This window comes from Oncorhynchus kisutch, unplaced genomic scaffold (genome assembly GCF_002021735.2).
Source record: "Oncorhynchus kisutch isolate 150728-3 unplaced genomic scaffold, Okis_V2 scaffold1390, whole genome shotgun sequence".
Classification (NCBI taxonomy): Eukaryota; Metazoa; Chordata; class Actinopteri; order Salmoniformes; family Salmonidae; genus Oncorhynchus; species Oncorhynchus kisutch.
In genome coordinates this window covers 1-62,657 of record NW_022263335.1, presented here as the reverse complement: position 1 = coordinate 62,657, position 62,657 = coordinate 1, and the positions used below count along the sequence as shown (strand labels likewise).

General features: G+C 41.0%; 3 protein-coding genes across 6 annotated transcripts; 2 read left to right on the top strand and 1 right to left on the bottom strand.

Annotated features, from left to right (window-relative positions):
* The first annotated feature begins 9,344 nt into the window (after window positions 1-9,344).
* On the top strand, window positions 9,345-26,163 carry LOC116366209 (hepatoma-derived growth factor-related protein 3-like). Of its 2 annotated transcripts, none has more exons than XM_031818442.1 (6): window positions 9,345-10,194; window positions 11,370-11,446; window positions 17,834-17,972; window positions 18,308-18,475; window positions 22,857-22,988; window positions 23,599-26,163. In XM_031818442.1, the coding sequence occupies exons 1-6, from the start codon at window positions 10,111-10,113 to the stop codon at window positions 23,623-23,625; spliced, it is 627 nt and encodes a 208-aa protein (XP_031674302.1). In that variant the 5' UTR covers window positions 9,345-10,110; the 3' UTR covers window positions 23,626-26,163. The 2 variants fall into 2 exon arrangements, with proteins under 2 accessions (XP_031674302.1, XP_031674303.1); XM_031818443.1 differs by having other exon boundaries at window positions 9,471-10,194; window positions 22,860-22,988.
* LOC109878589 (transmembrane 6 superfamily member 1) lies at window positions 25,547-37,232 on the bottom strand. 2 transcript variants are annotated; one of them, XM_031818441.1, is made up of 11 exons: window positions 37,098-37,232; window positions 36,777-36,911; window positions 36,449-36,552; window positions 35,837-35,934; window positions 35,427-35,530; window positions 33,605-33,687; window positions 33,281-33,399; window positions 32,770-32,874; window positions 32,327-32,419; window positions 30,328-30,447; window positions 25,547-28,946 (listed from the first exon to the last, which is right to left on the bottom strand). In XM_031818441.1, exons 2-11 carry the CDS (start codon window positions 36,893-36,895, stop codon window positions 28,752-28,754), a joined length of 1,140 nt encoding a protein of 379 aa, XP_031674301.1. In that variant the 5' UTR covers window positions 36,896-36,911; window positions 37,098-37,232; the 3' UTR covers window positions 25,547-28,751. The 2 variants fall into 2 exon arrangements, with proteins under 2 accessions (XP_031674301.1, XP_031674300.1); XM_031818440.1 differs by having other exon boundaries at window positions 36,777-37,231.
* A 3,443-nt stretch (window positions 37,233-40,675) lies between these two features.
* LOC116366208 (BTB/POZ domain-containing protein 1) lies at window positions 40,676-50,792 on the top strand. 2 transcript variants are annotated; one of them, XM_031818439.1, is made up of 8 exons: window positions 40,676-41,240; window positions 42,113-42,269; window positions 43,140-43,245; window positions 43,964-44,161; window positions 44,616-44,745; window positions 47,988-48,075; window positions 48,408-48,554; window positions 49,090-50,792. In XM_031818439.1, exons 1-8 carry the CDS (start codon window positions 40,822-40,824, stop codon window positions 49,246-49,248), a joined length of 1,404 nt encoding a protein of 467 aa, XP_031674299.1. In that variant the 5' UTR covers window positions 40,676-40,821; the 3' UTR covers window positions 49,249-50,792. The 2 variants fall into 2 exon arrangements, with proteins under 2 accessions (XP_031674299.1, XP_031674298.1); XM_031818438.1 differs by having other exon boundaries at window positions 44,553-44,745.
* Window positions 50,793-62,657: the final 11,865 nt, after the last annotated feature.

Here is a 62,657-nt window from a genome sequence, read left to right as displayed (position 1 = left end):
AACCCCTCTCTCTAGCTCTTTTATTTCTATGCACTAATTCTAAATAGTTTGCCTTACAGTCTAGTATAATTTACTCACATCCAGAAACCTGCCAGTTTCTAAATCACATACTGTTCAAGTGACACTTATCTCCAGTCATCAACAGTGGTGGAAAAAGTAAAGATACCTTCATAGAAAATTACTCGAGTAAAATTGAGTCACCCAGGAAAATACTACTTGAGTAAAAGTACTTGGTTTCAAAACTAAATGTAAATGTATAAATAATTTCAAATTCCTTATATTAAGCAAACCAGGGGTCACCATTTGTTTTTAAAATGTACTGATGGCCAGGGGCACACTCCAAATCTCAGATATAACTTGCAAACTAAGCATTTGTGTTTAGAGAGTCCGCCAGATCAGAGGCAGTAGGGATGACCAGGGAGGTTCTCTTGATAAGTGCGTGAATTGGACCATTTTCCTGTCCTGCTAAGCATTCAAAATTGAACAAGTACTTTTGGGTGTCAGGGAAAATGTATGGAGTAAAAATTACATTTTTTTTCTTTAGGAATGTAGTGAATTAAAAGTAAAAGTTGTCAAAAATATAAATAGTTAGGTACAAAAAAAAAAAAACTACTTAAGTAGTATTAAAGTATTTTTACATAAGTACTTTACACCACTGGTTATCAACTATAACAAGTTAAATAATATTTTCGGTGTTCTTCTTGGTAGTTATTGTCGACTTTCCCTGTGAGTTTACACGTATTGTTCCAATCAAAAGCGTCTGTGACATTCTAGAAGTGTGGCGTACGTTAGTTTCTTTGGACTGTGGTCTGTAAAGATCTTTGTTTAAAAAAAAAAGTTTGTGAACTTGATGGATATAAGTTATTGTTTGATGTTGTATGTGTGGTTCTGTTCCTCTCCTATCGTTGCTGTTTTTGGATGTTGCATTATGCTAGCGTGATAACGTTGACCAAAGATTTCTCAGTCCCGAGGTGCATACGAATCCAACCGCCTCATGCAGTACAGTGTCCCTATTAGGATAGCCTCAGTCTTGGCTGAGATTGAGGCTGTCCTAATATATGGACACCATATATTTGAGGCTTGCAGTATTAAAACAGCCTTCTCTTGACGCTCTTATCTGAAAATGCATCACAGAAAAGTCAGTATTCAGACTTGGGCTCTTAAAAAGATATTACAACTCTTGGAAGAACTTTTATATATTTTCATGGTATTTTGTACTAAAATCTGCTCACATCTTGTGCACTAGAGTGGGTGAGGGCATCATTCTAGACAGACAGACGGTCATTGTCTCCAAGAGTTGGATCATATGATATTGTACTGTGAACAAGTCAAACACTGAGAAAAACAAAACCTGACTGAAAGATAAGTAGCCAGGGCCCAATGTCCACACACCCTTCAAAACATATGGTACCTAAATAATTATTGAATTGTATATTTTGTGAATAGAGTCATTTGTAATCTAAAACAACAAAAAAAACACGTATAATGTATCAAATATGCTAATTCTACTAGACTCATTCTGCATCCTAAGAGATGTTTATTGGGAGGAAAAAGATGTCCAAAGTTACGTTCTTGCATTATTTCACAATAGTTTTTTGGTTTAGGTATTCTGCATATACACTAAGTGTACAAACATTAAAAAACCTTCCTAATATTGAGTTTCACCCCCCTCATTTGCCCTCAGAACAGCCTCAATCTGTTGGGCATGGACTCTACAAGGTGTCCAAAGCATTCCACATGGATGCTGGCCGATGTTGGCTCCAATACTTACCACAGTTGTGTCAAGTTGGCTGGATGTCCTTCGGGGTGTTGACCCTTCTTGATACACACGGGAAACTGTTGAGCGTGAAAAACCCATCAGCATGGAGTTCTTGACACTCTCAAATCGGTGTGCCTGGCACCTACCACCATACACTACTCAAAGGCACTTAAATATTTTGTCTCGCCCATTCACCCTCTGAATGGCACAGATAAACAATCCATGTCTCAAGACAATCGATTGTCTCAAGGCTTAAAAATCCTTCTTTATCCTGTCTCCTTCCCTTCATCTATTCTGATTAAAATGGATTTAACAAGTGACATCAATAAGGGATCATAGCTTTCACCTCGATTCACCTGGTCAGTCTGTCATAATGTTTTGTACACTCAGTGTATATTTGACCGTATGTATTTAATTACATTGAGCTAGATAAAATATACATTTCTTTGTGAAGTTGTATGGATTTGTAAAAAATAAACCATGTGTTTTTTGATTTAATGTTACAATATTCGTTCCTACTCAATAAAAAGCCATATCTGTTAGCACGCTTTGGTCTCATTTCATATATAATATTTATCTATTTCGTTTTCTTAAAGTAAATACTATCATACGATTAGCCACCTGTAACAAAATATGAATCTGTTTTATACACAATTTTCAGTGCCAATATCTAGTAATATTAACACACAGTTATTACATTGTCTTCTCTTTGTGGTGCTGGGAATTAAAAAACACTACTTCATCCTCAATTATATAAAAGCTACATTTACAGGAGTATTTGTTTTATACATAACTACATAGAAATGACTGCATAGTAGAATCATGTTCAGTAGGCAAGAAACAGAAAACGCTTTGAAACGGTACAAATGAAATGAGTGTTCATGTTGGACCTCTTCTGTTTCAAAGCGTTTTCTCCCGTTTTGTGCCCTGTCTATCTCCTAAGGCCTACTAGTGTTCCATACCAGGTAGAACACTGAATGTGCCCCAAATAGCATTCTTTTCCCTACATAGTGCACTACTTTGAGCAGAGCCCTATGAGTCCTGGTCAAAAGTAGTGCACTATATAGGGAATAGTGTGACATTTGGGACATAATGGCACCTTTTTTGTTCTTAACTGACTTGCCTAGTTAAATAAAAGGTCAAATAAAAAAATAATCACTGTTGTGAGGTCACCGTGCAGTGTGTTGTTATTGATTGAGGGGTCTTCACTAGTTACCACAGACACAAAGTCATAAACCACACCTATTTCTACAATTGATCTTCTTAAAATGGGATTTTTAACCTAACCTTAACTCGGGGTGGCAGGTAGCCATTGTCAGAGGCTGTAGACAGAAATGGACCAGCGATGGTAGGAGTAGTTCTGGTGGTAGGAGTAATAGTTCTGGTGGTAGGAATGGTTCTGATGGTAGGAGTAGTTCAGGTGGTAGGAATGGTTCTGATGGTAGGAGTAGTTCTTGCGGTAGGAGTATTTCTGATGGTAGGAGTAGTTCTGATGGTAGGAATAGTGCTGATTGTAGGAGTAGTTCCGGTGGTAGGAGTAGTTCTGGTGGTAGGAGTAGTTAGTTCTGGTGAGTAGTTCTGGTGGTAGGTGTAGTTTAGGTGGTAGGAGTAGTTCTGGTGGTAGGAGTAGTTCTGATTGTAGGAGTAGTTCTGGTGGTAGGAGTAGTTATGGTGGTAGGAGTAGTTCCGGTACGTCCACACACCCAGGTGAGGAGGATGAATCTGTTGCGCAACGAAACAAAGTGTACGTTAAAACTAATGCTGCAAAACAGAGGATGAAAGCGCTGATTGCGTAACTTTTCATTTTCAGTCAACCCACAGCTTCCATTTACATGTTTTACACAGAGCTGGCCATTACCACTTGGCTGCTGCTGAAAAGCCCAGTTCCGACAAGTGCCTCGATCCTTTATTGCTGGTGTGGGAATGTAGTACCACTCAAAGGGGGTGCGACGGTTATTTCCGTCCCCTCAGTGCACTGTATGTAGGCGACACTAACCATAGAAAACCTTGTAGGAGGTGGATCACTTGTTCATTTCAATCCACACACTGTTCACAGCAGAATTTAAACATTTGTATCCAACTTGTTAAGTGGTGATGGAGTAATATTTGTTGGCTACATAGCCTGAGGAGGAATCTTTGTTTCTGGTATCCTGTGTTCCCAACTGGTGGGATGTAACCCACTGGTGGATCGCAGCCAATTCCTACTGAGTCGCAACCGAAGGTTAGGCGGTATAGCTAGAAACATTGTTCTGTTTATCTTGAGGTTGGAATGAAAATTGTGCATCAGCTTCAGGTGATGAATCATGGCACAAAATAAGTTTAGGAACAACTGCAGCAGAAACCATAACCACAAAGAGAAGTATGTTCCCAAATAATGATTTATTAGAAGAAAAAAGGTTAATGGTATGCATTACTGACAACTACAGATAACTGTTGTTTACCAAATCAACATATTTTTTTCTACATTAGATTCATAGGAGGTTGGTGGCATCTTAATTGGGGAGGACAGGCTCGTGGTAATGGCTGGAGCGGAATAAGTGGAAAGGTATCAAATATATCACGTGGTTTCTATGTTCCGGACAGTATTATGAGCCGTTCAGCAGCCTCCTGTGATTAGATTCTAGTCTTCTCCCTTCTCTCTTCAGCTCTATAGCCTACTACACCACTATGAGTCCAACCACTGTAACAACAGACCCTCATGAGCACTGCTGCTGCTTTTGAGCAGGGGGGGGGGGGGGGTTCTGGGGGCACTGACACTAGATCCCACCTCACAGTCTTGGGCTATGGAGGAGTGCAGGGAGAAGGGGAGAAGGGAGGTGGAGGAGGGAAGGGAGAGTGGGAGGAGGGCAGGGAGAGGGGGAGAAAGGAGGAGGGTGAGGCAGAGGGTAAAATTGATTGTCCACAGGGGCTTGGGAAGCTGTTGAATATGAGGGGTATTACCGCCCCGGCACTGCAGCCAGATGGACAGCAGATGACTTTTGTTCCGACTAATACTCTAGTCTGGGGAGGCGTGGGGAGACAGGAAGAAGGAACATTTTGGAGTGCTGGACAACTTACATCACCCACTCTGTCTCAGGGATAGCACCATATTCTCTGTCCTCTAGTCAAGGCCTACAGCAGAACAGTGAGAGTAAAAAGACAGCCATTCAATGTCAGACATTGATAGTGTTTTTAGATAAGGGATTCTAAAACTTGTGTATTAGGAGTAAGTAGGCCAATTTTGTATGTAGGAAATAAAAACGTAATGCCAAAAAGATATATTTTTAAATGAATGTAACCTTTTTAGTATATTTGAAAGGGGTAGGGGGTAAAAAAACATGGCACATTTTGACCACTAAAAACACAGTTTGAGATATTTCCACACTATGAGATTGGAATAATACTGTGAATTTTTGAAAATTATGAAAATTCCCTGGTAGTGTAAGAGCTGTTTGAAAAGACTGCCTGAAATGTCAGCATGTTTTGGTGGGATGGTGTTTTGACCTGTCTGGTGACATCAGGTGGTAAATTAGTTAATAGACCAGCAATGAAGAGAGTTCCAAACATCTCTGCCAATAACAGATCGTTTTCAGTTTTCCCCTCCCCACTCAGACCACTCCCAGACAGTCCTAGCTAAATTCTTGCTTGGGAAATTCCTCTTTCCTAAGAAGCTATTTTTGTTTATTTTTTAAATCATTTTAATTGAAGACAATCAGAGTAAGGTACTTAATTGTTACCCAGAAATGATTTGATATTGACCTTTAACAACTCCATAAGGTTTAGAACCAACCTAGTTTGAATTGCAAATTGTGGATGAACAGCAACCCCACTTCCCACCCTTCCCAGTTTGCCAGTTATGCACTAATATGTATAAAAGGGGGTATAGCTGCGAAAAACAAAACAAATAACGATCTGTTTGAATAGAGGTCATATAGTAATAACCTTTTTTTAAGGTAAAATACTGTCTTCTTTGTGAAAATGGCTTTACAATGATAATCACCAAAAGACATAATGTTCTATTATTTTTTATAATGACAACCGTTATCAGACTGTCACTATAGAGGTACTATAATTCTATGTATTATTATGTAACAACTCCTGATCCAATGGATCCAAATGTTAACACGTATTTTGAGGAAAATCATTTTGAACCCAAATAGATTAAAACACCTTTGAAGTTATTTTTTTCTTTTTATCTTTTATTATTTCCACTTTCCAGTATGATAACCTGAACCAGTTTATAGCCTACCAAGAGCCTTCCCAAAATACTGCACTAATTTAAGTCTTCATATATGTACCATACACAACATGGAGCGAAATATTTGATTAAATCATCAGGTATAAACCATGAAAATAAATATTGAACGTGGTATACCGTACATGTGTGAGGCTTAATGTGATAACTATACTGAACACAAATATAAACGCAACATGTAAAGAGTTGCTCCCATGTATCATGAGCTGAAATAAAAGACTCCAGACATGTTCCATACGCACAAAAATATTATTTCTCTATATTTTTGTGCACAAATTTGTTTACATCCCTGTTAGTGAGCATTTCTCCTTCACCAAGATAATCCATCCACCTGACAGGTGTGGCATATCAAGAAGCTGATTAAACAGCATGATCGTCTGAGACAGCTGATGAATCTGAGGAGTATTTCTGTCTGTAATAAAGCCCTTTTGTGGGGAAGAACTCATTCTGACTGTCTGGGCCCCTACCCAGTCATGTGAAATTCATAGATTAGGGCCTAATGAATTGATTTATGAACGGTTACTCTGTCAAATTGTGGAAATTGTTGCATGTTGCGTAAATATTTGGAGCTGTTTTCACAGTCATAGTTTACACCTAGTTTATGGACTAAACAACACTTCCAAGGTTGGTCCAGGATTATGCCAGAGAGGAAGAGGAGACATGAGAGGTTTTAATCTTCCCAAAATCTGTCCACGAAAAATAAACCCACAAAATGAGACATTTTTGTATGTGGGGTCAATGAGAGAGTGCCAGATTTGGTTAAAAGACCATATAATATTTAGTTATGTATGGCTTATTTGATGGAATATATGTCTTGTTATGGTTAGGTTGTTACGAGGAAAGCACTGATATAAGTTGACGCACGTGGCATTTCGGCAACTTTAAGAAAAACAACTTTATATCAGAATTGTGCCTGTTGTCATAGAGATAGATAGAGGACTCGTCATTGATATAACTTGTTTTAACATGGCCATTGCCATTGAGGGCTTCGACCATTCTGAATTAGTCAAATGGGTGGGGATTCCTATGAGTTGGGCGCAATCAGCAAATGAAGAAGAAGAAAACTGAGTACTATAAAATGAAGACAGCCCATTCTTTCACAGACGCTATAATGGCACAGATACAAAGATGAGTCCTCTATCCCTCAGTTCAATTCAAGGGGCTTTATTGGCATGGGAAACATATGTAAACATTGCCAAAGCAAGTGAAGTAGATAATATACACAAGTTAAATAAACAATAAAAAATAACAGTAAACATTACACTCACAGAAGTTACAAAAGAATAAAGACATTACAAATGTCATATTATCTATATATATACAGTGTTGTAACGATGTACAAATGGTTAAAGTACAAAAGGGAAAATAAATAAGCATAAATATGGGTTGTATTTACAATGGTGTTTGTTCTTCACTGGTTGACCTTTTCTTGAGGCACCAGGTCACAAATATTGCTGCTGTGATGGCACACTGTGGTATTTCACCCAGTAGATATGGGAGTTTATCAAAATCGGGTTTGTTTTTTAATTCTTTGTGGATCTGTGTAATCTGAGAGAAATATGTGTCTCTAATATGGTCATTCATTGGGCAGGAGGTTAGGAAGTGCAGCTCAGTTTCCTCTATCTCTATTGACTGTATCACGTATCTGCCCTCTCATTGGCTAGAATGGTCCCACCAGATCTCGCCTCCTGCCTACCTGCCTTCCATATTTGAGGATATGTATTTCCATTGTTAGAATGGTCAATCAACTATCTTGTCAATATAATAGACAATCTTTGATTGTGCTTAGTCTGTGTCCGGGAACCGCGCCGTTATCATTTGGGCGGCGTTCAGTACAAAAAAACGGAGTGCAACGTTCAATTAAACGGAAACGTTACTGTTCTGTATGGCCAGTTAAAAAACTGGAGTGGTTGGGTTGTGGGTTCAAAATGCACCGCTGCCCTTTAAATAGGCATACGTCACTCAGTGTGTCCAGCCACACTCCGATACACCCACCAAACTGATTAAATATACCTCAACGTCTGTTCAAGAAAGTTGACCAACGTTTTGGGGAAAAGTGTCGTTCAGTACAAACCGTCACGCAACGTAGTAAATGTTGAATCGAACTGAAACACTCCTGGAAACTGCCCTGGCTGTCCATGAGGGTTTGGTTCTCTGGCATTGCTTAGGTTTTACTACCATCTGCTGGTTGAAACATATATGCACATGATTCAGATTTTCCTCTTGAGTTTGAACATGAATTTATGTGACCTTGGATTGTAGTGAACATCTTTCGATGAGTGTGACTTCCTCTCTTAATCTTTATATGGCTAGATGTACATGTCCCTTCCCCATTAAACACAACATATGTGGACATATGTTATAGTTCATTGTAAACTCTACATATGAACCCTTTTCTTTATAACACTTAAACCATTCAGAATAGGCCTAAATCCGAAGCACAACATATGCTTTAACCAAAAACCCAACCTAAACACAGGATCATATTAATCTGGAATTTAAAAAAATAAAAACAGGCCCCTGAATCAGATAAATGCAATCAATATCTGTTAAAAGAGGCTTTGCTGGCTAAATGTGAACCTTCAATTTTGGCTTTAGTATTGTCTGCATGGCTCATTAACTCATAAATCTGAATATTTATGCTAACAGTAGAGCCCCACAGTGGAGATGTCCTAATACCCATATAGCATAGCGGTCAAACAGGGAAATGGATCCAATAGTTTTTCCACCATTCATTTTTTTCCATAGGGGATGTTAGAAACACTTAAAATAAGGGTTGTGTTTTGTGTAGGCTTACCCAGGTGTGACATTTTGATATCCATGTAAATCTCTCTCGGACAAGGTGACTTTTATCAATATATTTATTTGGCTCTATTTCCTCTCAGATTTGAACATGCTAATTAGCATCAAAGTAGACATCATGCAAGATTACAAATCCCTGCAAACTCGTGCACGTCATCTCGAGCTGACACCTTTGCTAACAGGTATTGTGTAAATTTAAAACTTGCACAAGACAGTTCAAAGAATTGTCCATTTAAAGAAATGTAGCTAAATTATTCATTACTACACTTAGCTAACATTAGATAGTTAATCCAGAGATTCGTACCATTACCTTGGTTCGGCAGTCTTGTCCAGATTATCATGGCATTTGTAGTTTTTTATGATAGCCACATTATCAGCTAATTAGCATTTCATTTTGGGTGGGTAAATACAGAGAAATATATTGATAAAAGTCACCTTGTACTAGAGATTTACACAGCCCTTATTTTAAGTGTTTCTAAATACCCCCAAGGGAAAAAGAAATGGTGGGAAAAATGTTGGAGCCATTTCCCTGTTTGACCGCTAGGTTTTATGGGTATTATGACTCATACTGTGGCACTCTATATACTGTAGTTTATGCTCATGTACATGGGAAGGTGTGTCCCTTTCTATCCAATGAGATAATCTGGGCTCCCCCAGAAGCAAAAGTTCCTTACAGACTCTTTAATTCGCGGTGTTCTTTGCACAAGGTAGTATATTGCTGCATATACTTTGGCAGGACTAGGGTTAGTTTGACACCTATGGCACTGGCAGACCTATTTTCTGCCATCGTTTATTTAGCATATTTAAGTAGCCTGGAGGCTACTCAAAATGTAGGCTGTAATTGAAAACAATACTGCATTTTAAATTGTGCCTCTGCAAGGACAGGCAAGAAATTGGTCGTCTAGGAATGTAGTCTAGGAATTATCCATATTTTCTGTCTCTATTTGAGGAGTAGCCTAATTTTGGTGAGAGTCCATGTTCTCCATGCCGCTGTCCTTTTTAAATTAATACATCCACTATTGAGGACGTTTTTAAAATTATTATTATTATTAACACTCTCTAAGGACTACAGTGACAGCTTCTCGACGTTGGGATTTAGGTTTTGTACCTGTATTCTTGCGCTGATCTACACATTTTCGTGCATGAGGCACCGTTTCCAGGCCTTATCCTTTGCTTTAATTATTTATTTACGTGTAAACTGCGGTCTTGCTATCAAAACATTGATGGTCGATAATCCCCATCTCTGTTGAGGGCCGAACTAAAACACCTTAATTTATTTTCATCTCAAATTGGAGTAGGCTGGCACACAGTCATTATGGCTCGTCCACGGCCGCGGGAGTACAAGGCAGGAGATTTGGTTTTTGCGAAGATGAAGGGATACCCACACTGGCCAGCGAGGGTGAGTAGGTGATGCAGCCGAGCTGAAAAGCAGGGAGGCGGGGTTGCCTGAGACAATACCGCCGATGCTTTGGGATATATGCGATGGGCTCTTGCCGCCACCTTCTTCACCATGCGTGTTTGTCTTTCGCAGCTTAGTTCACAGTGTACCTACCTACCTACCTACCTTCATCACATATTCAGCTATTGCGGATCGCTATTTTGATACGCTGCAAACCACAATAACCAGTCATTCTTATGTTTACCATTCTTTACATTTTCCCTGTGTTTCCCAGTCAGGAAATGAGAATGGTGTGCTACTACGTCTGTTTTTGAATCCGTCTCTTCCTTACGTACTGTTTTTACTTTTCATTTCCCACATTCCACAAATTCACTTGAATGCAAAGCGGTTGTAATTGTATCGACCTACAGAGTAATTAGCTACTGTAGCAGCGATTTGGTATAGCCTACTAGAGCTAGCCTTTATAGTCAGTCAGACTTGACCTGAGGTAACCGGGTGACGTGAGCCCTTTCCAACAACAATGTTACATTGTAAGCGTTCAGATTACACTGTTGGCCTCAAGTGTTCTAGCATCTGCAACATTGTTTCAAGATACTGACACTTTACACTCTTATTTCTATTGTTTGGAATATGTAGACAACACACAGCATTGAAGTTAGGACACTACTGCTTACTGACATATAAGTGTGTTAATGCAGTTCACATACACTGTTGCAGTTTGTATTATGGGTTCATTTCTGAGATCCCATGAACAGATACATCTGACTTGAGTGTAATAACAGTCTCTCTCTCTCTCTCTCTCTCTCTCTCTCTCTCTCTCTCTCTCTCTCTCTCTCTCTCACTCTCTACATCTCTCTCTCACTCTCTACATCACTCTCTCTCTCTCTCTCTCTCTACATCACTCTCTCTCTCTCTCTACATCACTCTCTCTCTCTCTCTCTCTACATCACTCTCTCTCTCTCTCTTCTCTCTCTCTCTACATCTCTCTCTCTCTCTCACTCACTCTCTACATCACTCTCTACATCACTCTCTCTCTCTCTCTACATCACTCTCTCTCTCTACTTCACTTTCTCTCTCTCTACATCACTCTCTCTCTCTCTCTCTCTCTCTCTCTCTCTCTCTCTCTCTCTCTCTCTCTCTCTCTCTCTCTCTCTCTCTCTCTCTACCCCCATTAGATTGATGAACTTCCAGAGGGAGCTGTCAAGCCACCTGCTAATAAATATCCCATATTTTTCTTCGGCACACATGAAACGTAAGCCAACACACTATTATGTCCCAAATTGCACCCTATTCCCTATATATAGTGCACTACCTTTGACCAGAGCCCAATGGGGTAAGTAGTGCACTACATAGGGAATATTTGGGACATATACACACCTTTTCTTTACAACTTTTTGTTGATAAGCATATTACCAAAAGCATCTCCTGTGGCCTATGTTATTACACTGTGGCCTATGTTATTACACTGTGACCTATGTTATTACACCGGGACCTATATTATTACACTGGGACCTATGTTATTACACTGTGGCCTATGTTATTACACTGTGGCCTATGTTATTACACTGTGGCCTATGTTATTACACTGTGGCCTATGTTATTACACCGGGGCCTATGTTATTACACTGTGGCCTATGTTATTACACTGTGGCCTATGTTATTACACTGAGGCCTATGTTATTACACTGTGGCCTATGTTATTACACTGTGGCCTATGTTATTACACTAAGGCCTATGTTATTACACTGTGGCCTATGTTATTACACTGGGACCTATGTTATTACACTGAGGCCTATGTTATTACACTGAGGCCTATGTTATTACACTGTGGCCTATGTTATTACACTAAGACCTATGTTATTACACTGTGGCCTATGTTATTACACTGAGGCCTATGTTATTACACTGGGGCCTATGTTATTACACTGGGGCCTATGTTATTACACTGTGGCCTATGTTATTACACTGAGGCCTATGTTATTACACTGTGGCCTATGTTATTACACTGTGGCCTATGTTATTACACTGTGGCCTATGTTATTACACTAAGGCCTATGTTATTACACTGTGGCCTATGTTATTACACTGGGACCTATGTTATTACACTGAGGCCTATGTTATTACACTGGGACCTATGTTATTACACTGAGGCCTATGTTATTACACTGTGGCCTATGTTATTACACTGTGGCCTATGTTATTACACTAAGGCCTATGTTATTACACTGTGGCCTATGTTATTACACTGTGGCCTATGTTATAACACTGAGGCCTATGTTATTACACTGAGGCCTATGTTATTACACTGTGGCCTATGTTATTACACTGTGGCCTATGTTATTACACTGAGGCCTATTACACTGAGGCCTATGTTATTACACTGTGGCCTATGTTATTACACTGTGGCCTATGTTATTACACTGAGGCCTATTACACTGAGGCCTATGTTATTACACTGAGGCCTATGTTATTACACTGAGGCCTATGTTATTACACTGAGGCCTATGGTGTTACACTGAGGCCTATGTTATTACACTGAGGCCTATGTTATTACACTGAGGCCTATGTTATTACACTGTGGCCTATGTTATTACACTGTGGCCTATGTTATTACACTGTGGCCTATGTTAATACACTGAGGCCTGTGTTATTACACTAAGGCCTATGGTGTTACACTGAGGCCTATGTTAATACACTGAGGCCTATCTTATTACACTGAGGCCTATGTTATTACACTGAGGCCTATGTTATTACACTGTGGCCTATGTTATTACACTGTGGCCTGTGTTATTACACTGAGGCCTATGTTATTACAATGTGGCCTATGTTATTACACTGTGGCCTATGTTATTACACTGAGGCCTATGTTATTACACTGTGGCCTATGTTATTACACTGAGGCCTATGTTATTACACTGAGGCCTATGTTATTACACTGTGGCCTATGTTATTACACTGTGGCCTATGTTATTACACTGAGGCCTATTACACTGAGGCCTATGTTATTACACTGTGGCCTATGTTATTACACTGTGGCCTATGTTATTACACTGAGGCCTATGTTATTACACTGTGGCCTATGTTAATACACTGAGGCCTGTGTTATTACACTAAGGCCTATGGTGTTACACTGAGGCCTATGTTAATACACTGAGGCCTATCTTATTACACTGAGGCCTATGTTATTACACTGAGGCCTATGTTATTACACTGTGGCCTATGTTATTACACTGTGGCCTGTGTTATTACACTAAGGCCTATGTTATTACACTGTGGCCTATGTTATTACACTGTGGCCTATGTTATTACACTGTGGCCTATGTTATTACACTGAGGCCTATGTTATTACACTGAGGCCTATGTTATTACACTGTGACCTATGTTATTACACTGTGGCCTATGTTATTACACTGAGGCCTATGTTATTATACTGTGGCCTATGTTATTACACTGGGACCTATGTTATTACACTGTGGCCTATGTTATTACACTGGGACCTATGTTATTACACTGTGGCCTATGTTATTACACTGTGGCCTATGTTATTACACTGGGACCTATGTTATTACACTGTGGCCTATGTTATTACACTGAGGCCTATGTTATTACACTGAGGCCTATGTTATTACACTGTGGCCTATGTTATTACACTGTGGCCTATGTTATTACACTGTGGCCTATGTTATTACACTGGGACCTATGTTATTACACTGTGGTCTATGTTATTACACTGTGACCTATGTTATTACACTGGGACCTATGTTATTACACTGTGGCCTATGTTATTACACTTTAGCCCAAACAACTACCTCTTTCCCAACTGTATTTAATTTTAATTAATTTATTTATTTTGCTCCTTTGCACCCCCATTATTTTTTATTTCTACTTTGCTCATTCTCCCATTGCTAAACTACCATTCCAGTATTTTACTTGCTATATTGTATTTACTTTGCCATCATGGCCTTTTTTGCCTTTACCTCCCTTCTCACCTCATTTGCTCACATTGTATATAGACTTGTTTATACTGCATTATTGACTGTATGTTTGTTTTTACTCCATGTGTAACTCTGTGTCGTTTTATCTGTCGAACTGCTTTGCTTTATCTTGGCCAGGTCGCAATTGTAAATGAGAACTTGTTCTCAACTTGCCTACCTGGTTAAATAAAGGTAAAATAAAAAATAAATAAAAATTACACTGGGACCTATGTTATTACACTGAGGCCTATGTTATTACACTGTGGCCTATGTTATTACACTGTGGCCTATGTTATTACACTGAGGCCTATTACACTGAGGCCTATGTTATTACACTGTGGCCTATGTTATTACACTGTGGCCTATGTTATTACACTGAGGTCTATTACACTGAGGCCTATGTTATTACACTGAGGCCTATGTTATTACACTGAGGCCTATGTTATTACACTGAGGCCTATGGTGTTACACTGAGGCCTATGTTATTACACTGAGGCCTATGTTATTACACTGAGGCCTATGTTATTACACTGTGGCCTATGTTATTACACTGTGGCCTATGTTATTACACTGAGGCCTATGTTATTACACTGTGGCCTATGTTAATACACTGAGGCCTGTGTTATTACACTAAGACCTATGCTGTTACACTGAGGCCTATGATATTACACTGAGGCCTATGATGTTACACTGTGGCCTATGTTAATACACTGAGGCCTATGTTAATACACTGAGGCCTGTGTTATTACACTAAGGGCAATGGTGTTACACTGAGGCCTATGTTATTACACTGAGGCCTATGTTATTACACTGAGGCCTATGGTGTTACACTGAGGCCTATGGTGTTACACTGAGGCCTATGGTGTTACACTGAGGCCTATGTTAATACACTGAGGCCTATGTTATTACACTGAGGCCTATGCTATTACACTGAGGCCTATGGTGTTACACTGAGGCCTATGTTAATACACTGAGGCCTATCTTATTACACTGAGGCCTATGTTATTACACTGTGGCCTATGTTATTACACTGTGGCCTATGTTATTACACTGAGGCCTATGTTATTACACTGTGGCCTATGTTAATACACTGAGGCCTGTGTTATTACACTAAGACCTATGCTGTTACACTGAGGCCTATGATATTACACTGAGGCCTATGATGTTACACTGTGGCCTATGTTAATACACTGAGGCCTATGTTAATACACTGAGGCCTGTGTTATTACACTAAGGGCAATGGTGTTACACTGAGGCCTATGTTATTACACTGAGGCCTATGTTATTACACTGAGGCCTATGGTGTTACACTGAGGCCTATGGTGTTACACTGAGGCCTATGGTGTTACACTGAGGCCTATGTTAATACACTGAGGCCTATGTTATTACACTGAGGCCTATGTTATTACACTGAGGCCTATGTTATTACACTGAGGCCTATGTTAATACACTGAGGCCTATCTTATTACACTGAGGCCTATGTTAATACACTGATGCCTATGTTATTACACTGAGGCCTATGTTATTACACTGAGGCCTATGTTAATACACTGAGGCCTATCTTATTACACTGAGGCCTATGTTAATACACTGAGGCCTATGTTATTACACTGAGGCCTATGTTATTACACTGAGGCCTATGTTAATACACTGAGGCCTATGTTAATACACTGAGGCCTATGTTATTACACTGAGGCCTATGTTAATACACTGAGGCCTATCTTATTACACTGAGGCCTATGTTAATACACTGATGCCTATGTTATTACACTGAGGCCTATGTTATTACACTGAGGCCTATGTTAATACACTGAGGCCTATGTTGATACACTGAGGCCTATGTTAATACACTGAGGCCTATGTTAATACACTGAGGCCTATGTTAATACACTGAGGCCTATGTTAATACACTGAGGCCTATGTTAATACACTGAGGCCTATGTTATTACACTGAGGCCTATGTTAATACACTGAGGCCTATGTTAATACACTGAGGCCTATGTTAATACACTGAGGCCTATGTTATTACACTGAGGCCTATGTTATTACACTGAGGCCTATGTTAATACACTGAGGCCTATGTTAATACACTGAGGCCTATGGTGTTACACAGTTATAGCACTGTATTATTTTTTTATTTAGTACTTTTACCCCTTTCTCTTCATGGTATCAAAATGGTAGTTACGGTCTTGTCTCATCGCTGCAACTCCCGTACAGACTCGGGAGAGGTCGAGAGCCGTGCGTCCTCCGAAACACAACCCAACCAATGCCCACTTAACCCGGAAGCCAGCCGCACCAATGTGTCGGAGAAAACACCGTGCACCTGGCGACCGTGTCAGTGTGCACTGTGCACGGCCCACCACAGGAGTCGCTAGTGCGCGATGGGACAAGGACATCCCTGCCGGCCAAACCCTCCCCTAACCCGGACAACGCTGGGCCAATTGTGCGCCGCCCCATTGGTCTCCTGGTCGTGGCCAGCTGCGACAGAGCCGGGAATCGAACCCAGAATCCCTAGTGGCACAGCTAGCACTGCGATTCAGTGCCTTAGACCACTACGCCACTCGGGAGCCCGTTATAACACTGTATTATAGTGATCAGCAGATAATATAGGCCTATTATAAACTGGAAGGTTTGAGCCCTGAATGATAATTGACAGCTGTGGTATATCAGACCGTATACCACGGGTATGGCAACATATTTATTTTTACTGCTCTAATTACATTGGTAACCAGTTTATAATAGCAATAAGGCATCTCAGGGGTTTGAGGTATATGGCCAATATACCACGGTTAAGGGCTGTGCCCAGGCACTCCGTGTTGTGTCGTACATAAGAACAGCCCTTAGCCGTGGTAAATTGGCCATATATTACACTCCCTTGTGCCTCATTGCTTAAATATAACACTATCTTAACTTGGGTACTTTATAGCGAATACATTTATTGTTTGCACACACACTCTAGTTATAAACATGAACGCTCACTTCACAAAACAGTAGCACAACTTGAGTATATCAGTTACATGACAGAGTCTTTGTAGTACATATACTGAGTGTACAAAACATTAAGAACACCTGCTCTTACCATGACATAGACTGACCAGGTGAAAGCTATGATTCCTTATTGATGTCACTTGTTAAATCCACTTCAAATCAGTGTAGATGAAGGGGAGGAGACAGGATAAAGAATGATTTTTAAGTCTTGAGACAATTGAGACATGGATTATGTATGTGTACCATTCAGAGGGTGATTGGACAAGACAAAAGATTGAAGTGCCTTTGAACAAGGTATGGTAGTAGGTGCCAGGCGTACCACTTTGTGCCAAGAACTGCAATGCTTCAGGGTTTTTCATGCTCAACAGTTTCCCGTGTGTATCAACAATGGTCCACCACCCAAAGGACATCCAGCCAACTTGACACAACTGTGGGAAACATTGGAGTCAACATGGGCCAGCATCCCTGTGGAACGCTTTCAACACCTTGTAGAGTCCATGCCCCGACGAATATAGGCTGCCCTGAGGGGAAAGGGGGGGTGCAACTCAATATTAGGAAGGTGTTCTTAATGTTTTGTACACTCAGTGTAAGTTACATTTTTGTGATAACAGATGAATGTTAGTGGTTTGGTTCTGGTCAGGTTGGTATTACTGCTCACCATCTCTGTCCCACCACAGTGCCTTCCTGGGCCCCAGGGATCTCCTACCATACAAGGAGTACAAGGACAAGTTTGGCAAGTCCAACAAGAGGAAAGGTTTCAACGAGGGTCTGTGGGAGATCGAGAACAACGCAGGGGTCAAATTCACCGGCTATCAGGTCCGTCGTGCTTCTCAGTCCATTTTTGTGGATTGGCCGGCACATACAGAAGTATACAAAAGTAATCAAGATATGTGGACGGTGCATTCTCATATTATGGGCTGCTGCTTCACCTTGGTGCAGTCCTCTCCTGGAGAGTTCCTTAATCTATTTGATTTGTTTTGCTCTCAATATTTTCTCAGTTGATCTCAATAGCACATCAGTGAATAGTGTCTGCTCACTGTACTGTTTTGTAGATTTTTCTCATGTCACTATGAAGCCAAAGGTATATTTCCTACTCTGTGTGGACAATAAAGTTGTACTCTATTCTACTGTACGCTGTCCTATGTTCTCAGGCCATCCAGCAGCAGAGCTTTTCCAAGACGGCGGGAGAAGGAGGAGACGTGGCAGACGGAAGCAGTGAAGGAGAGGAGAGAGATTCCATAGAGGAGGTGGAAGATGACAAAGGCAAACTGAAGGAAGACAGGGCCGGGTTCAAACGGAAAAGGACGGCCTCCTCTAAGGTACCAGGTCATCACAAACTAGTTATCAGACCTGTTATTACACTCTATCACACTGTAAACCTGTAGAACTCAACCATAGTCCTGGAGACCCACAGGGTGTGCAGATGTTTGTTCCAACCCATCATTAACGCACCTGGTTCAAAGACTTGATAGATGATTATTTTGGTCAGATGTGTTAGTGCTGGGCTATATAAAGGTCTGCCAGCCTGTGGGAACCCAGGAACAGGGTTGAAGAACACTAGCTTAACATAAATGTCACGATGGTCTTGGGCGTGTTTTTAGATTTGTATGTATGAGATGGTTGACAACAGGGTCATTTCAGGGGCATCTCTAAAGTGCATCTAAAAACTTTCAAGGGGCTTCCTCTCCTTGCCTCCTCTCCTTCATCTGCACTGACCGGACAAGGTGAAAGCAATATGACGAATGCCTTCCAACCAGGTATCTGTCTTCACTTGTTTAGCAATGTCAGCTAAATGAAACAAACGATAAGATGAGAGGAAGCCACGTGAAACTATTGAGATCTATCTCTAGTCTCTCCGGAGCTATAGCTAATCTATAGGTTAAAGGTAAAAGGTCAGAGTGCAGGTGCGTATGTTCAGGGGAGCAATAGGAGGGGGGGCTATCATAAGCCTACTGATACATTACATTGCAAGTCGTCAGCATATCTTGAAAAATAATGATCATGAAGTGAACTCGGAGGGTTGAGAAACGCTGATAGTTCCATTTGAATGGTATTTCCTTCATCAGGACAACACAAAGCCTATGGGCCCATACAGAGGCAGGGTGGTTGTAGGTAATGTTACTGTGGTGTCCATTGAGGCCTGGGTTGAAAAAAGTCACCCACAGCCCCCTCCACCCCATCCTCGCTTAGCAACCACTGTTGCCTAGCAACTGGGCTCTATTACGCACATCTATTCGATGGAATGTAGCATTCCAGAAGACCGACCTCAGCCTCTCAAATTGGAAGTCTAACTCGTGCTTGCATTACACAGATGAACATTTTCTTGCTCTTGTCCTTCTAAGTGCTGGCTATGCTTTTGCTGTTTTGTTTCTCAGTGCAAATACAGCTGTTTTGTTTCTCAGTGCAAATACAGCTGTTTTGTTTCTCAGTGCAAATACAGCTGTTTTGTTTCTCAGTGCAAATACAGCTGTTTTGTTTAAGCGCACATAGCATTTGACCTGTGTTCTTTATACGTGCAGTGTGTTGTAGTGAAAGTTGAACAAATCAGCATCACACACAGAGTTGAACTGAGCTATGCAGAGCAGATGTTATGTTAATACATTATGATACTCTAACAGGGATGTTAATGCATTATGATACTCTAACAGGGATGTTAATACATTATGATACTCTAACAGGGATGTTAATACATTATGATACTCTAACAGGGATGTTAATACATTATGATACTCTAACAGGGATGTTAATACAATATGATACTCTAACAGGGATGTTATGTTAATACATTATGATACTCTAACAGGGATGTTATGTTCATACAATATGATACTCTAACAGGGATGTTATGTTAATAAATTATGATACTCTAACACGGATGTTAATACATTATGATACTCTAACAGGGATGTTAATACATTATGATACTCTAACAGGGATGTTATGTTAATACATTATGATACTCTAACAGGGATGTTAATACATTATGATACTCTTACAGGGATGTTATGTTAATACATTATGATACTCTAACAGGGATGTTAATACATTATGATACTCTAACAGGGATGTTAATACATTATGATACTCTTACAGGGATGTTATGTTAATACATTATGATACTCTAACAGGGATGTTAATACATTATGATACTCTAACAGGGATGTTAATACATTATGATACTCAGACAGGGATGTTATGTTAATACATTATGATACTCTAACAGGGATGTTATGTTAATACAGTACGATACTCTAACAGGGATGTTAATACATTATGATACTCTAACAGGGATGTTAAAACATTATGATACTCTAACAGGGATGTTAATACATTATGATACTCTAACAGGGATGTTATGTTAATACATTATGATACTCTAACTGGGATGTTAATACATTATGATACTCTAACAGGGATGTTAATACATTATGATACTCTGACAGGGATGTTAATACATTATGATACTCTAACAGGGATGTTATGTTAATACATTATGATACTCTGACAGGGATGTTAATACATTATGATACTCTAACAGGGATGTTAATACATTATGATACTCTAACAGGGATGTTAATACATTATGATACTCTAACAGGGATGTTAATACATTATGATACTCTAACAGGGATGTTATGTTAATACATTATGATACTCTAACAGGGATGTTAATACATTATGATACTCTAACAGGGATGTTATGTTAATACATTATGATACTCTAACAGGGATGTTAATACATTATGATACTCTAACAGGGATGTTAATACAATATGATACTCTAACAGGGATGTTATGTTAATACATTATGATACTCTAACAGGGATGTTAATACATTATGATACTCTAACAGGGATGTTAATACATTATGATACTCTAACAGGGATGTTAATACATTATGATACTCTAACAGGGATGTTATGTTAATACATTATGATACTCTAACAGGGATGTTAATACATTATGATACTCTAACAGGGATGTTAATACATTATGATACTCTAACAGGGATGTTAATACATTATGATACTCTAACAGGGATGTTAATACATTATGATACTCTAACAGGGATGTTAATACATTATGGTACTCTAACAGGGATGTTAACACATTATGGTACTCTAACAAGGATGTTAAAACACTATGATACTCTAACAGGGATGTTAATACATTATGATACTCTGACAGGGATGTTAATACATTATGATACTCTAACAGGGATGTTAATACATTATGATACTCTAACAGGGATGTTAATACATTATGATACTCTGACAGGGATGTTAATACATTATGATACTCTAACAGGGATGTTAATACATTATGATACTCTAACAGGGATGTTATGTTAATACATTATGATACTCTAACAGGGATGTTATGTTAATACATTATGATACTAACAGGGATGTTAATACAATATGATACTCTAACAGGGATGTTATGTTAATACATTATGGTACTCTAACAGGGATGTTAACACATTATGGTACTCTAACAGGGATGTTAATACAATATGATACTCTAACAGGGATGTTAATACAATATGATACTCTGACAGGGATGTTAATACATTATGATACTCTAACAGGGATGTTAATACATTATGATACTCTGACAGGGATGTTAATACATTATGATACTCTGACAGGGATGTTAATACATTATGATACTCTAACAGGGATGTTAATACATTATGATACTCTAACAGGGATGTTATGTTAATACATTATGATACTCTAACAGGGATGTTATGTTAATACATTATGATACTCTAACAGGGATGTTAAAACATTATGATACTCTAACAGGGATGTTATGTTAATACATTATGATACTAACAGGGATGTTAATACATTATGCCATTCTAACAGGGAGCAGATCTGATGAAGGGATTGGTTGAAACATCATTAGCCATGCTCACTTTTTCAGATACCTACAGAACATTTGGGTTCCAGAAATTATTTAAAAAATCGTCCGGTTCAAAGAATAATGGATGTCACGACTCCCGCCGAAGTCGGCTCCTCTCCTTGTTCGGGCGGCGCTCGGCGGTCGACGTCACAGGTCTTCTAGCCATCACCCCTCCACCTTTATTTTCCATTTGTTTTGTCTTGTTTTTCCGCACACCTGTTTTACATCCCCTCATCACTCTACGTGTATATTTTCCTTATATTGCGTCCGACTGTTTTCCTTCTGCCAAATAAAGTGTGCCTGTTCACTCATCTCTGCTCTCCTGCACCTGACTTCAGTTCACCAGTTGTGCACACTGTTTACAATGGATGCATTCATTAAACTTCATTAAGTACTTACTTTATTGTTCAATGAGACTCTATGTTTCCCACATATTGCAAGACAGCAAATCATATTTGTGAAATTGTATGCAATACTTATTGATACAGTATCATGGACTCTAGCTATCCACTAGCAAAGCACGTCCATTTAGTGTTGCATGAGTGCTGTTCTGACAAATAAGCACCTCATCACTACCTGCACACAACAACTTCCTGGTTTCAACGTCCTCAGGAAGGAGTGGTCCTCAATAGGTTCAGAACTGGCCACGGCCCATGCCTCGCCAACCTCCAGCGATGGGGCATAAAAGCAAGCCCCCTATGGCCTGTGGGGTGGAGAAAACCATGCACCACATTTTTTTTGCATTCACTGAATAAATAAATAGTGCTGATCTGTGTGTGTTGTCCCCAGAAGTCATCCAAGCTGTCCAGGATCTCGTCTGGAGAGGAGGATCTGGAGGACGGGAAAGAGGAGGATCAGAAGAGCGGATCGGAGGGGGGAGACCCCGATAACGGCATCATTCAGAACACTGCCGACAGCAAGGTGGGCCGCCCAGGGGGGATGTCAGGGTTGGGGACAATTCTAATTAAAGTCAGTTAAATCAGGAAAGGATTTGAATTTAAAATATATATTTTTTTTTTTAAATAAATAGGTTCTCCTTTTCAGTTTATTGAAAATATAACATTTTTACAACAATTAAGTCCGAATTTCAGTCTACTTCTTGAATTGACTGTCTTCAATTTGAATTGACCCCAACCATGGTGGATGTAGCCTGATCCCAGATCTGTTTGTATGCTTGGCGTGACATTGACCCTAGTTGACACATTTCAGTCACAGGTATGTTTATTCCTTCCTTGGTACCGCAAAGTGATAGTGTTGCAAGATCAACACTTGATTACTAATTTATTTGATTTAGCAAAGATTAAAATGGAGGTGAAAATGTTGCTGATACTGTTCATCCAATGCAGGAATACTGACACCAGGGGGCATGGTAGCAAAATAACTGTTCTGATTCTCTTGTATCCTTCAAACAGCATTATTATATCACTTCATTGTGTCCTGTGTCACTGTCAGATACTTATGTTTCTGATGTGTATTCTAATTGTTTAATAGGATATTTTTCAATTAGAATATTTGTATGCCTCTGTTCCAGAACCAGTTGCTGAGAGAAGAACATTAGGTGCTGTGGACACCTGCAGAGGGAAGGGAAGGTATTCATTGTTGCTGTCACGTGATATTGGAATGGTCAAACTCCCATAATCACCACCTCTAGCACTACCTGTAATGGGTCATTCACGTCTATCTCTATGTAGAAAATAACACACATCTACTACAGTATATCACTAAATCTGTACAACTCTGCTTCAGCCAATAGACGCCCAGGCTTGACTAGAGCCAAGGTAACTAGCTTCAAAACAACATACACACACACTTGTGTCCCCGTCTCTTTCAAAATCAGAACGCCACATTTCATATCTAAACTGTAAAATAAGCATAAATCGATATTTATATTGACCCTTAGCCTCCACTATCTGATTAATCCATCAATGATGTCATATAGGTAAACATGTTAGCTATGTTTGATAAAACTTCTATGAATATACAGTATAATATACTCCCTTGTGGTCTATGATGATTGATATATGTTGGGTATTGCAGTGTTCTGATCATACTAGTTGTATCTTGAATTTGCTTTTATAAAAAATTGGTTTAAGGGGAGGGACTAGCTTAGGGTTGCAAAATTCCAGTACATTTTCAAAATTTTCCAGTTTTCCAGAAATCCCGGTTGGAATTATGCTGCAATCAGGAGGGAATAAGAAGGAAATCCGGTGATCATACGACTGGAATTCATGGGAAACCTGAGAATTTGGGGAAAGTTACTGGAAATTTGAAATGTGTGTTTAACTGACTGTATAACATATCCATATCACTCAGCACTGTATGTTGCTCTTTTATGTAACCGCAAAAGATGAATGGGAAAAGACATAGATAAATGTACGAAGTGTTGTGCACAAACCGACTCTCTAACTCTCTATCTATATATTTGACTTTGGTTGTAGAGTATAGGGCCAGTATTCTACCTGACTGATCTAGCTAACTACTCGTTCTGCATCCCAAATGGAATCCTACCACCTACATACTTTTGTGCACTACGCTGCCTTCATCTTTCTATGGGAAGTGATGAATCGGTTTTAACCTGTGTCAGTAGAATGGGTTATGGTATATTTTAAAAGCTTTCTATAGTGGCATGCTCAACTGTTGTACACAACTACCTAGTTATTTTCTTAACGTTTTCAATTATACTGAACAAAAAGGTAAACGCAACATGTAAAATGTTTCATGATGAGCTGAAAATTCAAATTTGGTGCACAAATTTGTTTACATCACTGTTAGCGAGCATTTCTCCATTGCCAAGATTATCCATCCACCTGACAGGTGTGGCATATCAAGAAGCTGATTAAATTAGCATTACACAGGTGCTCTTGTGCTAGGGACAATAAAAGTTTTGTCACACAACACAATGCCACAGATGTCGCAAGTTTTGAGTGAGCATGCAATTGGCATGCTGACTGCAGGAATGTCCACCAGAGCTGTTGCCAGAGAATTGAATGTTCATTTCTCTACCATAAGCCGCCTCCAACGTCATTTTAGAGAATTTGACAGTACATCCAACCAGCCTCACAACCGCAGACCACGTGTAACCACACCAGCCCAGGACCTCCACATCCAGCTTCTTCACCTGCGGGATTGTGTGAGACCAGCCACCCGGACAGCTGATGAAACTGAGGCGTATTTCTGTCTGTAAAAAAAACACTTTTATGGGGAAAAACTCATAATGATTGGCTGGGTGGGCATAGACCCACCCACTTGGGAGCCAGGCCCACCCATGGCTGCGCCCCTGCCCACTCATGTGAAATCAATAGATTAGGGCCTAATGAATTAATTTAAATTGACTGATTTCCTTATATGAACTGTAACTCAGTAAAATCTTTGAAAATGTTGCATGTTGCGTTTATATATTTGTTCAGTATACCTGTTGTTTTTCCATTCACAATTCTTCCACAGTGCGGTGAATGAGAAGAAATGACATAACACAACCATGTTTGCAAGCACCTTTATCAGACGATATATTGGTTTTCATCCTGAGGCATTTATGACATGTTGGAAACTCAGAAATACAAGCTTCCTAGTTAAAAAAAATTAAAAAATAAAAAAATTACATTTGAACTGCCCTCCAACTATTTACAAGTGACATCACCTACTAAGGAATTACGAAAATCAGCGTTCTCAATGAGTTCAAGGCATGTGAATGCACACAACTAGTTTTTAAGTCATATTTTCAGAGTTTCCGACTTGTCATGAATGCAGCTTTAGTGTTTGGTGTAAAGTTGGCGCCTGGCATGCTGGAAAATTGTGTTTTCTGCCTTGGTTCAGCTTCCAAACTTACTGTTACACACTCCCATCAATGGTATGCCAGTAGCCTGCTCTCCTTCCTATGTCTTTATGAAAAATATATTCTATTTATTTTTTTGATGATAGTTGATTATAATACTGTGTGAAATGTAAACTCATACATTTGAATTTTTTTATTTAAACCTTTCAATCTTTGTTAATGCTCGGAATTAGAACATGTTTTACATTTTAAAGGTTTGTAGTTTAAAGTAAACTGTTGCTGTTTATGGACAAGACTTTTACAGAATAAACTCATTGGAATGCACTCAGTGTTTGCACTTATTATTTGGATAACACGGACATCTCACATGCAAGAGCACCAACAGAGCCAGAAAACACAAATCAGATTTTACAAATCAAGACTTATTTCAGGTTTTTAACACTTAAATTAGACACAAATATCAAAATATTGCGTCCATAAAACTAGTCCTTAAATCCTCTCCAAACACCTTTAAACATAACACAATCTATTTTGATTCACCATATAGCATTTTATGACAACAAACCTTTTGTTTTATTTAAAAGTAAACAAGAATACAAGTAATTTAGCTGAAAACACATTTAGAACAGTGCTGTATTCATAACATATCCCAGAGTAGGAATGCTGCTGATCTAGGGTCAGGTCCCCCTGTCCATTTATTGTTATTCATTGCAATCTAAAAGGCTAAACTGATCCTAAATCAGTTCCATAATAGGCTAAGACTAGTCACTGACAAACAGAAATGAAGTAAAGGTATCCAGTTTTCTTTCTATGTAAAGGAATGTACCACTGAGCAAGATATGCTTGGATGCTGTTTTTAAGTCACTACTGAGACTACAGTAGTGTACACTAAAGACTACAGTTGTGAGTATTGAATATACTACACTTAGAGTTGGCCAGTGCAGAATATGAAACAGACTGGCCACCAGGTTATGCTAGGCAGAGAGATACTTTTGGGCTGGTTTCTGCGGTTATGCTAGACAGAGAGATACTTTTGGACTGGTTTCTGCGGTTATGCTAGGCAGAGAGATACTTTTGGGCTGGTTTCTGCGGTTATCTAGACAGAGAGATACTTTTGGACTGGTTTCTGCGGTTATGCTAGACAGAGAGATACTTTTGGACTGGTTTCTGCGGTTATGCTAGGCAGAGAGATACTTTTGGGCTGGTTTCTGCGGTTATGCTAGGCAGAGAGATACTTTTGGGCTGGTTTCTGCGGTTATCTAGACAGAGAGATACTTTTGGACTGGTTTCTGCGGTTATGCTAGACAGAGAGATACTTTTGGACTGGTTTCTGCGGTTATGCTAGGCAGAGAGATACTTTTGGACTGGTTTCTGCGGTTATGCTAGACAGAGAGATACTTTTGGACTGGTTTCTGCGGTTATGCTAGACAGAGAGATACTTTTGGACTGGTTTCTGCGGTTATGCTAGGCAGAGAGATACTTTTGGACTGGTTTCTGCGGTTATGCTAGGCAAAGAGATACTTTTGGACTGGTTTCTGCGGTTATGCTAGGCAGAGAGATACTTTTGGACTGGTTTCTGCGGTTATGCTAGGCAGAGATATACTTTTGGACTGGTTTCTGCGGTTATGCTAGGCAGAGAGATACTTTTGGACTGGTTTCTGCGGTTATGCTAGACAGAGAGATACTTTTGGACTGGTTCCTGCGGTTATGCTAGACAGAGAGATACTTTTGGACTGGTTTCTGCGGTTATGCTAGACAGAGAGATACTTTTGGACTGGTTTCTGCGGTTATGCTAGGCAGAGAGATACTTTTGGACTGGTTTCTGCGGTTATGCTAGACAGAGAGATACTTTTGGACTGGTTCCTGCGGTTATGCTAGACAGAGAGATACTTTTGGACTGGTTTCTGCGGTTATGCTAGGCAGAGAGATACTTTTGGACTGGTTTCTGCGGTTATGCTAGGCAAAGAGATACTTTTGGACTGGTTTCTGCGGTTATGCTAGGCAGGGAGATACTTTTGGACTGGTTTCTGCAGTTATGCTAGGCAGAGAGATACTTTTGGACTGGTTTCTGCGGTTATGCTAGACAGAGAGATACTTTTGGACTGGTTTCTGCGGTTATGCTAGGCAGAGAGATACTTTTGGACTGGTTTCTGCAGTTATGCTAGGCAGAGAGATACTTTTGGACTGGTTTCTGCAGTTATGCTAGACAGAGAGATACTTTTGGACTGGTTTCTGCAGTTATGCTAGGCAGAGAGATACTTTTGGACTGGTTTCTGCGGTTATGCTAGGCAGAGAGATACTTTTGGACTGGTTTCTGCGGTTATGCTAGGCAGAGAGATACTTTTGGACTGGTTTCTGCGGTTATGCTAGGCAGAGAGATACTTTTGGACTGGTTTCTGCGGTTATGCTAGGCAGAGAGATACTTTTGGACTGGTTTCTACAGTTATGCTAGGCAGAGAGATACTTTTGGACTGGTTTCTGCGGTTATGCTAGGCAGAGAGATACTTTTGGACTGGTTTATGCAGTTATGCTAGGCAGAGAGATACTTTTGGACTGGTTTCTGAGGTTATGCTAGGTAGAGATATACATTTGGACTGGTTTCTGCGGTTATGCTAGGCAGAGAGATACATTTGGACTGGTTTCTGCGGTTATGCTAGGCAGAGAGATACTTTTGGACTGGTTTCTGCGGTTATGCTAGGCAGAGAGATAATTTTGGAATGGTTTCTGCAGTTATGCTAGGCAGAGAGATACTTTTGGACTGGTTTCTACGGTTATGCTAGGCAGAGAGATACTTTTGGACTGGTTTCTGCGGTTATGCTAGGCAGAGAGATACTTTTGGACTGGTTTCTGCGTAGTCAAGGCCTGAGTCGGTCAGCCAGCCAGCCAGCCAGTCAGTTGGTCAGTCAGTTCCTTCAGTCAGTCCTCTTGTCATTTTGTTGGTCTCTGAGGAAGAAGGCAGGGCTAGTGACACAGCGGTAGCAGAGGGCTTGGGGTACGATGGCATACAGGGCATTGACTAATAGAAAGACAATCTGGCTGTCAGCTGGTACTCTGTAGGAGAACGGCGTCCGCGTGTGGAGAGATGCACCGATGTGGGAGAACTGGGCCTGAGGAGGAGAGAAGAGAAGATAAGACAGAGAGAGTATAAAAACAAGAAGTGGAGGGGTAGAAAGAAGATGAGGAGAAAGAATGAAAGATAAATGAAGGATCCGCTTTGATCTCAACATGAAAGCTGGAAGATACACTAGAAAAGCTGGATTCTTGGTACGCATCTGGTATTCAGAAACCTTTCTTCTATATACTGTACAAGCATACCATATGTCTTCTATGAACCCTGTACCATAGCATAGACCTACACTCTCCTGAGCTGTTCACTGTCATATTCTGTCAGTATCATGAGTGGAATATCTCTCCACTATCAAACTCTGAACTGGGCCTATTTCCCTGTAGCCTACTGCTGTCATTCCTAGCATGGAGAGGCATTGAAACAAGATGTATGAGCCTGTCTGTCTGTCTGTCTGTCTGTCTGTCTGTACACACACTCGGCCTCTCTCTACCTCTATATTTAGCCTGGCTAGGCAACGTGCCTGCTGTGTCTAAAGATGGGCCCAGCCTTTGTCTCTCTTGGGACTGATGGCACAGGACAGCCTACTGGCTTCACAACAAAGCAATGGCAGCCACTCACTGTTTCGTTTGCTGCTTCCAACTACACATGTGATCTTTAAATAAGCTTTAAGTGGTACACATACACACATTTTGAGCGATCAACCAATCAATCAACCAACCAACCAACCAATCAACCAAAATGTATTGTACCCAAAGGGAAATAGGTCTGCAAGCAAGGTAAATCCACCTGAGAAAGAATGTGTCAGTCTAATGTCTATCTGTGTGTGACTAAAAGCTGATTCAATTCATCAAGACACGGTGTGATCAGTTGAATCAGGTGTGTTGTTTAGCACAATAATGGAACAAAAGCCTGCACACTGTGGGTCAGTTGCTTTAGCAAATATCACCGGTCCTTGGGGATGCATCAATACTGGCCATATACAGAGCGCTCCCTGAGCCCTTGTTAGGGAGAGTACCTTAGAAACCCGGGAATTTATAGCACTAATCAGACTGTGTGTGTGTGTGTGTGTGTGTGTGTGTGTGTGTGTGTGTGTGTGTGTGTGTGTGTGTGTGTGTGTGTGTGTGTGTGTGCGCACGCACTGGCCTCTGCAGTACGACAGCTTGTCCACAGGAAAACAGATGAGTTAACCATGTGCAGAGCCACAGTCATTCACATAATTTATCTAGGACAACACTGGAATTTGTATAGCTGAAATATCCCCTAGGTATAGATCTAGGATCCTCTCCCCCAACCCTAACTTTGACCTATAGTGGGGAAAATGCACAACTGACCCAAGATCAGCATGTAGGAAGGGGAACTTCACCCTACTTCTTTTGAAATAGTAATTTCATTACAGTTATATTTCTAGGCTCCCCACTCACCTGTGCTATTGCCCCAGAGTGGACCAGAGTGAGGTCAGGCATCCACTCACACCCAGGCACGAGCAGCCCGTAAAGCGCAATGATGTAGTACGGACCGGAGTAAAGCATGTTCACTATCATCTAGGACACAGCAGAGACATAATAGGCTGCATTTACACAGGCAGCACAATTCTGATCTGTTTTCCACTAATTGGCCTTTTGACCAATCAGATCAGCTCTGAAAAATATGTGAAAAGATTTGATGTGATTGGTCAAAAAAACCAATTAGATCAGAATTGGGCTGCCTGTGTAAACACAGCTATAGAGATTAAAAGGGGTCCTACTATATAGTTTGAGGTAAGTAGTGAGTCATGGGTAACTGCAAACATGGCGTGTGTCTGAAAGTGGGCGTGTCAACAGAAGTGGGAGTGTGGAAAGCAAATCAAGACCGTTTTGTGTGGCTGATTGGGCGGCACGACGAGTCGATTGTTGATAACTGTAGCATTTTGGCTAAAACTAACCCTTTTCCTAACCTTAATCTCATTCTCCTAACCTGACACGTTAAGTATCCTAACCTGACACGTTAATTATCCTAACCTGACACGTTAATTATCCTAATGTCACGCCTTGGTCATTGTATTTTGTGTTTTCGTTATATATTTGGTCAGGCCAGGGTGTGACAGGGGTTTATTCACGTTGTCTCTGATTGGGAACCGTATTTAGGTAGCCTGAGTTCGCTTTGTATTTCGTGGGTGATTGTTCCTGTCTCTGTGTAGTGTTCACCAGATAGGCTGTAATAAGTTTCACGTTCCGTTTGTTGTTTTTGTATTTATAAGTTATTTCATGTATCGTCGTTTATTTCATTAAAGACATGAGTAACCACCACGCTGCATTTCGGTCCTCTCTTTCGACAAACGAAGAACGTCGTTACACCTAAACTACTATCTTAATTCTCCTAAACTGCTACGTTAATTATCCTAACCTGACACGTTAATTATCCTAACCTGCCACGTTAATTATTCTAACCTACTATATTAATTACCCTAACCTGCCACGTTAATTATCCTAACCTACTATATTAATTATCCTAACCTGACACGTTAATTATCCTAACCTGCCACGTTAATTATCCTAACCTGTTACGTTAATTCTCCTAATCTGCCACGTTAATTCTCCTAACCTGCTACGTTAATTCTCCTAACCTGCTACGTTAATTCTCCTAACCTGCCATGTGAATTATTCTAACCTGTTAATTATTCTAACCTGCAGTGCACCTGGCTATGGCCGGTCTAACCGATAATGGAGCGCTGATGTTACACCCATCGCTGTTAATCCACCTACTGATGTTAAACCCATCGCTGTTAATCCACCTACTGATGTTAAACCCATCGCTGTTAATCCACCTACTGATGTTAAACCCATCGCTGTTAATCCACCTACTGATGTTAAACCCATCGCTGTTAATCCACCTACTGATGTTAAACCCATCACTGTTAATCCACCTACTGATGTTAAACCCATCGCTGTTAATCCACCTACTGATGTTAAACCCAAAGTCAAGCTGTTTATATATTCTATGTGCTAGTCTATCTGCTGTGTAGATCCTACTAAAGCATTAGGAGAAATCAGCAGGCCTCCATCCCATATGAATGTAAAGGTTGACACCGTCTCATCCGATCTAATGATTAGACGGTGCTATATTTCTCTTGCTAAGACACCTGCTTTGTTAGCTAACTCCCATAAGTGAAAATACATTTAAACTTTTCTTTAACAATTTCCGTGAGGAAAAACGTAACTTTAACAAGACATTTAGTATTAAACAGCGAGCGACACGCACCACATGCAAATGCAATCAAGAGTTAAAGTATCAAAGCTTCCGTTATTTAGAATGTGGTGCTGGGTTTGGTTTACAGCTGTTTTAGTGAGAGGAAAATATCACCTCTATTTTAGACATGACAAACGTATGAGTCCATCATCCATATAACAGTGTGCAACATGGCTTGGCCTTTCCATTACTTACCTGTATTTTAGGATAAGACGACGGGTCCTTCAGGTAAGGCTCATATAGCTGTGTGTACTCCTGACACCACTCTGTCGGGCAGTCCAGGGCCACCTAGGCCAGACACTGTTCAATGAGTGTTACATCAGGCCCAGTTGTAAACAGCTAAATGGGCCTCAAACCTTTCTTCAGCAATGAGTATAACTATAATGATCCTTTTGTAACAGAAGCTTTTTTTCCTTTTGTAACAAGCTTTTATTCAGCTCAGAGTGACATTCAGTACCATGCTCTAACATTTTCATCCATCATCCTTCTCAGGTAGCTTTTACCTTTATTTAACCATTTAACCTTTATTTAACCCTCTTTTTCGAGGGGGACATGTCAGCCGCCACGGTAACCCATAGATCCATTAGAAGTACAACTGGCTGGCATCTGTAGTTTGGCAATGTCTCTGTGGTTCTTACCAGGCCTCTGAAGACACAGAAAAATGTAGCAGGGACGAGGTAGATGACAAACAGAAAGTCTAGGGGCCTCTCCACTAGCGTAGTCCTCTGGGCCTCATTGATACTCTGACAGAAAAAATAGAGAGAGAAAAATACACCAACATCAGCAATGTCTCTCTGTTTTAATGGATAGTGATATTGCTGAAGTCAGGATTTGCAGCTCGATGTGTGCACACCAAAAAAGCTTCAGATTGAAATGCTTCAGATTGACATGAAAACATTTAGTCAAAAAACACTTGGCCTCTGCAAGAGGAGCCAATTCCCATTGAATTGTCTAATAATATCTGGGAACATCTATTTTTACTTTGGCATCTTTAACCAAATTCCCTGGTGGTCAATCATGGTGGATGTAAACAAGTAGGCTTGTTACTGATAAATGGAGAGTGACTATGTCCCTTGCAGTGTTGCATTATAGCATCTGGTTACAATGCAATATTGTATGACCTTTGACCCTGAAGGATTGGGCTCTTACCATTGTCTGAGCCTGTCTGGTGGTGGACTGGCTGAAGACGTGGAAGCAGGCCCACACCGACACCACGACGTAGAGCATGTGGACCAGGAACAGGGGGCTCAGCTGGGTACCATACTTCCCTGGTGGGGAGAGATCAAAAAGCATGTGTGAAAATAATGTTCCTCTCTGAGGATAGACAATACATGTTCTGTCTGTGTACAGGGGTAAATCTCACTAGATCTGTGCTGAGACTGATTTGCATTGTGTTCAGGGATAAAGCATATCAGCCATGCATGTTCAATGAAGTAACGGTCTAATTTGATCCATTCGTTTGAGAGTACCCACCCACAACATTTCCAGGAATGTAGACGATGACGCGCATGAGAATGGACCCCACCCAGTACAGGCCGATGGCTCTGTAGCTTGCCCTGCAAAGACAGGCAACACACACATCACAACACACACATCCCAACACACACAACACGCACAACACAGACATCATTACTGTGGCTCCTTGTTGTAGCCCATAACTAGGACCTCTATGAGCTCTGATCAGAATTAGTGCACTACACTATATCACTTTCTCACTCATCATTTTTTACCATTCATTCAGGATTATCCGTAATCAGGGTAGCATCCACATTCATGTAAAAAATATACTTCTATTCTTATTTACAATTAAAAGTGACTCCAAAATAATACAATACATTATTTACCATTAATTTATATTGGGCACAAAATAATCTGAAACACAACCAAAAACAAAGAGCAAATGCATCCAACAAATTTGTAGAGTCACAAGCTTGATGTAGTCATTACATGCTATGAATATGGGACCAAAAGTTAACTTGTCCCAATACATTTGGTCCCCTAATGTCGGGGGACTATGTACAACATTTTATTTAATTTCTAAACAATTCACCCAATATGGATGAAAATACCCCAAAAATGAAAGCCAGCAGTATGCACTTTAATCTATCATTTCAAATCCAAATTGCTGGAGTACAGAGCCAAAACAACAGAAAATGTGTAAAATGGCCCAAAACTTGGAGCTCACTCACTGTGTATAATATGGCACCCTAAGTCATCATGTCTGATACTGACATGGGTTATGTCTGTTAATGTGAGCATGAGCTACAGGCTGAGACAACCTCATAATAAGGACTTATTAAGGAGTTATTACACCCAGATATGTACAGTTCAGTGGTATTTGCTATCAATGTAAATGTATGATTGTTTCAGCTTCCTTACCTTTAAAGACTTTTTATAAACTGGGTTGGGTCGAGCCCTGAATGCTGATTGGCTGACAGCCGTGGTATATCAGACCGAATACCACAGGTATGACAAAACAATTATTTTTACTGCTCTAATTACGTTGGTAACCAGTTTATAATAGCAATAAGGCACCTCAGGGGTTTGTGGTATATGACCAATATACTACGGCTAAGGGCTGTATCCAGGCACTCCGTGTTGCATTGTGCATAAGAACAGCCCTTAGCAGTGGTATATTGGCCATATACCACACCTCCTCAAGCCTTATTGCTTAAATAAACTCCATTAAACCTACTTATATAGTCTTAATGATTCCATTGCACTTAGTTATATGGTCTTAACTTTGTGTGAGCATGAGCCAAAGGCTGAGACAACCTAATAAGGACTTATTTAGGAGTTATTACCCCCAGATAAATACAGTTGAGTGGTAGTTACTATCAATGTAAATATATGTAGGGCAACAGGTAGCCTAGTAGTTAGAGCATTAGGCCAGTAACTGAAAGGTTGCTAGATCGAATCCCCGAGCTGACAAGGTAAAGATCTGTTGTTCTGCCACTGAACAAGGCAGTTAGCCCACTGTTCCTAGGCCGTCATTGTAAATAAGAATTTGTTCTTAACTGACTTGCCTGGTTAAATGAATAAAAAATTGATTGTTTTAGCTTCCTTACCTATATGGCCTTTATAGACTCCCTTGAACTTACTTATATAGTCTTGACAAATTCCATTAAACGTACTTATATAGTCTTAACAGATTCAATTGAACTTACTTATATAGTCTTAACAGATTCCATTAAACTTACTTATACAGTCTTAACAGACTCATTTAAATGTTATTTTTCTAAACCTCTTTGGATGTGTCTCCTAAACGGCTATAAAGTCAATGTAAAGCACATACCCCCAGGTTATAGCTGCAACCATGTGCAGGTACATGAGATAGTGGACACATCCATCCCAATAGGAGATCATGTGTCCATGGGCCGTGTTAATGTAGGGGTCTGCCTGTAATGAACATGATAAAGGTATGAAGATATATTACTATAACACTGTTAAAGTCTGCTTTCATTGGGTTCTTCATTGCATGGGACAGTTTTCAGTTTTCATTTCTGTATTCAGTGGCATGGACTGTAGGTAGTGTGTGTGTGTGTGTGTGTGTGTGTGTGTGTGTGTGTGTGTGTGTGTGTGTGTGTGTGTGTGTGTGTGTGTGCGTGTGCGTGTGTCCATACATGCGTCCATTAGGTCCATGTATGTCCGTCCGTCCGTGTGTGTGCATGCGCCCGTGTGTGTGCCACAGGGATGTTTACTTGCATTTTTGAGATAGAAGGTGATGAAACCATCAATGATACTGTCCTGCTCCAGACCAATGATCAGGTTTACCACACTCAGGAATGCATACACTGCAAACACTGTCAGAACAAGAGAACACTGAATAATACAGTTCTATTTGACTTTACTTATTTGAGTTATTCTAGTCATTTAGCAGATGCTCTTACAATCAGTTCCTTCAATTAACAAACATATAACAAAATCATAGCAAAGTAAACCTTAAAAAATCTGCAAAATAAGTGGTCTAGTGTGCGTAGCAAAGACAGGTACAACAGCGAAGTTAGAGCCCGTTGTGGCTCAGTTGGTAGAGCAGAGCGCTTGTAACACCAGGTCCAGGATCGTCGGGTTTCCATTCCCACTGGGGCCTCCCATATCAAAATGTATGCATGCATGTAAGTCACTTTGGATATACTGTATGTATATAAAAACTAGCCTAAACCTACAAGTCTTAGTTAAAATAGAGAATACCTGCATGGGAAAACACTGGTGAATGTAGAGGAAAACTAGCCTAAACCTACAAGTCTTAGTTAAAATAGAGAATACCTGCATGGGAAAACACTGGGGAATGTAGAGGAAAACAATGTAAACTCTCACCATAGAATAGAGGGTCTTTGGGTGCCTTCTTCTTGAATAGAAAGCATGCAGATATAGCCAAGATAAGAACAGTTGTAGATCCAGCGAAAAAGACTGTCTCAATGCTAGACATAAAAAATACTCAATTAATTAGGCCTAACCAGAAATAACATGCTAAGAATCAAATCAACTAGGATACATATTACTAATGCTTTTAAACTAGATTGCATACAAGACTGCATACAAAACTACTAGGCTATAGCATCATCCACTATCTAGCATTATAAGGTTTATTAACGGCTACAGTAAAACACATGACAACTATATTATCGACAATATCCCTACTCACCTGTTAGTGTAGATCAGAGAGTTGAAGAAAAATGAAATGGGTATTGATGTCAAGGACAAGATAAAAACTCCCGTCCCAGCAGACGCGTGCATTGCTCTATTTACACTGTCGACGCGCATAAATAATTATTTGTTACTGAAAATAAAACACAAAATTATATCTGTTAAAAACCAGTAGAACATGTTGCTCAATACATTTTTATTGGGCGCGTGCTGCGCCGTACGTATTATGCCAGCACCCTGTGCGCATGGCTTCCTTCTCTCCCTGCCTACTTAACAATGCAGAAGTCGGGAAACCTAGGCTTAGGTTATCTGCTTTTACCTATCCATGTGTCACAGGTCAGTATGGATGAAGAGAAGGGAGCAAGGAGAGGAAGCGACTGCAAAGCATTGATATCCCCTTTCCTATGGCGCTAAATTCTATTCTGACTGCTGTCGTCGACTCATGATCCCACAAGTGGAGTTCACGTCCCTGAACATGACACGTGATCAATGGCATTTTATCATGTACATTTTGGTTGGGGCAAACAAAATAAAAAAAAGTGGGATGCAGTGTTCTCCCTGTACACCAAGGCAGAACCGTAGGATAAATAAGGGGGGCATATAAGCAGACAATGAAAGCTCTTACAATATTCTGATTATATTTCTCTAAAACAGGTTATAGGCCACATGTGCACCACCAAGTCAGAACAGTAGGCGAAATTAAGAGGGGTAAATAGACCAAATAATTAGGGTGAGGCACATGGGCTACTAACACCTTCTACACAACATACACTTAGTATTACTTTCTTAGCTACAGTATACATATCTCCTTGGCATATTACATAATGTATGCAGCAGCATACATTACATTTTTGGACTCACCTTGTTGTGCTGTGCTCACCTGAACAGGAAGGTGGCGCGATGGTCCTTCTGGGGCAAATTTTGTCATCAAAGTCTGGCATTCTCTGAATTTATGATGCTTTCAAAACAACTGGGAACTCTGAAAAAAAACGGTTGAATCATGATGACGTCAATGATCTTAAGGTCTTAGCTCTAGAAAGAGGCCAGATTCACAATTCCGAGTTGGATGACTGTTCAAAATGTATTTTCCCAGTCGGAGCTCATTTATTCACGATTTCCCAGGTTTTTTAAATTCATTGAAGTCAAGTTTTCGCATTTCCAAGTTAACTCTTGTTTTGCACGTGGCACAAATCATGATTCATTGACAGCATGGCCAATGTTGAATGTTTATCATTTTAAACTTGGAAAAGAGCCTCTTAATCCCAGATTTGGGACCACACAGCCACTCCACTGAATAGCAGGCTAGTGATTTCTTAGCAATGCTTGTAGGTACTAGGTACCCTGGTCCTGGCAGAGCAAAATTCAGTTGGTGGTGGAGTAACTGAAAAAGGTTGGAAACCACTGAGCAAAGTGAAAATGAGCTATATGGCCATCTTGAATTTAGGCTATTTAAATGCCATAGGCCTACTCTATGTAGTGCAATATAAATCCATCAGACAACATATTTCCATGGCCTACAATAAAAAATAAAAAAATGTTTATTTAATCAGGAGAGCCCAATTGAGACCAGTGACTCATTTGCAATGGTGCCCCGAGGTCAAAAAAATCCACCAACACAACAACAAAAGATACAAAATCAACTACAAGACAGATAAATACATGACATCAGGTTATTACAACAAGTTATAATAGTCAATTGAAACAATTGCACACTTCAGCAAACTCATTTAACAACAAACTTTTAAACTGCCCTATTGGTACCAGTGAATCCAGGTGGAATTTGTTTTGTAAGTTATTCCATAACTGTGGTGCATTCAAATTAAAGGCAGATTTACCAAACTTTGTGGAGACAAGTGGGACCTCGAGTTGCAAATGGGTTTGGTATCTCATATTTTTACATTTCAACAGGAAAGTGAGGTAGGTTGGAAGCTTGTGAAGCAGAGCTTTGTAAACAAGAAGGGAGTAATGAAGTGATCTACGGGATTCTAGTGAGGTCTAGACTACCTTCTGATAAAGGATGGAGTGATGAGTATTAAAACTGTCACCTGTAATAAAGTGAAGGGAGATATGGTAGACGGCATCCAAAGGTTTAAGACTAAGAGTAGTGGCTGCTGCAATCAGGTAAATGGTGTCACCATACTCAAGAACTGGCAGGAAAGTTGACTGTACAATCTGCTTCCTGCTGTTCATGGAGAGGCAAGATCTATTTCTAAAAAATAAGCCCACGTTAAATCTTAGCTTTATAACTAACCTCAGTATGTTTTTAAAAGTTACATCTTTATCAATCCAAAGCCCAGATAGTTATAGGCGGGAACCTGCTTGAAGAGAGAGCCATCCAATGAGTGAATATGTAGCCGATCTGAGACATTTTTCAGTGAATTAAAGAACAACATATATTTACTTTTGCCTGCATTAAGTTCAAGTTTTAAATCAACAAGGGCTTTCTGTAATGCAACTAAATCAGATCGCAGCTCTAACATTGCTTGGTCAACAGTCGGTGTAATGGCATACATAACCATATCGTCTGCATACAGATGAATATTACAGGGTTTAATACATAGACCAATATTATTTATACAAACATTCAAAAGGACAGGTCCCAATACAGACCCCTGCTGTTCACCTTTCATAATATTGAGAAAACTAGACTTGACACCATCACAAAGCACACATTGTGTCCTGTCTGTCAGATCGCTCTTAAACCATTTGAAATACTTATTGTCCAGGCCCATTTCTGACAGTTTTTGAATGAGTAGGGAATGGTCAACGGTGTTGAATGCCTTAGAAAGGTCTATAAATCAGGCAGCACAATGTTTTTTATGATCTAGGCAATCCCATCATCTAAAACAAGCATAGTAGCTGAAACAGTTCTATGTCCAGCTCTAAAACCAGACTAGTGCATATTTAGAATAGAGTGAGATGTTAAAAAAAGTTTGTAGCTGGGAGTTGGTCAGGGATTCTCGTACCTTGGCTAGGCAAGATAACTTGGAGATTGGCGGTAATTATCATAAGGATATCCGCCTTTATCTATCTATCTATCTATCTATCTATCTATCTATCTATCTATCTATCTATCTATCTATCTATCTATCTATCTATCTATCTATCTATCTATCTATCTATCTATCTATCTATCTATCTATCTATATATATATATATATATATATATATATATAGAGAGAGAGAGAGAGAGAGAGATTAATATTACATGAATATATATATATTTATTCCGATTTTTCAGGGGGAGCTGCAACACCCTCAGCATCCCTACTTCCTGTGACTATGGACAGAGAGCTGTAATAAGAAGGGATCAAGTGAATAATTTTACATCGATCTTTAGCAAGGCACTTAGTACATCACAGACATCAAATGCTTGAAATGAAAATAAACTATGTGAATCTGTTAGAGCATTATTCTTTACAATCTGTTGAGGCGACTAAAGGACTACCTCTTTCAGAGACTATCTTTTCAAGCAGGTGTCCAGCTGAAGCCTAACGCTTATTAAAAGCACTACAAATGTACATGTTGACTAGTATGGGACCAGAGGATGTTAAAAACCCGCGGGTGCAAGGAGGGGTTGGAGCTTTGTTTCAAAGATTTGACAATTTTCCAGAATTTAGCTGGAAAGTATTAACTAAAAAAAACGAGTATATAAACTATTCAAGAATACTTGGCTTGTTGCAAAGCAGTTTTGCTCTGGAAATGATCAACTGTGTGTTGTCGTGTTTCGTGTCGGGTGTCTAATATGCATGGTCCAGACAGATTTGTGGTAATTCCAAAATAAAGTTATTCAGCGATGCTGTCTGCTTGACTTGACACCAGAAAACAGCGCCACCTAATGGGTTAAATGAAAACAACAAGAAGGATTCACAGGAAGAGACGTAAACCGCGGAAGTGTGCGTCATTCCTGGAGAGCTAGAAAGAAAGCAGTAACAAACACTGGCCCATTAGTCTGTGAAAAATTCGCAATAAAACGCAAAAATGCGTCATTGATATTTTCCACGGTTATCAATCGTAAAAGCCAATAAGGACAACGGTACGAAATGGCGACTGGGGGTGGTGGCATCGGTCCACCGTCCAATCTTGAAGGACGAGCATCAAATTTCGCCCATTCTGGAGCGGGAAGAAATGCTGGAGTGGCCTCGAATATGCCAGTCCCCTTGGTCGCAGCACCAATCTCACCCCCGTCGGGTGGCCTTCACCGGGAGCCTATGTACAACTGGCAGGCCACGAAGAGCTCAGTAAAAGAGCGCTTCGCGTTTCTCTTCAATAACGAACTGCTCAGTGACGTTAGGTTTATTGTCGGTAAAGGTAGACAGGCGCAGAGGATACCAGCGCATAAATTCGTCCTAGCTGCTGGTAGTGCAGTATTTGACGCCATGTTCAACGGGGGAATGGCCACCACCTCGGCCGAGATAGAGTTACCTGATGTGGAACCTGCAGCCTTCCTAGCCTTGCTAAGGTAACATCTATTGACCGACCATGCACTGCATTGCGATATAATATATTTATAGAGAGGTGTTGTTACCCCAGTACGTTAGTTAAATTGTTCCCCTTATGTTATGAGTGCTGACATTCCATTGTCTGTATGATAATATTCATGTATAATTAACACATTAGAGACTGCTGCCTATAGGCATAGACTGGAAATCACTTGCCACTTTAAGGAATGGAACACTAGTCACTTTAATAATGTTTACATATCTGGCTTACTCATCTCATATGTATATACTGTATTCTATACTATTCTACTGTATCTTAGTCACTTAATAATGTTCACATATCTGGCATTACTCATCTCATATGTATATACTGTATTCTATACTATTCTACTGTATCTTAGTCACTTAATAATGTTCACATATCTGGCATTACTCATCTCATATGTATATACTGTATTCTATACTATTCTACTGTATCTTAGTCCGTTCTGCTCTGTCATCGCTCGTCCATATGTATATAGTGTTAATTGATTCCTACTTAGAATGGTGTGTGTTTTATGTATATGTTGTGTAATCTGTTAGATATTACTGCACTGTTGGAGCTGGAAGCTCAAGCATTTTGTGACACCTGCAATAACATCTGCTAATTACGTGTATGTTACCAATACAATTTGATTTGATGTGAGTTGATGAAACTGATATCAAACGAGGCTCCTGCCTGAGCTATTCCTAATTACTATGCCTAATTACCTCTTTTAAAAAATGAAATGTTTTTCTCTTCTATATGCAATGTCAAGCTTTTGTTTTAGAAGACAGACATTTTGGTGTTCTGGAAGCCTGTACATCCCACCTTCATTGACCACTTACTGTGTGTGTGTGTGTGTGTGTGTAGGTTCCTGTACTCTGACGAGGTCCACATAGGACCAGAGACGGTGATGACCACTCTGTACACGGCGAAGAAATATGCCGTTCCTGCTCTAGAGACTCAGTGTGTGGAGTTCCTTACCAAACACCTCAGGGCAGACAATGCATTCATGCTACTCACTCAGGTATATAGGGCTGCTACTATAACTCCTATTGCATAAACTATTCTACATAATACTGCTTCTCACTCAGGTATATAGGGCTGCTAATATAACTCCTATTGCATAAACTATTCTACATAATACTGCTACTCACTCAGGTATATAGGGCTGCTACTATAACTCCTATTGCATAAACTATTCTACATAATACTGCTACTCACTCAGGTATATAGGGCTGCTACTATAACTCCTATTGCATAAACTATTCTACATAATACTGCTTCTCACTCAGGTATATAGGGCTGCTAATATAACTGCTATTGCATAAACTATTCTACATAATACTGCTTCTCACTCAGGTAGTATATAGAACTGGTAGCATTAACTATAATACATAAAACCCTCATGTGGGTACTAAAGAATATGGCAGCTCTTCACGAAATAGAATAGACTACTGTAGTTCATCACTTAGAAAGAATAGCCAAGATGGCATCTCTGCCAATTCCTCTTGGGTAACAATTCAGAACAGGGTAATCAAAACTCCAAAAACTAAGCCATGACTGAAGATAATACACCGGCCTAGATGACTTGGGTAGTACTACAGAATAAACTAGCTTAAACACAGGTCACATCCCACACTGTCCATGTCCACTGTATTTGCGTAGGCCAATGTGCTTCCAAAACAAAACATCTTAAAAAATGTAAGGTATATTCAAGTGTTTTTGTTTCCTGTTTTTGTTGTGTTGAGCGAGCAAGTTTGATCCTAGAATGTTGTATATTACGTATGCCTTTATCAAATCAAGTGCAAATTGGTGTGGCGGTACTTGAACAGACGACTTCCCCATGTGTCTCATGCTGATGTGTCATCTCGTACCCTGCTCATTCTTTCTGCAGGCCAGACTATTCGATGAGCCTCAGCTTGCCAGCCTCTGTTTGGAAACAATAGACAAAAGCACCGGTGATGCCATAAACGCAGAAGGATTCACTGACATTGACCTAGGTATGCATCAGTATGGCCTATTATTCACACAGGAACATATCCCAATGATATACAGTGGATGATATACAGGAACATATCCCAATGATATACAGTGGATGATATACAGGAACATATCCCAATGATATACAGTGGATGATATACAGGAACAACCTCTTTGCAATAAGGTATTGAGACCAAAAGCTCAATAGAAGTGTCATGTGTTTAATACCAGGGATACAGTCAGCTGAGTGTTTACAATTAGAAAGCTCACAACACATTTTATATTCTTCCCTTGTAGGTGTCACCTCCCCAGCTATACATTTTATGACCCCAATGAGTATCCCTCCTTTCCCCTGTGGAATGTCCATGCTCCTCTTTGTTTAGCCAGATGTCAGAATCACACCCCATCCATCTTCTGTTCTTGGCCTGACCCTGCTCATTAGGTCATGGTTTCTAAATGAGCGTACACACAGTTTCATGGCCTAAACTCCATTAATACTCACAGTAATCTTTCACACACTAACTACAGTTTAACTTGAAACATGTTCCATTTTAATTGACTCCATCAGTATTTTATTAGGATCCCCATCATAGGGGTAGTGGAAGAAATTGACTGCTTTAAGTGTATGTTGGTTTCTGGGTGCATTCTGGAGGCAATTGAGTTTAACCTTTGACCCTAACCCCTTCCCTTTTTGTCATACTGTGTAGACTAGACCTAACACTGAGCCTGTGTTTTTAGATACGCTGTGTGCAGTGCTGGAGAGAGACACCCTGGGGATTCGCGAAAACCGTCTATTTGGTGCGGTGGTGCGCTGGGCGGATGCCGAGTGTTACAGGCAACAGCTTCCCCTCACCTCTGAGAACAAACAGAAGGTTCTGGGCAAGGCCCTAACCCTCATCCGCTTCCCACTCATGACTGTGGAGGAGTTTGCTGCAGGTGGGCATCTCTCTGTCTGAGACATACACACAGAGACAGATGCACATAAACAGAAAGACAAACACACACACACACTATCTAAAGTTGTAGTTTAAAATGCTAAATAAGGTAGGACTCTGCTTTGTCAGATTTCACATATCCTAAATGTTATTACTTTTTAATACGAGTAAGCACTGCTTATCATCAAGCTCAGTTATGTACAATGTAAATACTTGAACATACTTGTAACTTAGAATTCATTTTGAACATAACGGTGTATAATCATTTTATAAATGTGTTTGTGTTTCTGCTGTCCATTGAACCCAGCCCTAGAAACCAGTTTGATATTAATTCTTGTGCAACAGGGCCTGCCCAGTCTGAAACCAGTTTGATATTCTTTCTTGTGCAACAGGGCCTGCCCAGTCTGGAATATTGTTCGATCGGGAGGTGGTAAATCTGTTTTTACACTTTACAGTAAACCCCAAGCCGCGGGTAGACTACATTGACAGGCCCCGCTGCTGCCTCCGAGGAAAGGAGGGCAGTATTAGTAGGTTCCAGCAGGTTGAAAGTCGCTGGGGATACAGTGGCACCAGTGACAGGATCAGGTGAGACTGTGTACCTGCTTGTCTACACCGTGACAATGTCCTACCGGCCTCACACTATACAATTACAATGACTAAAAGTCCTTGCACAGAAATTACTTTTATTTTGCTCGTATTTGTTTTTTGGACATGCAAATTATTCAGACGGAAAAAGATAAACTATTAATTCTAATTCAGATGATGGTGTGTCAAATGCAGCCTCAGTACAACACTGGTTTGTCCTTCCATAACCTATAAGCCTTTTTCTACAGACCTCGGTGGAGAGAAACACTTACAGTGCCTTGCGAAAGTATTCGGCCCCCTTGAACTTTGCGACCTTTTGCCACATTTCAGGCTTCAAACATAAAGATATAAAACTGTATTTTTTTGTGAAGAATCAACGACAAGTGGAACACAATCATGACGTGGAACGACATTTATTGGATATTTCAAACTTTTTTAACAAATCAAAAACTGAAAAATTGGGCGTGCAAAATTATTCAGCCCCTTTACTTTCAGTGCAGCAAACTCTCTCCAGAAGTTCAGTGAGGATCTCTGAATGATCCAATGTTGACCTAAATGACTAATGATGATAAATACAATCCACCTGTGTGTAATCAAGTCTCCGTATAAATGCACCTGCACTGTGATAGTCTCAGAGGTCCGTTAAAAGCGCAGAGAGCATCATGAAGAACAAGGAACACACCAGGCAGGTCCGAGATACTGTTGTGAAGAAGTTTAAAGCCGGATTTGGATACAAAAAGATTTCCCAAGCTTTAAACATCCCAAGGAGCACTGTGCAAGCGATAATATTGAAATGGAAGGAGTATCAGACCACTGCAAATCTACCAAGACCTGGCCGTCCCTCTAAACTTTCAGCTCATACAAGGAGAAGACTGATCAGAGATGCAGCCAAGAGGCCCATGATCACTCTGGATGAACTGCAGAGATCTACAGCTGAGGTGGGAGACTCTGTCCATAGGACAACAATCAGTCGTATATTGCACAAATCTGGCCTTTATGGAAGAGTGGCAAGAAGAAAGCCATTTCTTAAAGATATCCATAAAAAGTGTCGTTTAAAGTTTGCCACAAGCCACCTGGGAGACACACCAAACATGTGGAAGAAGGTGCTCTGGTCAGATGAAACCAAAATTGAACTTTTTGGCAACAATGCCAAATGTTATGTTTGGCGTAAAAGCAACACAGCTCATCACCCTGAACACACCATCCCCACTGTCAAACATGGTGGTGGCAGCATCATGGTTTGGGCCTGCTTTTCTTCAGCAGGGACAGGGAAGATGGTTAAAATTGATGGGAAGATGGATGGAGCCAAATACAGGACCATTCTGGAAGAACCTGATGGAGTCTGCAAAAGACCTGAGACTGGGACGGAGATTTGTCTTCCAACAAGACAATGATCCAAAACATAAAGCAAAATCTACAATGGAATGGTTCAAAAATAAACATATCCAGGTGTTAGAATGGCCAAGTCAAAGTCCAGACCTGAATCCAATCGAGAATCTGTGGAAAGAACTGAAAACTGCTGTTCACAAATGCTCTCCATCCAACCTCACTGAGCTCGAGCTGTTTTGCAAGGAGGAATGGGAAAAAATGTCAGTCTCTCGATGTGCAAAACTGATAGAGACATACCCCAAGCGACTTACAGCTGTAATAGCAGCAAAAGGTCGCAAAGTTCAAGGGGGCCGAATACTTTCGCAAGGCACTGTATTAGCGGCAGGTGGCCTAGTGGTTAGAGCGTTGGGCCAGTAACCAGCAGGTGGCCTAGTGGTTAGAGTGTTGGGCCAGTAACCAGCAGGTGGCCTAGTGGTTAGAGTGTTGGGCCAGTAACCAGCAGGTAGCCTAGTGGTTGGAGTGTTGGGCCAGTAACCAGCAGGTAGCCTAGTGGTTAGAGCGTTGGGCCAATAACCAGCAGGTAGCCTAGTGGTTAGAGCGTTGGGCCAGTAACCAGCAGGTAGCCTAGTGGTTAGAGCGTTGGGCCAGTAACCAGCAGGTAGCCTAGTGGTTAGAGCGTTGGGCCAGTAACCAGCAGGTAGCCTAGTGGTTAGAGCGTTGGGCCAGTAACCAGCAGGTGGCCTAGTGGTTAGAGCGTTGGGCCAGTAACCAGCAGGTGGCCTAGTGGTTAGAGCGTTGGGCCTGTAACCAGCAGGTGCCTAGTGATTAGAGCGTTGGGCCAGTAACCAGCAGGTAGCCTAGTGGTTAGAGCGTTGGGCCAGTAACCAGCAGGTAGCCTAGTGGTTAGAGCGTTGGGCCAGTAACCAGCAGGTAGCCTAGTGGTTAGAGCGTTGGGCCAGTAACCAGCAGGTAGCCTAGTGGTTAGAGCGTTGGGCCAGTAACCAGCAGGTGGCCTAGTGGTTAGAGCGTTGGGCCAGTAACCAGCAGGTGGCCTAGTGGTTAGAGCGTTGGGCCTGTAACCAGCAGGTGCCTAGTGATTAGAGCGTTGGGCCAGTAAGAAAGGTTGCTGTTTTGAAACCCAAAGCTGACAAGGTTCTGTCAATGTGCTCTTGAGCAAGGCACTTAACCCAGATTACTCTGGATAAGAGTGTCTAATAAATGACAAAATGTCAAAATAGTAAGTCGGTTCAACATATTTTGGGAGGTGGTTTGCTTCTGGCAGAGCCATAAAAAAACAGCCACATCACTGTTTTACAGTGGTGGAACATTTCAATGCAAATCAACACCCCCAGAAAAGTTTGAGATGGTTGTTCTTCTATTGAAATGTGTGCTGTTAAAGGAGTCAACCAGTTGAATTTGAGCGATGGTGTTTCTCCAGCATCATACCTCTTCACCACACCCCCATTGGCAGAGACGATTGCATGTGTATTAATAAAGGCAGTGTTCGTCTCCCATTGGTGGAGTTTCTACTGCATGTGTTTTAATAAAGGCAGTGTTCGTCTCCCATTGGTGGAGTTTCTATTGCATGTGTTTTAATAAAGCCTGTGTTCGTCTCCCATTGGTGGAGTTTCTACTGCATGTGTTTTAATAAAGCCTGTGTTCGTCTCCCATTGGTGGAGTTTCTACTGCATGTGTTTTAATAAAGCCTGTGTTCGTCTCCCATTGGTGGAGTTTCTACTGCATGTGTTTTAATAAAGCCTGTGTTCGTCTCCCATTGGTGGAGTTTCTACTGCATGTGTTTTAATAAAGGCAGTGTTCGTCTCCCATTGGTGGAGTTTCTACTGCATGTGTTTTAATAAAGCCTGTGTTCATTCGTTTGAGGTTTCTAAAAGTATCTTGTAATTCTCCTGTAGATTTAATGTAAATAGAAGAATATCAGTGGTGGGTTTCGGACTGTATGGCTCGATCCACGGACCTACGGACTATCAGGTTAATATACAGGTAAGCATTTAATAATGATGTTATCAGCCTGGTAGCCAGACCAAATGTGTCCTGTTTAGTGCTTCAGTCACACGATAACTTCTCCAATGTTCCTTACTGCATATGAAGCACTAAGAGATCTGGTTACCAGGGTTGTGTCGAGTAGGGCACATAGTAACAAAACGTTTTGCAATGGAAAACCAAAAACCTGCGTTATTAGACAAGGTTAGTTAGTACCTTTCTGTTTCAAAATGTTTTTGTCCCCTGTTTGGTGCCAACTGAACACGATATATGTATTTTTTTAAGCTATAGTGCAAACAGTAATTGACAATCATTGTATAAATTTTTTTCAGATTATTGAGAGTGACAAAAGCCTAACGCTAGCAACAAACGACACGGGCTTCAGCTGTGACGGAACAGCCAACACGTTCAGAGTCATGTTCAAGGAGCCGGTGGAGATTTTACCCAACGTTAGCTACACCGCTTGTGCAACCTTAAAGGTACGCTCACCCCATAACGACAGTACTCAAGTGCAACCTTAAAGGTACGCTCACCCCATAACGACAGTACTCAAGTGCAACCTTAAAGGTACGCTCACCCCATAACGACAGTACTCAAGTGCAACCTTAAAGGTACGCTCACCCCATAACGACAGTACTCAAGTGCATGTTGACAAACAAATAGGCTATTGTGTTTTATTTTTGCCTCTGCTGCTAACAGCAGCATGGTTATTATAGACTTGAATCAAATGTTGATGCAAACTAGTTTTGGTCTGTATTCTACTAGATCATCAACCCTGTGTGACCACAGTTGAGACTTTGTATGAACATTTTAATCGTCAGCTCATCTTAAAGGGATTGTTCACACAAAACAAAACTATAAACAGTTATTTTTGTATTGTGTCCATTAGTTCACTGTTACAATTTTTTAGGAATGTTTTATGTCAAGCTTTCAAGGTGGATCATTTCAGTACGTAGCGAAAACTGTGTTTTGTGCATAATTTCTCTATGCTAACAATCCACTTGTCTCCTGTAGGGACCGGACTCTCACTACGGCACTAAAGGGTTAAAGAAAGTGAGCCAGGAGTCCGCCACGGGGACCAAGACCACCTTTTTCTTTTTCAGCTCTCCTGGGAACAACAACGGCACGTCAGTGGAGGACGGACAGATCCCAGAGATCATCTACTACACCTAGACAACTCCTCACCACACCTGGGTCCTGTAGAACCATGGACCCGGACTCGTCCGTGAAATAGTTTTGCATTTTGGTTTCCGTTGCAGCACTTAAAATAAAAAATGATGTTGCTTGTACTATTAAACATGGATCCCTAGTAAACACGACTGGGTTGTGTTCAGTAGGCAAACTTGTTGCAGCTAGAAACGTCATGAATAGAGATGACGTGATGACTCATTGCGGCATGTTTTTTCAAGGTAATGTATTTCTTTCTGAACGTTCCGCAATGTTGTTCCCTGCTGAACAATGCCCTGGATCAGGTAGACACCATCTACCACACCTAAACCAGGGGGCCATGTTCTGTAGGCATAGAATGGAGGAAACGGAGTGCGACTGGGAGGTACTACCTGAGCTTGTCCAATAAGAAGCACTTGTTTTCTGTTACAAAATGTTTTGCTATGGTGTGCTCTAATGAGAACTACCTATGAGGTTGGGTAAGCCTGAGAGTGGAATGGAATGGCGCACTTCAGGAAGGATTGTAGCCTGGTCCCAGATCTGTTTGTGCTCTGGCTGAGTCCATTTCTGTCGTTGTCCAAGACGATTCCAGAAGGAGTTGGCAAAAGGGCAGAAACAGACCGACACCCAGGCTAGAGGGATTGTGCCTTCTGCTGTTCAGGAATGGATACAAAGACTTTTAGAAACCAAAAGGAGTGGAGTAGTTTCAGTCTAGTCTGCTGGTTTGTGAACTTGGATGTGTGCAAGACCAGTGGATGCTGGTGGGAGGAACTATAGGAGGACAGGCTCATTGTAATGGCTGGAATGGAATAAATGGTAAGGAGTCAATGTGGTTTCCATATTTTTGATACCGTTAAATTGATTCCATTCCAGCCATTACAGTGAGCCTGTCCTCCTATAGCTCCTCCCACCAGCCTCCACTGTGTGAGACATTTGAACTGTAACTCAAAAAGGATTGTTACATGTAGAGATGTATAATAGGATGTATAATAGGACTGTGGACTGGCTGGAATCTGGGTGATGGTAGACAATGACACAGTTGGAAATATTCTACTACTGTCTTTCTGTGGTCCGTACCTTCATCAGGGAATCACCCACTACAGTGCTGTTGTCTGGAGTGTATTCACTAGACACTGAAACAGGAAGGGACTACCTGAAGAAACTTGTTTTCATTGCAAAACGTTTAGCTATGGTGTGCACTTATGAATACACCCCATGTAGTGTAAAATCGCAGCGTGCCCTTCACTGGTCGATCAATGTCATTTCCTAGTTTGAATGCTGACGTGGTAAAAGTTACACTGTTTTTGTGCATAACCTTCATTGATTATATTTGCAGGTGGGGTTTTTCATGTGCAGATAAAATCTTAACTAGTAACGTCTGAGTATTTGTGCGTATGTTAAAGTTTGCCAATGTATGTTACATGCTTTCATTTGTTTCCTTAGCATGTCATCTAAGAGTAAGACAGGATAATATTGTGACTGTTAATTGCTGAAACAAGTGGAAATTTATATTTTTATCTCTCTGCAATAAAGTATGTTGACACCAATGATGTATTTGTCTGATACCTTCTGAAATGATTCAGTGTAGTGTGTCATTAAAGCTACAGTCTGGCATCTGTGAAGTTGTTCAACAGTACATCACAGATTTAATGCTCTCAAACACACCCATAATCTGGGAAACAGTTCCACAATACATCACAGATTTAATGCTCTCAAACACACCCATAATCTGGGAAACAGTTCAACAATACATCACAGATTTAATGCTCTCATACATAATGTAGGACTATACAGAAAGATGGGGGGGAATGGCAACGGAACAAGTAGTTGTAATACTATAATAGTTCCTGTAGGTGGAGCTCCAAGTTAAATCAATGGCTCTCCAACAACACCTGCTCCAACCTATCTTCAAACCAGTTCATAGGGACCCTGAACCCACTCGCTGTGCTGCAGGCTTTTGTTCCATCCCAGCATTAATACTTGATTCAACCAACCAAGGCTTTGATTAATAGTTGATTAGCTGAATCAAGTGTTTTGCTTCTAGGCATACTTTTAAATAGCTTTGTATCTGCATGAGTTCCAGATCTAAAACCAACCACCCCTGGTCTCTCTTGTCCATGCTATGGAAATATGCTTTTTCAAATGTCCACTTATTTGATTTTCTACAATATCAAAGGTAATATACATCAGATAACATGCTAGACAAGTTGGCCTGCCTTGTAGGTAATGGAGGAGAGAGAAAGGGATATGCTTGTTTTTTAGTCTCATATGCTGAATTGCTTTGGTTGCTTGCTAGACTGTCAAAGATGCAGCGGCTGTTCTTTGTTGTTGTTGAATGCGGAATGCCACTCCGGCAGGACATTGGCCTGTGAGAAAAACAAGTTACATCACTTCCACATTAGGCATACTTTACTGGGAAGAAATATGTGTTCAATTGTCAAACTCAGGAAATAATCTTATTGAAATAGATATATTTTGTGCAAAATACATTTTGAGTAAAACAATTTGCCAAATGGTGTAAAAATTGGCAATATTTTCCAGAATCATACTTGGGGCTGGGTTTGAAAGGTTGGTGAAGAAATGTTCCCATTCCACCATGCTGAATTCTCAGATCATCTTACTGTCTCTTACAAACATCTAAACACAACATAGCTCTTGAATAAGGCAGATAAGTAACAGTTATAGTAGACTTATTCCAGACAGCTATCGTTGAATAGTAGACCTATTAAATATCAATATCAATATTTTACAAACAAATTGTCACACTACATGGACAGTAGCAGAGAGGTAAGTAGCAGTATACCTATTGAAGACAAATATCCATAGACAAACTATTGCTTATTTGATCAAAATTATGAAACTACCAAAAGCCAACCAACTTGTGTTCTTCCTAATGAATATTCAGTGTGCTATCTCTGAATAAGTTAGCACTTTGGTTGAACAGTGATTCCCTGAATAGCTACTTTGAAACGGATGTGTGCACATTAGGGGTTTGTGATGAGTCTTCAAAGACTATTAAAAGCAATAACCAAATGTAGGAAGTTATGTATGGGTATTTCTGACCTTTTGTTTGCACAGACAATAAAAACCACCTATGTTTTAAAAGATGATTATGCATGAGGTAATTATTCTTTGTATTCCTTTTATTACCAAATTCTCAGCCATCCAAATGAGAATATTAGTAGAGAATATTGTCTATCCATAACTGAGCCATATCCAGATACAGAATATATCCATTTGTAAATTAAATGCATTGATCACTGCATGTCCCCCCCCCCCCCCACCTGTAAAACATTGATATTTCCATAAGCTGACGTTGCTTACAGGCCAGTAAAGACCCAGGTGGATATTGCTTTTCATGTTTGGTGGCATCTTGCAGTAAGACTATTAGATCCCAGGGAGACGGTGTATTCCGACTGAGATACACATGGAATCCAAAGCCAAGGGCCGTTTTCACTAAACAGCTATTGAAATATTTAAAGACTTGATGTCTCTCGCTGTGAGTGAGGCTCAATCATGTTTCTCTCTCCAGGCCCAAAAGGCTGTAATACTGTGCCACTCACAGACAGGATGAGTTAAATCCCGACCTGTTGGAGTGTGTAAGGTCTAAAGCCCCTCTCTGCACATGGACACATGGGGACTTCCTGGCTGGCATTCTCCTCGCCCTTTTCTCACATTATTATTTACCGGCGTCTTATTTTCCAAAGGTAATGGGTTTTTCTGCACTGCGGTTTTGCTGTGAATTGCTTCAGAAGGCACAGTGTCTCCTTTGGGACTGTGAGACTGAGACTGGACAGAACAAAAGAGGATGGGATCTTTACAACTTGCCGGTAGGAGGGAAATAGAGTTGAGCCTAAAGGTATGGTAGGTTATCACATAAGCCAGGGGTACACTAATTTAGATGTCGAAGTCGCCAGCATTGCTGGTGTTCACCCTTTCCATTGCGTCAGAGACCTTTGGACATCAGGGGCATAACGTTCGGGTAGAAATATATACTGTAGAACAAACATGCCTGACTCTGACATGTAGAATAATGAATAATTTTGTCTCTTATTCATGACATTTCTATCTGAAACGTTCAACCATGTTTTCCTTCTGAACATGTCCCAGGTGAGAAAACTCTCTGGCCAATCAGTGACATGAATAAGTCAGAAAAACAGCAGTACTTCAGACCCTGAGGATTTGATTTCCCCATTCCTATCTCCAAGCAATGCCAACAGGCAGCTGCCATACAAATACTGTACTGAATACCATGTGTCAACTGTAAATCACTTTGAATAGCATCATCTGCTAAATTACCATATTACACTACTCCTATCTTGGTTAGCAACTTTGGAATCCATCCTTCCAGATAACATCACATAACGTTACTTTGTCCAAAGTTTAATTCTTCAAAACGTATCCGCCTTAGTTATTGTTATCATGCTAAGCCCAAGTTTGCCTTGTTCGACTTGTCTTGAGTACTTCCCCTCCCTGGGAGCATGAGCGATAGCTCCAACTACCCCTGTGCTGCTGGTAGGTGATAACCTGAGGTACCCACAGACTCAGATCTCAGTCTGGCTTGGGGGGGATCTAATTCCACCTGTGTGTCTGTGTGAGCATGTACATGCATCCATGAGTGAGTGTGTGTCTCCAGCATATACGCTATAGCTCTGTAGAATTCAGCACAGCTCTCCACATCCCTGGTCTTTTTCTTCCTTCAAATGCTTATCTGCCTCCGAGGATTCACTGAGGGGGATTTGAAAGCTCCAGTTGATTCATACGTGAGCGAGAGAAGAGGACGCTGGAATGGAAAGTCAGACTGTGAAGAAAAGGAGGACATCTCAGAGAGAGATAGCAGAGTCTCATAACTTACAAAACTACTTACCTTGCGTATGTGGGGGACTTGAATGATGCACCTGAACCAACCAATCAACCAATCAATCAATCAATCAATCAATCAATCAATCAAATGTATTTATATTTATCAGCAGTTTTCACAAGGTGCTTGTACAGAAACCCACCCTAGAGAGCAAGCAATGCAGATATTGAAGCACGGTGGCTTGGAAGAACTCCCTAGAAAGGCTGGAACCTAGGAAGAAACCTAGAGCGGAACCAGGCTGTGGGGTGGCCAGTCCCGTTTTGGCTGTGCTGGGTGGAGATTGTAAGAGTCCTTGGCCATTAAGGCTGGATCATTCTTTAAGATATTCTAACGTCCATATAGATGACCAGCAGGGTCAAATAATAATCACAGTGGTTATAGAGGGTGCAACAGGTCAACACCTCAGTAGTAATTGTCAGTTAGCTTTTCATAGCCAAGCATTCAAAGGCCGAGACAGCATGTGCGGTAGAGAGAGAGAGAGACGAGAGAGAGTCGAAACAGCAGGTCCGGGACAAGGTAGCACATCCGGTGAACAGGTTAGGATTCCATAGCTGCAGGCAGAACAGCACAAACTGGATCAGCAGCATGACCAGCTGGACTGGAGACAGTCAGGAGTCATCAGGCCAGGTAGTCCTGAGGCATGGTGTTTGGGCTCAGGTCCTCTGAGAGGGAGGGAGGGACAGAGAGAGAAAGAGAGAGAGAGGGAGAGAGAGAGAGAGGGAGGGAGGGGGATTTAGAATACCTAAGATCACACAGGACACCAGATAGAACAGCAGAATGACACCAGATAGAACAGACTGGCCCTAGCCCCTCGGCACATAGACTATTGAAGCAAAGATACTGGGGACTGAGACGCTGTGGCCCCGTCCAAAGTTTCCCATGGACAGGGCCAACCAGGCAGGATATAACCCCACCCACGATGCCAAAGCACAGCCCTCACACCACCAAACGGATATCAACAGACCACTAACTTACTACCCTGAGACAAGACCTAGTATAGCCCACAAAGATCTCCCCCACTGCACAAGCCTGAGGACAGGAAGAGAGATCAAGTCACTGTCTCAACCCACTTAGGTCAAGTATAGCGAAAAAAAGCTTGGCTAGACGTGATGCACCCCTCCTAAGGATGGCATGGGAGAGCGTGAGCAAGCCAGTGATTCAGCCCCCGTAATAGGGTCAGAGGCAGAGAATCCCAGTGGAGAGAGGTGAGCCTACCAGGCAGAGACTGCAAGGGTGGTTCATGCTTCAGACCCCTGGGCCAGACTACACTCAATCATAGGACCTACTGAAGAGATGAGTCTTCAGTAAAGAATTAAAGGGATACTTCAGGATTTTGGCAATGAAGCCCTTCATTTACTTCCCCATAGTCATATGAACTCATTTTTATATCTCTGCAAGCAGGTTGAAGGAAGTTACTAACTAGTGTTTCCCATAGACTTCCAGTCATTGCGCTAACACTGGTTAGCATTGGGTCACAAAACTATTTCTATCTTTCTTCATACTGGATGCAGAGACATAAATGGTATCCATGAGTTCATCTGACTCTGGGGAAGTCCACTGAAAGAAAATATAAACGCAACATGAGTTCATATAAGAAAATCAGTCAATTTAAATAAATAAATTAGGCCCTAATCTATGGATTTCACATGACTGGGAATAGAGACATGCATCTGTTGGGCACAGATACCTTAAAAATAAGGTAGGGACATGGATCAGAAAACCAGTCAGTATCTGGTGTGACCACCATTTACCTCGTGCAGCACAACACATCTCCTTCGCATAGAGTTGATCAGGCTGTTGATTGTGGCCTGTGAAATGTTGTCCCTCTTCTCTTCAATGGCTGTGCAAAATTGCTGGATCTTGGCAGGAACTGGAACGCGCTGTCCTACACATCGATCCAGAGCATCCCAAACATGCTCTATGGGTGACATGTCTGCTGAGTATGCAGGACATGAAAGAACTGAGACATTTTCAGCTTCCAGGAATTGTGTACAGATCTTCCTGACATGGGGCCATGCATTATCATGCTGAAGCATAAGGTTATGGTTGTGGATGAATGGCACAACAATGTGCCTCAGGATCTCGTCACGGCATCTCTGTGCATTCAAATTGCCATTGATAAAATGCAATTGATTTCTTTGTCGTAGCTTATGCCTGCCCATACCATACCATAACCCTACTGCAACCATGGGGCATTCTGTTCACAACGTTGAGATCAGCAAACCGCTCACACACACGACATCATACACACTCTCTGCCATCTGCCTGGTACAGCTGAAACCGGGATTCATCCATGAAGAGCACACTTCTCCAGCGTGCCAGTGGCCATCGAAGGTGAGCATTTGCCCACTGAAGTCAGTTATGCAGTCAGGTCAAGACCCTGGTGAGGACAGCGAGCATGCAGATGACCTTCCCTGAGACGGTTTCTGACTATTTGTGCCGAAATACCTCAGTTGTACAAACAAACAGTTTCATTAGTTGTCTGGGTGACTCGTCTCAGGCGATCTTGAAGGTGAAGAAGCGGGATGTGGAGGTCCTGGGCTGGTGTGTCCTGGGCTGGCTACATGTGTCTGTGGTTGTGAGGCCGGTTGGACGTACTGCCAAATTCTCTAAAACGACATTGGAAACAGCTTATGGTAGAGAAATGAACATTCAATTCTCTGGCAACGGCTCTGGTGGACATTTCTGCAGTCAGCATACCAATTGCACGCTCCCTCAAAACTTGGGACATCTGTGGCAATGTGTTGTGTGACACAACTATACATTTTAGAGTGGCCTTTTATTGTCCCCAGCACAAGGTGCACCTGTGTAATGAGCATGCTGTTTAATCAGCCTTTGATATGCCACAGTTATCAGGTGAATTGATTATCTTGGCAAAGGAGAAATGCTCACTAACAGAGATGTAAACAAATGTGGCTTAACATTTGAGAGAAATAAGCTTTCGGTGCGTATGGAAAATATCTGGGGTCATTTATTTCAGCTCATGAAACATGGTGCCAACACTTTACATGTTGCATCTATATTTTTGTTAAGTATACATATAGGGCTTAATTGCCAAAATCCTGAAGTATCCCTTTAAAGGTTGAGACCAAATCTGAATCTGTCACATAGATCGGCAGACCATTCCATTTTTTTTTTTCTTTAGCTCTATAGGAAAAAGCCCTGCACAAGGCTATCACAACTTTATCAAGTCCAAAGAGAGTGTTTTTTAGTGTTTTACTGTTTTAAGAGTGTGTAAGGTCAAATTAAGCTATTCATCATACTAGCAGTCAGGTAGTCCTGCAACAGATTGGTACATAAGGTGTCAGTACACAGAAAGAACTGATGCGATCAGTCAGATTCTGAACTATATAGTGGTTTTCACTTTTGCAACAGAAACCAATCTTCTCTGATATCACACTGTTCTACACTTTTGTTATTATTCTGTAAAGACAGGGAGGTCCATCAAAAGGAAACGTCTTTCCCCTTCTTCCCTCCCTATATGGGGCGAGACGTCTCAGTAGAAGTGGATTTGCGACTCGCACCCAGAATGATGCTGCACCTCGGAAAGTTTCCTAATCATACACGCTTATCGGCCTGAGAAATGGGTCACCGCGGAGCCATACTGCCGTTGCTGTAAAGCAGTAATCACCTCCACACTGCGACACAGTCACATCAAGAACAAGGTTCTGGGCAATTGAAGTCATGAGTAACCTGTCTCCAGTGCAGAGAAAACAATGAGCTGAGGAGCACGGGTAGCTGGAAACAGACATAAAAGTCACACTGAGTGATGATTCATGTGCTATGCTTGGATGTTAGCGCTGGCTAAATAGGCTTGTAAGGACGATGGGTAAGGATGGAGTGTCAGAGAAGCCAAAAGGGGTCAGACAATGAATTTGTGCTCTGAAAGATTAAAGTAGCCTTTCATGTTTGGAGCTCCAGAGGGGGACTGAGGGGTTCCCTACAGAGCTTAACCCATGGCCTTCCCTATATAGTGCACTAGGCCAACTATTGACCAGAACCCTATAGGGCAGGGGTGCACCATTAGAATTCAAAGAGGTCCAGTGACTAACATTTTCTCCCCCCAAAGGTCCAAACCATTAAAATGTCTAACGTGCGCTATGATTTGGGGGCATATGTAGTTCTTATAGCTTTATAGCTAATAAATAAAGTACTACATTTCAATAACATTTCAACAATATTTATTGCACATTTTCAATGCAGACACATTAAACACGAGGTCAAATAAATATGCAGCCTAAACAGAAATAAAAGTAGGCCTTCCACAAATGTTCTCCTTTCAATCAAAACAAGACTACATCTTCACAAAAAATAACAAGTGCCTGTTTCTGAAAAAAATGCTTTGATTTTTGAACAAATAAGAAACCAAAGGTTTAGCCACCAATTGTGCAAGTTCTCCACTTAAAAATATGAGAGAGGCCTGTAATTTTCATCATAGGTACACTTCAACTATGACAGACAAAATGAGAAAAAAAATCCTGAAAATCACATTGTAGGATTTTTAATGAATTTATTTGCAAATTATGGTGGAAAATAAGTATTTGGTCAATAACAAAAGTTTATCTCAATACTTTGTTATATACCCTTTGTTGGCAATGACAGAGGTCAAACGTTTTCTGTAAGTCTTCACAAGGTTTTCACACACTGTTGCTGGTATTTTGGCCCATTCCTCCATGCAGATCTCCTCTAGAGTAGTGAAGTTTTGTGGCTGTTGCTGGGCAACACGGACTTTCAACTCCCTCCAAAGATTTTCTATGGGGTTGAGATCTGGAGACTGGCTAGGCCACTCCAGGAATATGACAAAGCATACTTCTATGTCTATCGAAGAATATAGTATAAGCATGGGATGTTCTCCTTATTAGTCTAGGGCCGTAGAAACATCCACCTAAAAGGTTTCACCAGTTACCATGTCACCATTTGAAGTAACTGGTGAAACATTTTTTGATCAATGTTTCTATGGCCAAATTTCAACCCCATATAATTGAATGTCTTTCTACATGTCAATGAAGAAAACATTACTACATGTCAAGTTCAAAGTTGAAGTATATATTATTGCTCCTATTCGTCACTTGCACTTATGGTAAAAGCTTTAGAACAGGTAGTGATCATGTTAAAAGAACCAACAGAACACATTAACTACAACAATATTCTCAGTAATGGTTACGTAAACTGAACACTGGGTATTATTCTAATGAGCCCCGCCCCCAAACAAGGCCAGCCTGGATGGACTAAATATGGGCCAATCATAGGTATATTTTCGGGGCTGGTCCGTACTTGATTTGGCCCAGAAAGGGTTGCGTATTGATTGGTCTAGATCTAGTCTGCCCAGACCGGTGTGGTGATACAGATGGTCTATTAGTACTGATGGATTATACGGAGACGTGGAGAATGAACGTTGAAAGAGCTGTCATGTATGAACCACGAGAACGAATACCAACAAGAGGTATCACTTTTCCATGTTCATTATTTTAAAGTCATATTATTTATCAGTCTGATTTTAATTAAAGAAACAACCATTAAAATGCGAGCAAATCGCCCACCTCATTCTTTTTATTTGGTGAAGCAATTAAACTGAAAACAAATCAATGTTGGTAGTTCAAAATACAATGGTATTAGTCAAACATCGCCCTACTTGGTGTCATTTGTTGATAACTCAGAAGTCTTGATCAGTGATGATTTGTATCATAGTTTTCTGATCTGATATTTGAGAAAAGAGGCGAATAAATATGATCCTCTTTGATATTCTCATTGCCTATTTAGGAAATAAAAAATATTTGATATTATGCACAAAACAAACAAGTGTCAACTTTCACATGCAGGCTACACTGTTCTACAATATTAGTGTATAGCAAAAATAGGTAGGTCTAACTCCGCTCAGAGAATCAACTTCTCAGGTCATCTAATAGGCCTTTAGCAATTCAACATCGGTTTTCATCAACAGCTAGTTACAGTGGGCTTAGTGCATGCAAAGTCTGGTGAAAGAGTGTTCTTTCAGTTACGCTGTACCCCTTTAGTGATTGAACCTACAAGTTCTACTCTCAGTTAACTGAGACAAACAGTCACGTACATGTACTTATTTGGAAACAAGTATTTGAAAATAGTTTGAAAATAGTATTTATAGGAAATTGTTAGAAAACAATTGCTTATACTTCAAATAGAAGTAGTTGATTCCGCCACATTATTTGAAAATACTAAAATACACAGAAAATAAGTATTGATATAACATACATGTATTTGAACCCTGGTCTGACTGCCCCACACCTTCATATTGGTTCCACATGAAAAACAACTCAGAACAGCCATCTCTCTATCAGCTAGGCAGGTCATTAGATCACCTAGGAAACCAAGTACTATCCCTTGGGCCCTGGACCGGCATACTTTCCCCCCCTTAAATGTCATACTATCAAATGATCAAAGGCAACAATCCATGTGCCCCAAACAATATATTTGGAGTATTGTTGTACAGAAACGGTATATTTAGTGTTGATGTACAAAAATGATATATTTAGAGTGTTCTTGTTCAGAAACAATATATTTATCTTGTTGTTTTACAGAAACAATATATTTAGTGTTGTTGTACAAAGGGTTAAACCATCAGATACTTTTCAATATAGGGGGAGATAGACAGATAGCCTATAATTCATATCAATACTGCACTCTGTTAACAACTTGACCTAGCTCCCAAACAGCCACTGGTGTGATTAACTAAATGCCTGGGTAGTCTTGAGCAGTAACAGGGAAACAGCAGCAGTGATGGGAAACAGCAGCAGTGATGGGAAACAGCAGCAGTGAGGTGGAAAACAGCAGCAGTGATGGGAAACAGTAGCAGTGATGGGAAACAGCAGCAGTGATGGGAAACAGTAGCAGTGATGGGAAACAGCAGCAGTGATGGAAACAGTAGCAGTGATGGGAAACAGCAAGCAGTGATGGGAAACAGTAGCAGTGATGGGAAACAGCAGCAGCGATGGGAAACAGCAGCAGTGATGGGAAACAGCAGCAGTGATGGGAAACAGTAGCAGTGATGGGAAACAGTAGCAGTGATGGAAACAGTAGCAGTGATGGGAAACAGTAGCAGTGATGGGAAACAGCAGCAGTGATGGGAAACAGCAGCAGTGATGGGAAACAGCAGCAGTGATGGGGAAACAGCAGCAGTAACAGGGAAACAACAGCAGTGATGGGAAACAGCAGCGGTGAGGGGAAACAGCAGCAGTGATGGGAACAGTAGCAGTAACAGGGAAACAGCAGCAGTGAGGGGAAACAGTAGCAGTAACAGGGAAACAGCAGCAGTGATGGGAAACAGCAGCAGTGATGGGAAACAGTAGCAGTAACAGGGAAACAGCAGCAGTGATGGGAAACAGCAGCAGTGATGGGAAACAGTAGCAGTAACAGGGAAACAGCAGCAGTGAGGGGAAACAGCAGCAGTGATGGGAAACAGCAGCAGTGAGGTGGAAACAGCAGCAGTGATGGGAAACAGTAGCAGTGATGGGAAACAGCAGCAGTAACAGGGAAACAGCAAGCAGTGATGGGAAACAGCAGCAGTGATGGGAAACAGTAGGAGTAACAGGGAACAGTAGCAGTAACAGGGAAACAGCAGCAGTGAGGGAAACAGCAGCAGTGATTGGAAACAGTAGCAGTAACAGGGAAACAGTAGCAGTACAGGGAAACAGCAGCAGTGATGGGAAACAGCAGCAGTGATGGGAAACAGTAGCAGTGATGGGAAACAGCAGCAGTGATGGGAAACAGTAGCAGTGATGGGGAAACCAGCAGCATGGAAACAGCAGCAGTGATGGGAAACAGTAGCAGTAACAGGAAACAGTAGCAGTGATGGGGAAACAGCAGCAGGGAGGTGGAAACAGCTGCAGTGATGGGAAACAGTAGCAGTGGTGGGAAACCGCAGCAGTGAGGGGAAACAGCAGCATTGAGGTGGAAACAGCAGCAGTGAGTGGAAACAGCGGATGATTGGAAACAGTGCAGTGAGGGGAACAGCAGCAGTGATGGGAAAACAGCACATGCAGGTGGAAACAGTGCAGTGAGGGGAAACAGCAGTGAAAGTGATGGAAACAGCAGCAGTGATGGGAAACAGCAGCAGTGAGGGAAACCAGCAGCAGTGATGGGAAACAGCAGCAAGTGATGGGAAAACAGTAGCAGTGATGGGAAACAGTCAGCAGTGATGGGAAACAGTAGCAGTGATGGGAAACAACAGTAGCAGCAGTGATGGGAAAACAGCAGCAGTGATGGGAAACAGCAGCAGTGATGGGAAACAGCAGCAGTGAGGGGAAACAGCAGCAGTAACAGGAAACAGCAGCAGTGATGGGAAACAGCAGCAGTGAGGGAAACAGCAGCAGTGATGGGAAACAGTAGCAGTAACAGGGAAACAGCAGCAGTGAGGGGAAACAGTAGCAGTAACAGGGAAACAGCAGCAGTGATGGGAAACAGCAGCAGTGATGGGAACAGTAGCTAACAGGGAAACAGCAGCAGTGAGGTGAAACAGCAGCAGTGATGGGAAACAGTAAGCAGTAACAGGGAAACAGTAGCAGTGATGGGAAACAGCAGC

What these genes read in the sequence shown, in the direction of transcription:
- LOC116366209 (XM_031818442.1), top strand. Translation starts at nt 10,111, where the DNA reads ATGGCTCGTCCACGGCCGCGGGAGTACAAGGCAGGAGATTTGGTTTTT. An exon ending in TCAAATTCACCGGCTATCAG is followed by an intron (nt 17,973 to 18,307) that starts GTCCGTCGTGCT and finishes CTATGTTCTCAG; the next exon opens with GCCATCCAGCAGCAGAGCTT. An exon ending in AGAACACTGCCGACAGCAAG is followed by an intron (nt 22,989 to 23,598) that starts GTGGGCCGCCCA and finishes CCTCTGTTCCAG; the next exon opens with AACCAGTTGCTGAGAGAAGA.
- LOC109878589 (XM_031818441.1), bottom strand. Translation starts at nt 36,895, where the DNA reads ATGCGCGTCGACAGTGTAAATAGAGCAATGCACGCGTCTGCTGGGACG. An exon ending in CAAAGACCCTCTATTCTATG is followed by an intron (nt 35,935 to 36,448) that starts GTGAGAGTTTAC and finishes TTGTTCTGACAG; the next exon opens with TGTTTGCAGTGTATGCATTC. An exon ending in TCACCTTCTATCTCAAAAAT is followed by an intron (nt 35,531 to 35,836) that starts GCAAGTAAACAT and finishes TGTTCATTACAG; the next exon opens with GCAGACCCCTACATTAACAC.
- LOC116366208 (XM_031818438.1), top strand. Translation starts at nt 40,822, where the DNA reads ATGGCGACTGGGGGTGGTGGCATCGGTCCACCGTCCAATCTTGAAGGA. An exon ending in GCCTTCCTAGCCTTGCTAAG is followed by an intron (nt 41,241 to 42,112) that starts GTAACATCTATT and finishes GTGTGTGTGTAG; the next exon opens with GTTCCTGTACTCTGACGAGG. An exon ending in TGTGGAGGAGTTTGCTGCAG is followed by an intron (nt 44,162 to 44,552) that starts GTGGGCATCTCT and finishes CTTGTGCAACAG; the next exon opens with GGCCTGCCCAGTCTGGAATA.